The following is a 72,089-nucleotide window of genomic DNA, read 5'->3' on the forward strand; positions in this document are numbered from 1 at the left end:
TTAAAATTAATTTTTTAAAATATTTTTTAAATATCGTAACATTAATATTTAATAAATTAAATTAAAAAAATTTAGTAAATACAAATAACAATAATTATGTTTGATAAATAATTTTTAAAAAATAAAAAAAGTTATAATAAACATAAATATAAGAACTATTTCGCTATAGAATTAATTACTTTTACGAGATTGTAAGGGCATAAAAATGGAAATCTCCAAATCACTTATACGGTTGCCTTCGAGTTAAATAATAGGGTTGTACCTATAAAGAATTTCGGTGATCAAATTAGCAGAGGGTCCATAAAAAATAAAGATTAAGCTTGGAGAAGATATCTAGTAGGAACTTTGTCACCGATATCTTTAGTGTTTCTTTAATTGTTTCAGTGGGATATAATTTTGATAATGGCCTATGATCTTCACTAGATCATGGCAAAACCCTGGCCCAATCCTATTTTAAAATTGTTGCAATTTTTTTTAACAAAAATTAATTATTGTTATAAAATAATGATCGCTTCTAACGACAAGATAATTTGTTATTTTTTTGTAACAACATAATTTTCTGTTATAAATTATTTTAGTTTTTGTAACAAAATATTATTTTGTTTGAATAGTTTATAATATTTTAAAATATAATTTTATTTTGTTACAAAAATTAAAAATATTTTGTAATAAAAAATCTTTCTATTTCAAAAGCTTAACCTATTTTATATAACAAAAGTTATTTTGTTTTAAAAGTTCAAAATGTACTGTAACATTAAAAAATTTGTCACAAAATTCATCCTTTGTTTTTAATAAAGTATTTATTTGTCATAAAATTCAAAGATTTTTTGTAATTAACAAAAAAAATTGTTTCAAAATGTTAAAACCTTTTTGTGTTGAACAGGCAAAATTTGTTCATAAAAATTTTATTTTCCTAAAATATTGTTAGTTTTAGTTAATAAGTATTTGAAAAATTAATAAAGATTAGATTGTCAATTTTGTGAAAGTTTGGAAATTAATTTTTTAAATTTTTACAAAATTAATATATCTAATCTTTATTAAGAATCAGTTTTTAAATTCTTATTAGAAATTAATTACTGAAATACAAAAATAGTTAAATGATTAAATAATAAATAAAAAGTTTTAAAAATAAAGTGGACATTATTTTGAAGAGGCAATATAAGATTATAAAGAACTATAAAGGAAATAGATGTGCTTAAAGACAACAAACACACCAAAAGAAAGAGTTATCTCAAATGAAAATGCTCAGAAAATTTATGTCCTCAGTCTCTATCCATATATAAAATAATCGATTATTACTATGAGGTATTTTACCTTTCTAACTATTTTCCTAAATTTATGATTTTGCTTCCCTTTTTATGACCCCGTATCCTTTTTTTATAATTTTTTTATTGATTTTATGGTTTTAAAATTAGCAAGTCGGTACCTTCACTTTTAGGATTGTTTTTTGTGTATCATCATTGGCTATTGTGGTGGTTCAAATCCCCACAGAATAGTCAACTCTTTATTAATTAGAAATTCATTTGGGGATGTTTAAACCATCACAAAATAGAAAAATGCAACACAAAAAAATCATTTCTAAACCCGTACAGATTGACCAAGCTGAATGACTGAAATAAAAATTTAGAGGGCCAATAATATTAATTGATAATTAATTTAAAAATTAGTCAATAATTAAAAGAAAATGAACATAAAAAATATTCAATAATTAAAAAATTAAAATAAAGTAAAAAGAACATTTAAATTGAAACAAAATAAAAACTAATTTAAGATATAAAATTTATAATTTATAGATTAAAATTTAGATTTAGAATTTATGATTTAGACTTTAGAATTTAGAAAATTCGACACAGTAAGAGGGTGATTGACGGGCTGGCAGTTAACTATGGTATTGGGTGACGACTGATGGTGGTTAGGACTGGTAATAGGTAGGGTAAGATAGGATTTAGATTTTACTCTAATCCTATTTGTGGGTTAAAAATTTTATTAAAATTTTATCCTACTTTATTTGTGGGTTGAGAATCTTTCAACCTTAACCCTACCCAAACTTTAAAGTTCCAAACCCTATTCTATCCGTAAAAATATCAAATTTTTTCAAAGTAAATATAAAATTCAATCATTCCGAATTTCATATATATTAATAAAATTAAAAAAAAAAACTAATGCTCTAAATTATTAAATTAATGATTGCTCACTTATTGTAAGTCATTATATGAGAGAGATTGTAGGTTTAACTCTCACCTCCTTCATTATATACCTATTTTTATAAAATATGTATTATATATAAGGTGCACCCGAACCGATCTCTACCCTACCCGCAGCGGGTCGGATAGCTTATCTTATCCAAACGTGTTGGGTACCCGCGAATAGAATATGAATTGCCAGTCTTAATGGTGGTGAATGAAATTATTGTGTTGAGAGAAAAAAAATTAAAGAAGGTAAAAAAAAAAGTTCAAAAACATTATAAATATGCGAATTTTTGTTTAATTGTTGATTGAAATTTGTTGAATGTGTTGTGGGTTCTCTAACATAATTGGAAAAAATAAGATTTTGAGAATTTGTAGTGATCTCCGATTCAATAACTACTTAATTAATTGGAAAGGAGTTACATGTCCATGGTCCCCAAAAAAAAAAAAAGAAAAAAAAAAAGATGTTATATGTCTATTTGCAGTCCTATTTGTTCTATTCGATACTTAATTTGCATCAGTGTTACTTCCTTTTCATGTTCGCTCATTGTACTTTCAATATAAATTGATTTAGGTGAGGAATTGAATAAATAGAATCATATCTTTTTAAATTTAAGGTGAACTTTTTCTTTAATTTTCTTCTTATGCAAATAATAATGATTCAACGATATATAAAAATATCTATATAAATTAAAAATAAAATTGATAAGGGGATCAGAATTAATTTTAATTAGTAACAAATGGATTTTTTTAATTTATTTCTATAACATATATACTTTAATTACAATGTTGTACCATCGCAAGATGACTATAAAGTATGTAAACGAGTTATAACTCAAATTAAATGACATAATCTTTCCATTCTCACTTAAAAATTTTAGATTTGAATTTCACTCCTAATTTAAAAAAAAAAACATCATATTGCTCAACTATTATAATTCTTAAAAGTTATCCATCTAGTTATTGGGAAGAACTGTTTTTTTTTTTCAAAAACTTAAATAATTAGTCAATAAATATATATATATATATATATATATATATATATATATATATATATAAAAGCTTTTTTGATATAGATAACAATAGAAGCTTTTATTACTTAGAATAAAAATTGTCAATAATAATAGAATGATAATAATTTAAAATAATTTTATTTAATTTATAATTACACACTTATTATATTTAATATCACTCAATAATTATTATTGTGTTAACTATAGAATACAAAATATGATAATATTCCGGTATGAAAATAGACTCCGTTGAGGGTGATTATGAGGAGAGATTTGGAGAGAGTTCATGGTTCAATTCCGAATTTGTACCCTAACGGATCAGATAATATTTTAAATATTTTTTTATGTCTTAATAACATCTCTCTACCCTTCCTTCTTTCTCCAGAGTTCGGGGAGGAATCAAATGAGAGAACATAAGATGAGAAGACACCACATCCAACTCAAAACCTTAAGGTGTCAAGTTAATGGGTCTCTCATCTTATAAACTTCTCACTCTTCCTTACTTTCTTTGATTTGGGACTAACTTCGACACTCCTCACACTTGCAACACTAACACAAACTGCACCGAGAGACAACCTAGCAACGGTATTTTTCTTCTTCTGCATGCATATATATATATGACCCACATACAGTTTCCTCAAGTTCTGCACCTATCCAATAACCATATATAGTACAGAACAATAAAATTAAACTGAACTGTAGCAATTAAAACTATTAGCCATGCATTCAGTTCATCAAGTCTCTAGCACCATTGCTTTCAAATCCGTAAACACAATTATTTATGACAAAGAGAAGCAAAAGCTGAAACTGATGACGATCCATTCCGTGTCAAATAGATGTTACTCCGATCCGCACTCAATTTAGCAAAATTAAGGTCTTATACTCTCTCTCTCTAATAATATGATTATGCATACAGTAACTTTATACAAATGTTATTACAAAATAACAAATATATATATATATATATATAACGCTCACATCCTTTATCTTTTTTTATTTTGTATTTTTGTTTTACTTAAATCCTTAGATATTTAAAGTAGATCAGTATTATGTCGACAATAAAAAATGTTTGTTATTAATACACAAAATTTAAATATTAAATTAATTATTATATATTTGTATATATAAAAATATTTTATGTATATTAAAAATTAATAATAAATTAACCACGGTATTTTTATATTTTTGTCATTAATATAAAATATTTTATCAATATTTTAAAAAAATGAAAAACGGTTTTAGTTTATCTTTCTTTTTCATTTTAATCCAAATTTGATTAGCTACATAAAGACCCATGCCCCAAACTCTGCGTTGCGTAGTAATTACCCCCAAACTTGAGTGCTCTGTTACCATCATATCATCATGATCATGATCATGATAATGATGATCATCATCCTGAATTTTGAATTTACCAAGAAAAATGAGAAAAAACCTCATGAAAAAATTAATTTGGTACATATGATATTTAATTTTAAAAACTAAAATAAATTATTTAGTGTAAAATGAGGGACTAATTTAATATATATACAATAATAATATAATGAATAACTCGTGGTCGAATAATATTATAATATATATGTGACATATAACTAAATAGATTTCTAATATGTGATATAACTTTCCATGTTAACATATTAGTATTACTGAGTGACTTATTATCATACCATTATAGGTAATCAAATCATAATGTTTCACATATTATTAAAAGTTTACATCATCAAATTATATCAACACGTCATTAATAAAAAATGAATCTAACATAAAGTATTTTTACCAAATTTAAAAACGTAATTAATACAATTAAAATTAAAAAAAAATTATAATATACAACATCAATTTGAAAAACCACTTTAAAAATTTATTCATATTAACTTGGTTATGTAACTGTACTAAAAATTATAAATTCAATTTACTTGCAGTATTTTCATAAGTTTAATGCTTCGTAATATCAAAAAATTATAATGCCGATTCTAAATTCTAACCGCTCATAAACTTCACATTGAAAAAAAAAAAAAACTTACACTACACAAAAAAAAAATCAATTTAGCCACTTATTAATTTAAGTATGTTTAACAATAATCCTCATCTTTCTTAAAGTCGACCGTTGCATGTGATCCATTCATTCTATTACTCTTGTATTGAGACTTATAAACACCTGCTATCCAATACATTTTGAGCGATGTGAAATTTCAAAGCGCAAAGAAGTATGAAATAGTTCCAAAATACTAAAGCAAGCCTTGAACCCGAATTCTCAAGATAGACAACCCATCCTCTACTGCTGGCAGTCTTATGATATAATACGTTAATTAAAATATATATTATATAATATTAAATTAAATTATTTTATATTTTTAATTTTATTTTAATTCTATATTCACTTTTTTCAAATTAATCATATTTTTTAATGATACACATATTTTAAAATAAATATCAAAACTTTTTAAAATAAAAAAATATTTATTCATTAATAAATACTTAAAATATGTAATAAATATAAATTAATTAATAATTTATTAAAATTTTAAAATAATAATTAATTTAATAAAAAATAAAACTAAAAAAACACTCCTCATAAAATAAAATTTTATTTAATTATTTAAGGGAAAGTATGAGGAGCCAATGGAATATTTGTACAATATGTACAATGGAGGTTTAGGGAGTATTAGAGATATAATTATTAGTGCTATTTTTTTCTATCAGCTGAAGTTTTTGGAATGAGTGGTATCATGACATGGTATTAGAGTTCTAGATCCGAAAGGTCAAGAGTTCGATTATTGGTGAACTAAAAAATTAGTTTAAGCTTCTGAGAAGATGTTTATTATTCTTATTAGTTATTAATCAAGTCAACTAATTTAATTAATAAATCTAACGGGTCAAACCGGGGAGAGGGAGCCATAAATGAAGAGAGGGGAGTGGGGGAGGGGGAAAGAGACAAAACACAAATTAAAGGTTGGAAGATGTATGGAGAAATGAATGAAAGAAAGGGAAGTGGGTACCTACATGTTCCATCTTTGAGAAGATATCCGTATATTATATTGATTATTGATCTCTCTAATACATGCAGTCATCAGCATCATCAATTCTTTCTCTTCTTCTCGGTTTGAATTGTGCTGGAAATATAAGGAGCATGTACTGGTACTACTGTTTCATTCAAGATTTTAGGTGGAGCCTTAAGATTCAATTTTAATGCCATGGAATCTCTGATCCATGCGGCTAATAAGGGAGTATTTATTCTTTGTCTTTTAGTTTAGTGCTTTTAAGCTTTCAAGCACACATGCATGTATCATTTGCTTGTTCGTGCAATACATGTGGACCATATTTTGGGCTAACCTAACTGCTTTCTTGGAAAGGTTTAATCTCCACGCCATCAGAACGATATTTAGTTATTTACAGTTATATATATGTAGGTTTTTTTTTTTTTTCTCCGTAGAAAGTAATAGGTAGGTATCTTAAGAAATTTATCATGAAATTATAAGTTATTAATAAAAAAAAGAAGTAAGTTTTAAGCTTAAAAATTTTTCGAATTAGAGTTATAGATCTACAAAAAGAAAAAAAAAATATTAAATACATTTTTAAAAAGTTTCAGCATGGCTTAGACTTAGTCTGGTCAATTTTTTTAACAATCTTCCTACGTTACTAACAGCATTTCTGACAATTTTTACCGACTCTTGTTTATAACTATATTTAATGGAAGTATCTTTATAGATGTATCTAATAAAAATATTTTTTTATGGCTGTGTTTAATAAAAGTGTCTTTATAGATATATTTTTTGGATGTGTCTCTTTATATATGTGTTTAAAATATAATAATTAATTATTATTGACAATAAATTGATAGATAATATGTTGATACCCTATATTTTTCCTTCTTAAACTTCGTTAGGTAATCAACATCTAACCAGCCAACTTGTCATTAATTAGTAATCCTGATTTTTTAAATTGTCTTTAATTAATAATTATTTAAATTTTATTTTAAAAAAAATATAAAATTAGTAAGTATTAATTGTAGTCGTTTGAAGTTGGTTAGTTAAGAGTTGTTCTATACTTTTTCTAAATTAAAAATATTTATGTGCTTGTGCTTGCTATTGGTATTTTTAAAAGTACTTAAAGAGGGATTTTTTAAAATTAAAAAGTCTAATATAACTTCGTATATTAATTAATATTTAAATTTAATTTTTACATTAATGTTTATTATACTAATTTTAAATTTTAAAATTATTTATTGTTGTTTATGTTTATTAAAAATGATTTTTAATTTAATTTATCAAATACAGACGTTACAACTTTTAAAAAGTTAATTTTTAAAAATTAAATTTTATAAATTATTTTTAAAAAACAAAAACTTTACCAAACTAAACTTTAGTGACTTACATGATTTTTTTTATGGGATAGTGACTTACATGATGAAAGACTAATAACAAAATATTTACCCTGTATCACAATTTTAATTATAAATTAATACCATTCAAAATTATTTAAGAATCATTCATTATCGAATTTTATTTTGAAAAAATCACTATTTCTGACCACAAAAAATTTTAGGCACCGAAATATTGATAAAAAAAATTAAATAGACAATAATATTATACACTTACTTGCTATATAAAAAAAAAAGAGAATTTATTTTATTTAATATTTATTAATTATATTTATTAATTATTATTATAATTAATAAATATTAAATAAAATAAACTTTAACTTTTTTTATTTATTCTTTTTTACCAAATATTTTAAATAAAAATAGTAGTTAATGGTAAGAACTTAAAATTTACGATTAGTTAAAAGTGCAATAGGGAATAAAATTTTAGTAAAAATCTATTTAAATATTTTTGTGATTAGTATTGTCAACAATAAAATCTTTTTGGTAAATAAGGATAATTTTTCTAAGCATTTTTTACGAACATAATTTTATATCAACACTCATTTGATATCTAAATGTGACATCAAGCAATGCAAAATTGTAATAATTTGGTTTTCGAGAATCAGAAGATAAAACAAAAGAAAAATGGTAGGATTATCCAACACTTTATTAATATTGTTTATACTCTGATAAAAAAATATTAGGTCAGGCCTAAAAAAAATATGTTCAAAAGGATGATTTTTTTTTATCCAATTTTGTAGAGATTGGGTTCGATGACAGCAATTAAAATCTTATTTATCTGAGTCAAATAACTATCTCTTAAGATATCTTATTCTTTTTATAAAAAAGATATCAATAATTTTTTGAAAAAAGAAAATAATTATCCATCATTAAAGACGAAACTACTATTTTAAAAAAATGGTTATCAATTCTACTATAAAGATACTGACATTCTCATGTATATTTAAGACCTAATTTGCTAAAAATCTGTTTAGAATTTTTGTTAACTTAAGCATTAAAATCCCTTGCAAATATCACCCTCATCTCCTCACAAAAAATTTAGACAGTGACACCTCAACAACAAAGAAGTCGAACGCTACTTCTAAAAAATTAACTTCACTTTTAGATAAAAAAAACAATCTAGTTTCAAGTGACCTTCGAAATATATATATATATATATATATATATATATATATATATATATATATATATATATTAGAAAACACTTGTTCAAAACTTTATTTTTGATACCATTAGAATTTTAGGTTTAAATGTTAAAATTTAAAATTTAATAATTAAGATTTAAAATATTAACTAAATATTAATAAAAAATAATAAATTTTATTAGTCTGTAATAATATTATTCCAATCAAAATGAAAATATATACAAAAGTAGGTGTTTGGTATCTCTGAGTTTGTAAATGAAAGTTTTCTTTTAATAATTAGTTGCTAGATAATTAATTATGAGAATTTGTTAACTGATCTTCTATATTTTTTTTTGTTTTTCAGTTATTAATTAATTTAGTGTTTTGCATTGCAAGGATAAATACTGTCACGAGTCCGCACTGGAAACGCTATGGTTTAGGGTTTAGGGGCGAGATTGCTGGGATATTATTGTCCGAATTATATTGGTATGATTATTGTTCCTATTTATATTATAGGTGGTGTAGTAACTTAAGTTCATATCATACTCTATTACTCTCCCTTTCATTCCTATGGGGAACAAAAAAATAGTGCACTTACTATATATATACAATATATGAAGAAGAGTGTTGGAAAGGGTAAAAGAGAATAATAAAAAAAGATTTGTATGTCTATTTAAATTGTATAAAATGATATAATAGAATAAATTATCATTTGTATTCATGAAAGATATAAATGCTGATAAATGTATCTATATAAAAATAAAACGATAATTGTATCTACGGAAGATAGTTTCTATGTGCCAAGAATACCCTAACGTACCAATTGTGTAACCAACGTCCGGATACTCTTGGCACACGGAAGCTATCTTCTGTGGTTATAATTGTCGTTTTATTCTTATATGGGTACATTTGTCAGTATCTGTATCTTTTATTGGTACAAATAGTAATTTATTCTAATATAATATAAATATGTATGTATAAGTGTTAAAGAGAATTGAAATAATGAAGACGTAATGTTTTATAATAAATATTTAAATATATTAAATAATTTTAATGAATGCTAATTAATTTTAATATATTTTAACAACAAAAATTGATAACCGTTTTTTTTTTCTTTTTCATCTCTAGAAACTCGTCACTCTTTTTAAGAGATTGCATGATTTTTCTTATATTGAGAAAAATTTTTGTTTGTTTGAGTGTTTATATTAGGAATCCACGAAACCCTATTTTTTATCTTTAAAACTTATGTTATTAAATTATTGATTATATATTTAATGCATTTTCTCATTTGGAATCCACTAGCTATTATAGTAGATATTCTGAAGTTTCCATGACCATAGATATGTCATTGTCTTCTGCCCCTGCTCTCAAGTTACATTATTAAAGGTTACCTGCCTTATTTATTATCAACCTTCAGATAATACTACTAGCTAGGGAGAGAATTAAACATATAAGAAAGTAACACTTTCTTCTCGAATCAAACATTAAATTACTAAAATAGTGTTATAATATTAAAAAATTTACATTATTAACAAAAATAATTTTAAAATATATAAATAAAAATAAATTCTAAACTCTAATAAAGAGATTAAATGATATTATAAATATGTATATTTTATTTTTCTTTTTATTATAAGTTATTTTAACTTTTTTTTTCATTTTGTTTTGTTGTGTAATATTGTTCACTTTCATTCTTTCTTGCTAATATGTGTGATTTTGTTTTTGTTTTTGTTTTTGGATAATTATTTTGAAAATAAGAAAATAAAATTATGAGAAAAACCCAAATCAGTCCCTGACAATTACCTCGAAAGACAACGAGGCCCCTGACAAAAAAAAAAACTCCAATCCGGCCCCTGACAAAAAAAATAAACCCAACCCGGCCCCTAACAATTACTTCGAAAGGACAACGAGATCCCTGTGCCAAAAAAAATAAATGTTATTTTTTTTTTGCACAGGGGCTAATCTGTCCCAAAAAAAATTTATCAGGGGCCGGATTGGGTGTTTTTTTTTCTTAGGGGCCTCGTTGTCCTTTCGAGATAATTGTCAGGGGCCGGATGGGGTATTCACTCTAAAATTATAGTATATATTTGTAATGTATACTTGAATTGTTCCTTTTAAGTAGTAGTCACTTAATCACTTTAGTTTTATTATTTCCCTTTTTACTTTATGGTATCTTCCACTCTTATTTTTATGCACTATTTCTATTTTGTACTACTTTTTTCTACACTCAAATTTGTTGTTTTTATTTATTAATTTTACTCCCTTTTTTTACATATAATATATCTCACTCTCATTCTTCTATGCACTATTTATCATTGAAGTATCAATTATATTCTTAACAATCAATAAATCTTTTTAGAAGTACACAACTATTCTTTTTCTGTTGATTCTTAATCAAAATTTATTTGGTAATCCTTTTAAATTACTATTCCAAGATTCATATGATAACTATGGATTTAGCTAGTGACTGATAAAAAGGAATGCGTTGAGTAAATATTTAAAAAAAAATTGACAAAAGATTTTTTTTTTTTATGTTTTTAACTATAAGGGCATTTAATTCATGTTATTTAAACTATCATAAAATTATTCATTCCAAAAATTTAAACTGATAAGAGAAAATAATATAATGGTTATATCTCTAATATTCTTTCTCAAATAAGAGACTTTTGAGTTTTGCATAGATTTTTTTTATTTGTTTTATGATTTTTTTATTTTTGGGATTTATTAAAAATTGAACTCTTGACGTTTTCGACACAGAATTCTAATATCATATCGTAAAATCTTTTATCCCAAAACTTAGAGTTAAAAAAAAAAATTAATAATTATATTTCTAATATAAACTATTTTTTAAAATTAAAATAACCAGCTATAAATTGCTAGCATTTCTCATTTATTATTACAATATTATAATTAGGGGTAGGCTAATTTCACTCCACATATGCAGAAAGTAAGATCTCATCACTGTTCACAAACAACTTTACTAACTTCTTTTGCCACCAACAAGGCTTTAGGCTTTTGTGTGGTGCCACCTGCGTTCGTCCTGATTCTAATGATCCCTAGATAATATTTGGATACTAATTTCTTTTTCACGTTCTAAATTTAACATTCAGATTAATAAGTGAATAATCATAATAATAAAGTAATGAAAAAGGTATGGTTAAGCAGAAAATGTTTTTCATTATCTCTGAAGAATTCGGTCATTGTATTATTAGGTACAGATAATTTTATATTTAAACAAGTAGCTCTATTAAGGTGCCAACATACATATATAGCGATAAATAATTAATAATCATTATGTACTATAATAGAAACTCTAGTTGTAGAAGAAAAAATAAAGCAACTTATATACACATAAAATTTATATTCCCACCCAACCATTTACAATAATAAGCTGAAATTATGTTTTAATTTTCTCTTTTGTTCCTAGCTAGTTGTTTACGTTATTAAAATTCTTCACTAAAAGCTTTCGTATATTGGAATATTAGATACGTTAGATATATAATTTAAACCAATTTAGATTAGTCGAATGGTCACTCACTCGTCTGTTTAAATAAGTATTGGAAGCTTAAATTTTGCTTTGTGCATGTAATAATTTATTGGCCAGCGACAAATCGCTAAATAGAACTTAGATTCCCAATAAATTAGTTCTTGACCTGTCGTACTAGAGAATTTAAATCTTTAAATAAAACTCCAATTCGTAACGACAATTCGTAACAAATTAGTCCTTAGTTTATCGGATTGAAATATTAAATACAAAAAAATATATAATTTAGATTAAAAAAATGGTTTCATGATAAGATATAATTTTGTTATTATTGTAATTGTTTAATACTTGAATCCTTGGTAATAGAGTCAAACAAGCACAATAATATATTACGGTGGTTCATTTGAGATAACCCTCTCAAACTTTCACAAATAGTTAAAATAAGCGTCATATTTAGTCCCCCTATATATAAGTTGGTCCATATATAGACCACAGGTATAGTAGTAGTGGTGAGTGGGGAGCGGTGACATGAACATTCACCATGCACATAAATTAATTTAATTAACTGACGTAGTATTTGCCTAATTTTTCTTACTTTCCCCAAAGTGGGATGTGTACATATATCCATATGTAATAATATTTAAAAAATAGTTCTAACAGTTCAATATTATCTTATTTAATATTTATTAATTATTATTAAAATAATTATATAATTTTAAATTTTATAAATATATAAATAAAAATGTTATATATATAAAATTATAAATATTATATTATATAAAATAACTTTAAAAGTTATCTCCCTAACTTTATTATTGATATGTATGTGACATTCTAGAATAATCTAACGGAATTGTTTCTTTGGTTTGCGTTAATGCAAACTCTAACTGTCTTAGAAAAGACATTTTTATGATGCCTATAAATTTTGACATTTTGATGGCGTCTATAAATTTTTTATCTAATTTATTTAAATATAAATATTAAAAGACGTATTTATTATAGAATCTATTTTTTAATAAAATTGAAACATATATAATTTATAGACACCATAAAAATATTCATTATTCTATCTAATATTAACATAGCATATTAATTCTATAATAGATTCTTTTAACTTTAAAATTGTATTGCCAATGAGTAATAGTTCAAATGACATAGTCTCCCCATACTCAATTAAGACGTTGCGGATTCGAGTCTCCTATCTTAAAAAAAAAACTTTAAAATTGCATTGTCTAATATTATTATGTGTAGTATTATAAATCTAGAATACTAATACATATAAGAAATTTAGGAAAAGTCTAGAAGCCATCAACTTTGTTAAATTCTGACGAGCATATAACCAGCAAAAAAAAGTGAGCTATTGGATAAAATCTCAAACCAATCTCACACCATTAAAATCATCGTTAACGTGGAAATCACAAAAGTTGCTGCGATAGCATTTCTCATATTAGATATTCAACTTGCGAGTCTCATTCAGGTGCCTTCCAAATTTATAGCAGGAGAGGTAGGAGAGTACACATTAAAGTGAGTTCCGAAACTTAGCTAGCTACGAACAAAACAAAAATAAAAAACCCTAAATAGAGATTAGATCTATCAGCTTTCTGAATTCTGAACAACAACGATACATTATAATATATAGCTACCTTAACATAAGGTAAATCGAAGCAGAAGCAGCAGACACCACTAGTTAAACTTGTTAAACTTCCAGCGACCTAATATACTAAAATAAAAAAAAGAAAAAGAAGAGAAAAACACAGAGAGTGCATATTATAAAGTACGTGACCTAATCTAATTAAGAAAGTCCGGGTACTGATGAAAAATGTCTTCCATGTTAGGCCACTCTTCAAGATGATGATGATGATGATTATTATTGTTGTTGTTAACGTTGTTGTTCTCCTGAGTAAAAGGCATGCTAGAGGGAACCGCCGTATCCTGGTCTTTCTTCATGGTGTCGCCTGTGGAAACAGGGGAAAGAGGAGGAAATGAGTCAGCCTTAAGGTGGGAAGAACGTACTTGGGATGGAGAAGTAGGTGTAGGAGCACCTAATAACAACAAACACTCACTTTTAGTGGGCTTTGGACTTTTCAAGAAACCTCTAACTATCTCTTCCAACAACCCCGATGATGAGTCTGAGTGATGAAAGAACTCTTGCGAGTATTCACTGCCATCAGCTTTATAATTATTATCACTGCCACAACCGAGACTGTTTGTGTTCGTCAGGCAAGAGGAAGAAAAGGCTGCGCTGTAGTTAGGAGCATTGCTACCATTTGATGAGTTGACTAAACTGCCCTTGGGGTAGGATAAATGGTGGCTAATGGAAGATGAGTTGACTAAACTGCCCTTGGGGTACGATAAGGAAGATGAAAGAGAAGGGTTATTAGCATTGCCAGCATGTGATGAGTTGACTAAACTGCCCTTGGGTTTGGTGTAAGGGGCTATGAAGTCACGGGGGAGGACCATGTTTGTGGAGTTAAGCTGCTGGTTTCGCTGTTGCTGGAAGGTAGAAAATGAAGAAGGGACGGAGTAGGAGGAGAAGGGGTCAGGCCAAGAACCACCCAAGTGGCAGTTACGGCTGTTGAAGAAGAGATGGCTACTGCGGTTAAGGATGTCTTTATGATTGTTTTTGTTGGTGAGGAAGATGGAAGAAGGTTGAGGAGGGGAAGTAGTGTACAAAAAGTTAGTTCTCGCCTTGGGGCCACGCAAGACTCTGGCAGCGGAGTCGTAGGCGCAAGCGGCTTCCTCCGCCGTGTCATATGTCCCCAGCCAACGCCGCTCCTTAGATTGAGGGTCCCTTATCTCAGCGGCATAACGTCCCCATGGCCTCCGCCTCACACCCCGGTACCTCATGGTTCCGGCGGGGGAGGAGTATTTGTCGCTGCGGTGGAGGCGCATGATTATTGCAGAAGTTGTGAGAGGAAGGTGGAAAAAGAGGGAATCTTATTGGTGGAGATGTTTGTTTATGCTTCCTCGGGCTTGGCGTCCCCCTTATATAATGTGAGAAGGCATGCACGATGCACCTTCAAGACTTCAACTATGGGTGCCAAAACGGACACTTCGTCCCGCCCCGTCAAGCTCCGTCTAAAAACGGATTTAAAGTGCTAGTCAGTTTACACTCTTTTAAAAAAATAATAATTAAAAAATTAAAAACTAATTAAATTATCATATAATTTTACATATTTTTTATTTTTATTTTAATAAAATTATTTTTATTAAAGTACATAAGGCAGAGAAAATCGAGATTTTACGTGAAATCGAAAAAATAAATAAAAAACGCAAAATAATCTTCACAAGATTTAAATCGTAAAATCGTCTGATTTAGTACAAATTTCGTAAATCGATAAACTCATTTAAAATCGTAATATTAGAAAATTTTAAGAATTAAATCAAGTTTCTAGCTACTATAGAAGTGCATATGTGAAAGTATAAAATAAAATAAATAAAATAAATAAAAAATAACAGTTAAATAATTATATTTAAAAATTATATAATTATGAATTTTGGGCAATATAATTTTGACGAATTTTAAATTCTAACCTAGTCATTTCTTTTGGTAAGTTTGGCAAATTGATTTGATGAATTGATAAATTCAGCACATTTTATCACTCCTACTTATTTATAATGTATGATTAATGTATATAGAATATATAGATACATAAAGTCATAAATATAAAATGTTTGTATATATATATATATATATATATATATTATAACTATTTTTATCTATTAATATTTATAACACTAACAAAATTACTTATAAAAATTAATATTATATCCATAAACAATAAATTTTGTATGATAAAAATATCAAAATTTTAATTTTTTTTATTTTAAACAAAATTATTTACAATAACGTTCTTATGAATTTAGTATTTTTGTCATATAACTTATTTTTTATGAATATAATATTAATTTTATTCTTTTATAGATAATTTTATGTTTCGTGATTAGAAATAGTTATTTTTGTTCAAAACAGAGAAAAAGCTTTCATGATTTCTATGTTCAAGCTTGGTTTAGGAAAAAACTAAAGCTCAAATTAAAATATCACTTTAATAATTAATATTTTCTTCTCACCTTCCTCTTCATCTTCATATAATTTTTTTAAAATTAAATTAAAAATTAATTTCTCTTTTCCTTTATTTAAGGTTTGGCCTTATGTTTTTACGGAAGATGATTCATTTTTTTTATTTTCTTGTTTAGGAATTAAGAATTTTAAGGAATAAAAAAAATCATTTTTAAGTTCAAAAGATGAGAAAAAAGTTTTTTTCTCCTCTCTCTGAATTCGGCCATATATGCATCATAAAAAAGAATCTTATTTGATTTCATCCTATTCATAAATCATATTCTAAGTGTTTCAAATAATCTATAGCTACAAGTTTTAAATTTCAAAGGCAAAAAAGTCTCCCTTTTTCTCCATTAAAATTCAGCCAAAAAGGATTCTTTGTCTTAATTTTTTTTTTTTTGTAATATAGGAAAAAGTAGTGTTAGAGAATTTTCAAGAGGTGTCTAAAAAAATTGGAATTAAAATAAAAGTTAGATTAGCATAATTGGCCTTTTATATGTCAAAAAACCTAAATGATACTTTTGATTGAAACTTAATGAAATTGAATGTTTGAATGTATATATTTAATCTTGTTTGATTGCTTAAAATAAATGTAAATAATTGGAATGTATATGGCTAAAAGTAAATAAAGGTTCCGGAAAATATTATGTCTATGCTTATACTATTAAGGATTAGGCTATAAATATGAAAAGAATGATGCGAGAGAGATAAATATTTATGTATTAGTAAGTTTAGAGGTAATTATTAATTATTCATATATTAAAAAAATACTATTTATCTCTTAAAAATCAGTCTTTAATTTGGTCAATCTTTTTATGGATTTATTATTATTTAATTAATCTGAATACTATTTAATTAATTTGAATGTCCACTTTTATGTACTAATTTTTTTAAAAATCAGAAAAATTATTTGTATTTTATTTTTTCTTTCTTTAAAAGTTAAATAAAAGATAATATTTAAGTGATACTTAGTTGCACTAATATTAAAATTAAGAAGAGTATATTTAGATATAATTTTTCAAAAGATATCTTTAGGTAGAAAACCTCAAAAAGTATCTTTATCTTTATTTTAAATTAATGACCATGTTGTGTTTTTTTTTTATAAATGTTTATTATAATAATAAAGACACATTTTATCAAGTATCATCTTCGCATAAAATACATACATGTAAACACAATACTGAATTTTTGTTTTATTTTTATTCTTGTTAAATATCTTGTAATTGTAGTGAATAGTTGTTTGAGCATGATTCATTAGATGAGTAGTTATATTGATTCATCATAACTATGTGCACTCCTCTAGCTAGATAGTTACATGAGTGATGATTCACTTTGTTAGAAACAAGAGATTGAGAGAATAATATGAAAAGTGTATTATTAAGTGTGATTAAAGGTAGAATATAAGAGTATTTATAGGTATTAGATGAATCAAAGTAATAAAGGCATAGAATCTTATAATTAATATACAGATATACTATATAAATATAGATGATACTAATTGATCTAAATTGATTCTAATGATTCTCTAACATCTCCCCTCAAACTCAAGTGGGAGCTCAAGATACCAACTTGAATTTGGATAACAAAGTTCGGAAACGAGTCGGGTGATGAGTTTTCGTGAAGATATCAGCAATCTGATCTAGTGTACCAACAGCAATGAGACGAACAACATCAATAATGTATTTGGTGCATTCATGAAATACATCATTATGGGCAATCTGAATAGCACTGCGGTTATCACAAAAAATATCAGTAGGGGACAACTGATGAGTACCCAGATCTTCGAGAAGCCAACGAACCGATATAACCTCAACAGTGGTGTTAGTGAAGGCACGGTACTCAGCTTCTGTGTTTGAGCGAGCAGTGAACGTTTGCTTCTTAGCACGCCAAGAAATGATAGCGTCGCCAAGGAACAAAAAGTAACCAGTAGTAGAACGACAATCAGTGGGATCACCGGCCCAATCAGTATCGGAGTATGCCTGAAGGGTCAAAGAGGAATGGGCAAAAAAATAAAGGCCATGAAATAGAGTGCCTTTGGCGTAGCGAAGAATGCGAAGAACTGCCGAATAGTGAGTAGTACGAGGAGCTGACAAGAACTGGCTGAGGACATGAACTGGATAGGCAATGTCTGGTCGGGTGACAGCCAAGTAGACGAGACCTCCAATTAACTGTCGATAGAGAGTCGAATTATCCAAAACAGTGCCATCCATAGGGATAAATCGAACATTAGGCTCAATAGGAGTAGACTCAGTGCGACTATCTGTAATCCCAGCGCGAGCAAGAAGATCTGAAGCATACTTAGCTTGAGAGAGATAGATGCCATCATCTGTGGAGATGATCTCGAGACCAAGAAAATAGCTGAGAGAACCAAGATCTTTCATCTCAAAGGTACGGTGAAGTGAGGCCTTGAGATTAGAGATACCATCAACATCATCTCCAGTAATGATCATGTCATCAACATACAAAAGTAGAAGAACAACTCCACGTTCGCTTTTACGAATGAAAAGGGCATTCTCATGAGGACTAGAAGTAAAACCAAGACTGCATATGGTAGTGCTGAACTTGTCAAACCATTCACGAGGAGCTTGCTTAAGTCCATAAAGTGCCTTGCGAAGGAAACAAACCTTACTAGAAGGACAAGGATATCCCGGAGGTGGTTTCATATAGACTTTCTTTTTCAAATCCCCATTAAGAAATGTATTCTTCACATCCATCTAACTGAGAGACCATTTTTTAACCGTGGCAATGGCAAGGAGAGCTCTAACAGACGTAAGGCGAGTGACAGGAGCAAAAGTCTCTTCATAATCAATACCATACTCTTGCGTTACAACCTTGAGCAACCAAGCGTGCCTTATAACGGTCAATAGAGCCATCAGAGCGAGTCTTGATCTTGTATACCCATCTACTGCCCACAACTTCCTGATCAGAAGGAGAATCAACCAAATTCCAAGTGTGTGCTTTTTCAAGTGGCTGTATTTCTTCCTACATTGCTTGTTGCCAATTTGGATTTGTGGAGGCTTCTCTAAATGACTTAGGTTCATGTTGATGACGAATAGTAGAAAAGCAATGATAATCAAGAAGATGAGGAGGTGAATTCCTTACCCTAGAAGAACGAGTAGGAGGAGGAGGCATGACGGTAGGAGCGGGATCGCCTTTCGGACTGGAATCATCAGGAGATGGAGAATGCGGAGGGGCAGGATCCTCGAGGGATAGACTTAGGGTAGACCCTGTAGTATCATCACTAGGAAAGAGATCAACATTTAGGTTAGTAAAAAATGGTGACAGAGTAGAAGGAATAAACTCAAAAGAGGAAAAACTAGAGAACATGTGATGCTCCCAAAAGATAACATGACGAGATATATGAATACGGAGAGAGATAGGATCCCAACAATGATAACCCTTATGTTCAGAAGCATAACCAAGAAAACAACACATGCGAGCCCGAGGTTCAAGCTTATTGTGTTCATGAGGCTGAAGAAGGACAAAACAGACACAACCAAAAACACGGAGAGAATTGTAATCGGGAGAAGTACGATAAAGACGCTCAAAGGGAGTAGTGTTACCAAGAACAGAAGAAGGAAGTATATTGATAACATGAACATCAGTGAGAACAGCTTCACCCCAAGCACGTTCAGGACAGGAAGAGGAAATAAGCATCGCACGGACAGAGTCAAGAATATGACGGTGTTTACGCTCAGTTCTGCCATTTTGTTGAGAGGTACCAGGACAAGAAAACTCGGACAAAGTATCCTGTTCAGTAAGAAAATTTAAAAGTTTGGAGTCACGATATTCCATAGCATTATCACGTCTGAAAATTTTAATGACCTTTGAAAACTGAGTTCGAACCATAGTGGCAAAGTTAATATAAATCTGAGGCAACTCATAACAATTAGTCATCAAATAAACCCAAGTAAAACGTGAATAATTATCAATAACGACAACAAAATATCGAGCCCCTCCCATAGAAGTGGTGGGAGCGGGCCCCAAACATCATAATGGATAAGATCAAAAGGAGAGCATGCAATAGAGGAATTATTATTAAAGGATAAGGCAAGTTGTTTTGCAGTACGACAAGAAGTAAAGACTCATTTTGAACTTGACCTAAAACACCCGTAGATATAAGAGGACACAATTTTTCTAAGGAGCTATGGGCAAGACGACGGTGCCACAAGTGAAGTGTAGATGGAGAGGAAGCAGCACAGAGATTTGTAGAGGGAACATGAAGGTTCTCGAGCTCAAATAAGCGTCCGACCTTACAGTCAGTCCCGATGATCTTTCCCGTCCGACGATCCTACACACGACAACCAAAAATAGAAAAAATGACATCAAAACCGAGTTCAACAAGCTGACCGACAGAGATAAGATTAAAATTCAATTTTGGAATAAAATAAGCATCAGAAAGATGAATATTGGACTGTGAAATAATCCCGTGATGTGTTGCATGCAAGAGGGAACCATTAGCAGTGTTGACAGAAGGTGTATTTGTAGTGGGAGACAACGACGAAAAAAGATGACGCAAAGGAGACATATGATTGAAACAACCAGAATCAAAATACCATTTAGAATTACCTGGAGAGGTGGAAAGAGTAGCAGGGGTATTACCAGAAAAAGAGAGAAGTTGCTTAAGAAGGGATTCAATATCTGATGGAGAGACAGAAGGTGTGTTGAGAGATGTGGAAGAGGTGGACTCAGTAGCAGCAGCAGCAGTAGAGGCAGGCACATGCGGAGAGTTGTTGGGACGAGATTGATACTTGTTCTGATCTGAACGTGGTGGTCGAGTAGGACAGGTAGCAATCAAGTGACCCGAGAGCTTACAATAATGGCAGAACAGTTTCGGGCAGTTGGAGCCAATGTGGCCTTTTTGTTTGCACTTATGACATTCAATAGAAGGACAGTCGGAGAAGGAATGCCCAGGCCGGTTACAGTTTCGACAGATTTTGTCCTTTCTGTCGGTGGCAGCAAAGACAGTTTCACTTTTAGAACAAAGCAATCCCAAGTGCGTTTCTTCATACTTAAGACAAGGAAGAGCATCTTCAAGACTAGGCAAGGGATTCTGATGAAGAAGAGAAGCCCTGACCGGCTCATAGTCATCAGTAAGTGCCATCAGAAATTGGATGAGACGTGTTCGGTTCCGATAATCCTCATATGCCTTAGTATCAGTGGGATCTTTAAGAACAGGCTCACAAGAGGTCAACTGATCCCAAATAATCTCCATCTGAGCAAGAAAATCAAAAACTGCTTGGCCACGTTCTTGCTTAAGGCTATGAAGTTCCTTAAGCAGTTGGTACTGATGAGCGAGATCAGAAATAGTGTAACGTTTTGCCAAATGATCCCATACCTCTTTAGCAGTTTCAAAATGCCCAAACTGTAAATGAATACCAGGAGTAGAAGTGTTGCGGAACCAAGTGATAATCTGATGATTTTTACTATCCCAATCTTCCAATTTCTCTGCATAGTCCTTCTCAGCATCCTCCTTGGATTTGGAGGCACCATCTTTGGATTTGTCGGTCACAGTTGGCTTAACAGGCAATATCACCAGTCACATATCGCCATAATTTTCGCCCTTTAAGAAATTCTCGCATAGCTTCAACCCAATGTGCATAGTTGGAGCCATTAAGGATAACAGGAATAGGCTGAAAGACATCCAATTTTTCCATAGTAATAGAAAGAATAGCAAAAGGGAGAAGAAACTGCAAATTCGGGGCAGAAAACGAGAAAACGAGGCACAAAATCAGAAAGAATGAGCTCACAAAAAAACCTTAGGGAGGGTCCCGCTTGTCTGCCACGTCAGCGCCACGTCAGCAGTTACGTCAGCACCACGTCAGTGAGACAATGACACGTGGCGGCACCTGAGAGGAGCGAGAAAGACACACTGGCGGTGAGGTAGATCGCGGGTCAACCGCTGATCGGGTCGGGCCGTGCGCGGGTCGGTGGATACCAAGGAGGCCTTCATTGCGACACGTGGCAGCACCAGGAGCGTGCGATTGGCACCAAGATCAACGGCTGCTGAAGCTTCTGGAATGAAACAATGGAGGTGGGCAGCAAAGTTCCGACGGCACGTGAGGGCGCGTCCGGGGGCTTCTGGCGGCGTTAGAAAGCTGACAAAACGAAGAACACGATGATGTCGGAGGTGACGAACCAAAACGTCGAAAATAGATCGAAAAATGAGAGCGAAGAGGCACTGTCGGAAGAGAAAAATAAGGAGGCTATGAACAAAATTTTGTTGAAAAAAAAAAAACTTTAGCCTCTTGATACCATGTTAGAAACAAGAGATTGAGAGAGTAATATAAAAAGTGTATTATTGAGTGTGATCAAAGGTACAATATACAAGGGATATTTATAGGTGCTAGATGAATTAAAGTAAAAAAGGCATAGAATCCTACAATTAATATATAGATATACTATATAAATATAGACGATACTAATTGATCTAAATTGATTCTAATGATTCTCTAACACACTTATTGATTCAAATTAAAGATAGATGGATGATATTACAAAATTATTTTTCTAAATGGTTAGTTGTCTTTTTTTATTTAAACATCAATTATTTTTTTGAATAAATGGTTGCTACAACAATTTTTTTGCGTGTTTTTATGATTTGCTATCAACTAAAAAAATAAATATCTTAATATATACTGGCACATATAATTATATTAAATAATGTTACCAAATTTTTTCACACTAGTCATAAATAAAAAAATAACATAGCAAAATGGAAAGAGGTAAGCACAAGTGGCGCCACACCACACACAAGCATATATAGCACCTAAGAAAAGAAAAAAAAAGGAGAAATATTATTTATATTTTTAATGTTGAAGTTAGTTTTAATTTTACACTTAAATTTTATAATTATGTTATATATATATATATAATAAATTAAATAATACATGTATTTAAATACATAAATAATTAATTTATCAACTAATTTTTTATATGCATATAATATTTTTGTAAAATCTTATTTTATTTCAGTTTTATTTTAAACGTTTTATATAATTTTATATTTTACCTTTTCTTTTATTTTTTTTTCTAATGGTAAAGATTAGTAATTTTTTTTCCGATGCATTTTTATCCTTCCATAATTTGATGCATAGACCCTCTTTATTATCCATCGAGATTTCTATATTTAGTTATTTACAATGCAATGCTGGTGGCATCATGTTAGTGTTGCAAATGTGAAAAGTATTGAAGTTAGTCCCACATCAAAGAAAGCAAGGAAGAGTGAGGAGTTTATAAAATAAGAGACCCATTAACTTGACACTTTAAGGTTTTGAGTTGGATGTGGTGTCTTCTCATCTTATGTTCTCTCACTTGATTCCTCCCCGAAATCTCCCCAGTTGTCGAGAGCTCTCCACGTTTGGCCTAACAAGTGGTATCAGAGTCGATGGTGGAAGAGTGAGGAGTTTATAAGATGAGAGACTTATTAACTTGACACCTTAAGGTTTTGAGTCCTCCCCGAAGTCTCCCCCGTGGTTGAAAGCTCCCCACGGTTGGCCCAACAAGTGGTATCAGAGCCGTCGATCTGGTTTTAAGGGGTATTCAAGGTGAAGCATCGAAAGTCTTCCCAGCAAAGGTGGTCCGGGCGACGTGTCCCCTGGTGTTTTGCGGCGGTGTGATGGACGAATACTCATATGTGGTGGAGGAGTTAGAGGGGAGTTGATACTTAATGTGGAGGCTCGATGGTTTAATCGATCTGGTTTTAAGGGGTATTTAAGGTGAAGCATCGAAAGTCTTCCCAGCAAAGGTGGTCCGGGCGACGTGTCCCCCGGTGTTTTGCGGCGGTGTGATGGACGAATACTCATATGTGGTGGAGGAGTTAGAGGGGAGTTGATGCTTAATGTGGAGGCTCACACTTAAGGGGGAAATTGTTAGTGTTGCAAGTGTGAGGAGTGTTGAAGTTAGTCCCACATCAAAAAAAGCAAGGAAAAGTGAGGAGTTTATAAGATGAGAGTCCCATTAACTTACTACCTTAAGGTTTTGAGTTGGATATGGTGTCATCTCATCTAATGTTCTCTCGCTTGATTCCTCCCCGAAGTCTTCCCGGTGGTTGAGAACTCCCCACGGTTGGCCCAACAAAGAGGTATTAGAGCCGATGGTTTAATTGGTCTGGTTTAAGGAGTATTCAAAGTAAAGCATCGAAAGTCTTCTCGGTAAAGGTGGTCCGGGCGGCGTGTCCCGCGGTGTTTTGCGGCGGTGTGATGGACGAATACTCGTATGTGGTGGAGGAGCTAGAGGGGAGTGTCATCTCATCTTATGTTCTCTCGCTTGATTCCTCTCCGAAGTCTCCCCGATGGTTGAAAGCTCCCCACAGTTAGTCCAACAAGTGGTATCAGAGCCAATGGTTTAATCGGTCTGGTTTTAAGGGGTATTCAAGGTGAAGCATCGAAAGTCTTCTCGCCAAAGGTGGTTCGGGCGGCGTGTTCCGCGGTGTTTTGCGGCGGTGTGATAGACGAATACTCATATGTGATGGAGGAGCTAGAGGGGAGTTGATGCTTGATGTGAGGGCTCACACTTGAGGGGGACATTGTTAGTGTTGCAAGTGTGAGGAGTGTTGAAGTTAGTCCCACATCAAAGAAAGTAAGAAAAAGTAAGGAGTTTATAAGATGAGAGTCTCATTAACTTACTACCTTAAGGTTTTGAGTTAGATATGGTGTTATCTCATCTTATGTTCTCTCGCTTGATTTCTCCCCGAAGTTTCCCCAACCGATGGTTGAGAGCTCCCCACAGTTGGCCATAATGATGGCGGTAGTTGGTAGTGAAAAAACAAAAAGAAATAAAATAACGAAAGTTTTTAACGGTGATGATACATGATAGTGGAGAGATGACGGTGTAGAGGTAAAAATAAATAAATAAAATTTTATATTTATTATTTTACATCAAAATACAAATATTTATTAATTTACATAGTATCATACAATTTTATAATTAATGTTTGCAAAATAGAAAAAAAAGTTATTTTATACAATTTTACAGATAATATCACTAAAATTATAACAGCAGAAAATACATCATTTTATTGAATTTTAAAATATAAATATCAATAAAAAATTTTAATTTAAATTCTAAAAAATATGTATTTTTATAAATTTAAAAATAAATAATAAATTATTTTTTAAAATTTATTAAAATCATTATTTTACTTATTAGCATTTAAATAATTATTATTATCAAAATTTTTAATATTAAAAAATTAGTATAAAGTATAATCTTTTAAAATGATGGCATAAGAAATCAAACTTAAATTTTTTTAGATAATAGATAATGTCATCAAAATATTTGTTTTATATTTAGTTTTAAAAATCAAATCATAATTAAATTGATATAATATTTTAATTATTTTTAAATTACATTTTGTTTAGATATAGTTGGTTTTTTATATATATTTCTGATTTTGAAAAAAATCTAAATCATTTTTAAACATTTAGATATAAAATATAATTAAATAATTAAAATAAAAAATAATAGAACAAGAAGCCCCACATCCTACGCTACAATGCATGGTGGTTAATTACTTTAATTAGCTGGTCCTTAAAGTTAATTATTTTTTTACCTTTTTTTTTTGAATATTTGTTTTACTTATTGATACATTGATAGAGATCTTCATACGGTACAGACAAGACAATCACAATTAAGTGAATTAACAAAGAATCAGAAAATCAAAACCCAAATCCTATATTGTAACTAGGTTAACTAGTCTCACTTATAAAATTAAAAATAAAAGATCACACTTTATTCTCTCAAATGTTAAAAAAATTGGAGAGGTTCTAATTCGGTCTTTTTCTAATGTTCTGGGTCGGATTGCTTGTGAGAGGTGGAAAACAGTACCTATGGCTAATGTTCCAAAAGGATTTAATAAGGTCTCTAATCTATATTGAATATGAATACTGATGAGGTGGTACAATTAGTTAAGGGTAGTGGGCCTTTGCCTATTGTCTATTGCATTACTGGTCCTAAAAGTTAGCCCATTAGTGTAACCCATCTAACCTACCTTAAGCAGTTAGAGAAGTTCATGTTAAACAAACACAAAGCCATGTCCCCTGACCAAAAATAAAACGAAACCATTCTCCAAAAGAAAAACACCTAAAGCAAGAAAAGAGGGAAAAGGAAATAAACGAGACAAATCACGGAAATGGATCCTCACCATTTTTTTTGTCACGGAAAAGAATAAAGTGTAATTTTCCATCTTTAATTCTACAAATGAGATCAAAAATAAATGTAAGAGAGAATACAATAAAGAGTGAGATCTTTTACTGGATACCATCCAGTTTTTTTTTTCACCGGAGAGGATCCACTCCCGACAAATCACAATGATAATCCTAAATCCTTATAATACCGAAAAACAAAAGACAATGATATTTTGGCTATGAGGCATGGGGAGTTCCTCATTTGCCGTAACTGCCTATAAGACATATTTTAGATATGACATTTATCAATATTCGTCCGACACGTGTGTTTTATGTGTTTAATTATGTCTTAATAAAAAATAAAAAATTCTTTTTCAAACACGTTTCAACACACCTAAATACTATCATGTATTAACATGTCTATCTTTATTCTTAACAAATATTCTTTTTTTTTACCTGAAATAAGAATTCTTGAAATGAATTTAGAAATAATTTATATTATTAATTATTAAAATAAAAAAATATTTTAAATATTTTATATAATTAAAAAAATGTAGTATGCAAGGGTGGCATGCTGTCAAAATGATTACTTAATGTGAAGCAATGCTTGATGAAGCAAGTGATTAAGATATGGAAAGATGTTGTGGGGATGATGTAATTGGTGAATCATGATAACAAGAATAAGTGAAGGAATTAGGTTAACAACCATGTATCCTTATTTGGTCGCAGCAGTTTGCTTATTTGAAGCTTTGAATATTGCATGTCTACATTTTTATGCAGAGTAAGGAACACAATTTTCATAAAATGCAACATTTCGTGAGTTAAAAATTCTTCTAGATTTCAAGTCAACCAAAACAAAACCTTTTGTCCCTTTCTTATGACTTAAGTAAGTACATTTTTCAGCTCTTAGGTCATGTTTAGTTTTATCTGCTTTCAAAGTCTTTGCATATGCAAGGCAGCCAAACACTTTCAATGCTACTAAATTAGGTAACTTTTGATATAGAACTTGATAAGGATTGAGATTCTGTAGAAGTGTGCCAAGAGTTCTATTGATCAAGTTAACAACCTCTACAACAATTCCTATTTTATTTCCTATCTCCTTTGTTGATTCCACATTAATGAACTCTTGGGAATGTTCATGTATCTGGACTCAGATTTTCAAAAAATAATGTCTAATCTCAAATATGGAATCTCCTTGCATCCACATTTGCAAGTTTAGTATATGGCCTCTTACATTCCAAGGCGCTCCTTTTATAATATTTGTAACCGTTTTATTTTGTTCTTAAATATGACTAGAATTTTATTTTTGTCTACTTCAGAAATTGACACACCTTCAAGATATTTTCAGATTCTAATCAAAATGTTCTTGATGGTTTTGAAGGCAAGCAAGCTCCTTGTTTGTGATTACTTTTTCAATTAGATTCAAGCAGTTTATCGTGAACTTTTGTTGTGTCTTCTTCTGCAAAGAGACTGTTTCTCCTTCTATGGATTCTAACTCAAGATAAGATGGACCAATAACAATTAAAAGCCCAAATGCCAAATCTCAACTTTATTGATAATCTCAAGTTCAAAAACCCAGTGTTGTTTGAAATAATACAGTCTATAGGAACCCAATTCGAACCAAAAAACAAAATGCCGAGTCTTGTAAATCAATTATCCAATATTATTGCACTTCTACATGAAAAGGTTAATTCAAGAATAGAACATTTCAATTTGCTATGAAAATAATTTATACCAATATACAACAAGGATTGTCTTTTATAATTGTCAATTTTTTTCTTAATTATTTATTATTCTTCATATTTTCATTTATATATCTATACATTTATACATTTATTAATTATTATCATATTAATAAAAACTGCCCCAATAGGCCAAAATCTTACAATAATAATATTGTAAGAAAAAAACAACACATATAATATTATTCACTAATAAAATCAAACTATTTAGATTAACATTTTATGAAAATAAAATTTAAAAACATTTGATTTTTTTATTGAAAAATGTTTGATTCTCATTCAAATAATCATGATAAGATAAGATCCAAAAAAAAAAAAAAAAAAAAACAGAAAAAAGGATAAGAACATAAGAATTAAATTATGATTATTATTATTATTATAATATTGCTCTGAAGCTGGCGTAGACGGGGGTAGCTCCAGAAGGGAGTGAGAAAATAGCACGGAGCTTGTTCAGCTGCATCATCAGCACCCTACGCTCGATTAGGGTTTCTCTTCCAAAATTCATTCTCCAAATTAGGGTTTCCTCGTTCCCATTTTCTTTCTCAATCCCTCGCCATGACCGACGGCTTCTGGAACCGCCAGCAGCAGGCCATGCTCCCTCACGCCGGCATGCTCAAGCGACCTCGTTCCGACTACGGTAAATTCCCTCTTCAATCCATTCATTTCTCCTCTCAAATTTTAAATATTTCTTTCGTTTTATGTTTTACCAATTTGGATTGGACCTTATCATGCGATTTTGCTTGTTTCTGGCTTCTCTGGGATCTGTTTCGAGTAATTTTATTAGGTTTTTCTTTCTTTTGGGGGCGGCTTCTTAGATGTGTGGTGTGATGCTAACTAAGTTAGTGTGAGAAGGTGATCGCTTTCTGTTCTTTGGAAATTTTGTTAATTTAGAGGTAAGCATGGCGTTTCGTGTTTTATGCTTCGTATAGGGTTTGTACCCTATAGAGTGCAACCTTGTGGATAATGTAGTTGATAATACTTAGTTCCTCACCATAGCTTACATGCACTGTCAGATTAGTCTTCGGAGATCATTGTAATTGTATTAGTCCCTTGGATTCGAAAATAGTTAGACAATTGGAGTGGCATTTCGAGGCCTAATGGGGTGACTCATGTATCTTTTAGGGATTCAAATAGGATTTCACACCCCATTTATTTATTTATTTTTGTTTGTACATATTATGATGATAGGTAGGTCTAATATGCTAATAACTAGATGCTCAGATTGATGTTTGAAATATACCCGTAGCATTGATTTGGTTTTTCAGAGATATTTTACATTAAATTGGCCCTTCATGTTATAATATAAATTGAATGTTAAGTACAAAATCGATGTCTAAAATATACATTGAAGGACTAACTTATCAAAGGAAATATTGAGAGGAATAACCTTAAGACGCATGTTAATCATGATTATGCAATTATTTGAATGACTACGTTTTATTTCCATCTTCCTTCTTCCATCAATCTGACCTTCCTATAAGTGTTATTTGCTGTATTTTCATATAGAAAAAATTTGTACCATGTGGCATTACTCTGTTTTTTATTCCTACCGACCTTTTCCCATTTCTCTGTTTTGACTTTAGTGGATGTTTCACTTGAAGGGAAACAGAGGGGGATAGGTAATATTTATTTGGAAGTTAAAATGTCTACAAGGGGTTTATTGGAAGCAGATGCATTATATGGACCTGGTGGAATAGAGATTGTTCCACTAAATGTTGTTTTCACCTTATATGTGAAGTTTGTGTTTGTAATTTAACATGGGCAGAGTTATAAGCTAAACTAGTTTTTACTGTGTTTGTCTTTTGTACCCCTTATTAGGTTTTCACTTTTATTTTCAACCTTGCAGATATACCAACTTCTGGTCTGACATCAGGTAATGAGTTGCATAATTATATTGCTCGTGACAATGACCGAACTGGTCATGGAATGATAAAGGACACAAAAACAATTGGGTCTGCATATGACCGCTACCTTCAGAGTGGGGTAATATTTTATCAAGTTTTTTTGTAGTATATTTTTCTTTTTGAGTTCTCTAGTTGCCTCTTGCTTTTTGTAGTAACATTTTATATGGTTTTGAAGCAACTTTCTTCATTCACTTCCGGCGAAGCTAGTACAATTGGTGGTCTCGGATTGTCAAGGGGAGTTGGTGGATTGCCAGGTCAGTCATTAAGTGATCCTTCTATAATTGGGCGTCATGGAGTTGGCGGTCCTGATCTTGCTCCAAATGGGCGGGGGGTTGGTTATGGTGGTCAGCTACCAGGAGATGCAGTTTCTAGGCCAGGGCCAGAAACGGTTCCCCTACCTCCGGATGCTTCAAGTACTTTATATGTTGAAGGTCTCCCTTCTGATAGCAAAAGAAGGGAAGTGGCTCGTATCCTTTTTCTGCAAATGCACTGCTTTAGAATTCAATTCTTTTATTTACTTTTGTTTTACGAGCCTTTCTTTAGTTTTAATTCAGTTTTTCACATTCCTTGATGTTATCTTAGACATTTTTCGTCCTTTTGTTGGATATAGAGAAGTGAGGCTTGTGAGCAAAGAATCCAAACATGTAAGTGTACTGTTGGTAACATTATTAGCTTCTCCAATTTTGAGTGTGTGGATGATCAGTTGAAATTCACTGCGACTTCTTTTACTTGAAATGCATGATCATTGCAGCGTGGTGGAGATCCTCTTATTCTTTGTTTTGTGGATTTTGCAAATCCAGCTTTTGCAGCAACTGCAATGAGTGCCTTGCAAGGTAGCATTTACTGTTTATCAATGAATAATTATACAAAAGAAAGTTCTGTATTTGTTCATGTAAATCATCTAACTGAATCATAACTTAGATGAAGCTCATCAAATTAGAGGATACATTAACCTGTTTGGTAGATACTCTAAATTTGACTATTTCGTTATCATTATGAATTAAGTAAAAGACAAAAAGCCTTGAAGTACTTAATTTGGATATTTCTGAACTTCTGCTCTCTTCCATTTTAGGATTGTGTTTTCCTCATCCAGTAATATATGACTAAATTTTGGTTATATAATATATATACATTGATCCCCTGAAATAAAGTAGTGAAAGGAATTTGTTTTATTCTCCTCCTTGCCCTCTTCGGTTATCTTAATTTTATAATGTATAACAACCGGTTGGTATTCTAATTTTGTTATGAACAAATCATTGAGCGGTGAAGTTAGTGATAATCGATGTTGAATGATTCTCTAAACTGTGCATAAGTAGTTATTTTTGGCATTTACTAACCGTTTGGTTCTATGATGCAGGGTACAAAGTAGATGAACTCAATCCCGAGTCTAGTCACCTTCGGCTTCAGTTCTCTCGATTTCCTGGTCCTAGAAGTGGAGCTGGACCTCGTGGCGGTGGCGGTGGCAAGAGGTGAGTTGATTCCCATAGGCCAAGATGAAGCACAATTTTCTTTAAACAAATCTAACAAATGTGGATATTTTGGGTTACATATTACTGTGGTGTATCATTATTGCTAACTTTGTTATGGATATTTTGTCTGATTTATAGTAGATTTTATTGTGTTGTCCAAAATAATTTGTGGTATTCAATTTTTTTTCCCTTTCTATAGTTACCGTTATCCTGGTTTGGTGGTATGCATATGCACTTTGGTTAGAGCTGTCAAAATGAGTTACGACTCGCCAGTAGGCTTAGTTTGCTACTACAAACGGGCGTGTTACAAATGACTCATAACTGCCTAGTTAAGCGGATTCGGGTCCAACGACATGAGTTAGTTTAGTATGAATAAACCTATGATAAAATTTCTTAACTTGCATGGACTGAAACCCACTCTTCTTAAGATGTCCAAATATGGTCTTTGGCAACATTTTCGTCCAATCATATTACTTGCGTGATCTTAGCCATCTTAAATGTCTTTCATTCAGGTAAAGATGCTTTGATGTATAAAGCATGAGTTATGAGTTATTTTTAGGTCAAAGGAAGCATGAATTATTAGATCAAAGAAGGCATGAGTTAAGGGGATAGAAGCAAATGTTATTTATATATTGATATTATGTTAGGGCAAATATTAACGTGCTCCTGAAAAAAGTAATAAAAAAGTAAAGAGTGCAGTGTTCCTTAAAAAGTGTTCCTTAAAAAGTAACTTGTTATTAAAGATAAAAAAACTAAAACTAAAAAAAAATCTTATTTAAATGTAATAAGTTAAGAGTTAAGATTTGTTCAATTAACAAAGATTATAATATTTCTTAATAAAAAGCTTTAAAGATGAGCATTGTGTTAGACTAGACATACATGGTATGTATTAATGAAAATTTTCACTTAGAACTTATTATTTTATTTTTTTTTTTTGAGTAAAGTATCGTTTTTGTCCCCAACGTTTGGGGTAATTTCTATTTGCGTTTCTAACGTTTAAATTGTTCTATTTGTATCTCTAACGTTTATAAAAGTGATTCAATGTTATCCTACTATCAGTTATACTAATAAATCAGATTATATTTTTCAATAATTTTTACTTGGATGTATTCATTCTCAATTAGGTCTTACTTAGATGTATTCGATTTTAATATTATACCCACTATTTGTGTTTAGATTCAATTTTGTCCCTAGAAAAGTGAATTATGGAAATGATATAGGAATTAGTTTCAACTTTTTATGAGTTATTTTCCGGAGTGGATCATCGATTCTATCTTACACATTTGTATTCTAACTTCAAGAAAAGATTTTTAAAACTCAAACTAAAGCGTTCATGATGTGTAATTGACGGTAGGATAACATTGAATCACTTTTACAAACGTTAGGGATACAAATAGGACGATTTAAACGTTAGAGACACAAATAAGATTTACCCCAAACATTGAGGACAAAAACGATATTTTACTTTTTTTTTTTTCAACAAAATGTCACTACTTCTCAACCTGCCTAAGAAGTTGTGTTCAAATACTCAATAAAATTTGAGTAAATATGAGAGTAGTTGAAGTATTTACATGACCTTTCAATTATATTATTTCAACAAGTTTAAAAGTACATTTGATTTCGCTTATACATCTTGTAGACAAACAATAACAATAAAACCTGCCAATGAGTCATATCCCATACGGCATTCCGTCTCCTCTCCATCTCAAAGGTCTCGGGTTTGAGTCCTACCAGCGGCAGCCGAGAAAGAAAAAATTGAGGAATGTGTGGCCGTGTAGGTGTGTATTATGTACCTAGGATTGGGGTTGTCCAATCCACCAACCAAAAAAAAAAATACAATAAAGCCTTATTCCACATAAATGAACTAAAATGGTATACTATAATCAATTGAATCTTATATTTTTTATTGGGTACATAAATGAAAACAATTGGAACAAAACTTTTCTTCAATGGATGTTATCTCAATTTACTGTAAATTATATGATTGAAACATATCAAGTACACCATTTGAGTTCATTGAATTTCAATTAATTTGTGTTTCATTATTAGAGATAAATTTTAACCCAATGCTATGTTTTCACAACATAAAAACTACATTAAAATTTAAAATAGGGATACTTATTCTTGTTTCAACTTACTATTTATTATTTAAAAGTAATAAGCTTAGATCCTTACCAGAAAAACGAAGCCAAAATATTTAAAACGTCTTTAAATAAAGACGGTTAGTTTCATCCATTGAAAAAATTGTCATATATTAAATTTTTGATACATGAGTATAGATTAAAAGGATTGTCATTATTAAAAAGTGTAGCTATATTCTTGAAATGGTTATTTTAGGTTTGATATCAATTTTTTAATTTGTTTAAAATTTAAATTTTTAACAAAAATTTTATTAGAGAACTGTTTTATCTTTTTATTATTTTTTATAAATGTTATAATATTATTTTTCTGTTTTCATTTCATTCATATTTGAATTTTTTTTTTATTTTGCAAATTTAATCATCTTTACAGGTTGAATTTTTATTTATAATTTTATAATTCTTTTAACAAATTTTTTTATTTTTTAAGATCTATATTTTAATCTTCCAATTCTTATTGCTACTTATTCCATTTTTAGTATAGCAATTCTTATTTTATTTTTGAATTTTTTAAATAAAACTTATTGTAAAATTGAAATTTAAAAAAAAAATTATTTTATATTGATTTAAGAAATTAAGTGTTATTCACATTAATATTAGTTAAAATCATTAATTTTTTGTCCATTAGTTTGGCTATTTTAATTATTTTTTTCTTAGATCTTTTGATTTACTTATTGATTTAATTTTATTCATAGTTTACGTTTTTATTATTAACCCATAATTTTTAGAGAATATTTTTTAACTGTAGCCAAGATAAACAACTTTAGAAAAAATTATAAATGCCTTGTTTATATCCGTGGTGGCCAAATAAAAAATGTTACGTCTTGCATTACACAGAGGCAGGGTTGAAATTCTTGTGAAAGCTACATGATACCGTATAATTGGGAGTAGTACCAAAATAATTATTTTAAAAAATAATATAAATCTTACCAAAAAAAATAATAAAATAAATTAATGGATGGATTGATTTCAACTCCTAGTGATTGAAATTCTATTAGTGCTGGCCAATCTCTAATGCATTTGAGATATGGGAAATAGTTCCTCTATCTACTGCACCCGAGATCCGCACGTGTGTGCCTATATATGGTGGCTGAGATGTCTCTATCATTTTGAAGGTTTGGAGATTTTTTTTTGCACATTTTTAAACTTCTCTCAAATTTTGGAAGTATATGACAGGCCAACAATACATGCATTATGTAAACATCAACTTTTTAAATGCGATGTGGCACATAATTAGGGTATTGAGTTTTAAAATTGGTTTCTCTCTTTTTTTTTTATTATGTAGAGATTATTAAATTGTTTAGCTAGATTTAGTTATATTTTATGTAGTATAATATTAAATAAATTTGTTTAAAAGATATTTTAGAATATTTTATTAGAATATTTTGATTTAATTAATTAAAAGACATATTAGAATATTTTTAAAATATTGTTTACAAGATGGTTAAATTAAATTTTTTCATAGACTGATAAATTTATCCAATTATATTTTATTTTATATTAAATAAAATCTGTTAATAAATTTATTTATGAGACTATTAGATTAAATTATGTAGAAGATAATATTAGAATATAATTAATTATTTATTACAATAGCATTAAATTAATTTTTTGTCAAAGAACAATGACGGCTAAATTAATTATTTTATCTGATTATTTTTATAAATGATATGGAGTGCATTTTTTTTTAATTTAATAATTTTGAGTAATGTAATACGTATTAAAAAAAACTAATCAAATGTCTTTTTACAAACACTTCGGATGCTCTTGTCATGTCGTGTGAGCTTGTCGATTTTATTGTCTGACATTCTACTACTTTATATTAGGAAGATTGGGTTCAACCACACAATTAAGTTAAGAAATTTCATATTAGATAATTCTTTATTCTCTATTTTTGTTAAACAGCGGAGGTTCAAAACTCATAATTTTTACCTTCTATGAGGTAAGTACATATTACACTCCAGAATATGGCGTACCATCTTGGTTTGCGAATAGATGGTAAGCTGATTGAGAGGTACATTAGAGATTTTCTACAATTTCATAGCCATCCCACATGACAGTGGGTTGAGACCCTGTTCGATGATAGGCGTCAACCTCACTATAGCTAAAGGCGGAGGAAGAAGTAATCGAGCATCCCCACCAACTTGAGTTTCCGGCATATACTCATCAAAGAAATCACTCTCGTTAGATGACTTGATTTCAGCAATGTAAGCTGAATGAGACTCACTCTCCTCTTTTTCCACGTGATCACTCAGTTTAACACGGTAAATAAATGTTGCTACTACCAAGATTGCCTGTGGGATCGAAGAGAAATGCCCACCACTACCTACATCATGAACTACAGCATACCATTCCATCACATGTTGGGCATTTATATTAACTTCACATGCACCTCGAACATTACCCTCACATGGTCATCAACTTCGACCTAAAATATCTTGTTTTGAAACCCTCCGTTCGACAACGTTATAAGAATTTATAACCACTCTTCTAACTTCCTTGGAACCTATTATCCCTATATTGATCAAAATGACATTCTTCAGCGTATATAGAGAATAAAGTCGACAAATGTGTATAATATCACAAGAGAATTACACTAAAATATCACTCTTTCTTCACAATTTCTTATGACCCCATTTGAGTAAATAATCACAAATAAAAACTCATTAATAGTCATATCTGTGAATTAAAAAAAAAAGAGAATGTAGTGTGTTGGATGAATTATAATGAGTCTTGAGGTTCAAACTTTTTATATGGGTGGTTTTTTTAACATAACTATTTAAAATGCAAAATATCTAATTTACTTTTACACAGATCTCAGATGTATTGAGTTTAAAAAATTTATTGCCTTATCTTAAATGCACAGTGTTCTAAATATGTACAACTTACATAAATATAATTGATCTAAGGTGCATCCAAGATATCTTTTAAAAAATATGACACATTTCGAGTGTAAAATACTTGAAATTTGAGTATAATTTTTTTTAATTTTTATATCCAAAATATAAAATAATTATTTAAAATGGAAAATATTTCACAAATTATGCATATTAATAAATATAATATTATTTAATTTAAATTAAAAAATCTCTCTTTTTTACAGGTGGTAATTTTTCCTAGCAAGCGGATATCCACATAAATTTATCCGTCGAAAAACGAATTTGGGGGTAATTTTTTTTTGCAGAGACCAAAGATGGGACCTATATAATAAACAGGACGGAGACAGGGGATAGAGATTCCCGCCCCGTGGAGACCCGTATAATACCGTGTAAAAGAAATGATCAAACTGCCCTTAATACATATAAGTTTCACAATTCACAAAATTCTAACAACTACATTCTCCCTCTTTTCAGCAGCCCACCACAAACCCTATCAGAGGAGATTCACTCCCCCTCTTCTCTCACCGCCGTCCGCCACCCTCTTCCCCCTTCACCGCCGCGCTCTCCTTTCACATTGCTTCTTCCTCTTACTCTCAAAGCCACCGGCACCATAGCAGTCATTGCGTCGCGCGCCTGAGGAGAAGAGAACCATCACCGCTTCGTCGCCATCCAGAGGAAAGGAGAGCCGTCTTCATGCTACGCGCCCGAGGAGAAGAAAACCGTCGCCATCCAAAGGACAGGAGAGCCATCCTCACGCCACGTGCCTGAAGAGAACCATTGCAGTTTTCGTCGCCGTCCAGAGGAGAGTTGTTTTCATCATCACCGTTCATAGGAGAGCTGCCTTCGCCGCCGTCCAAAGAAGAGCCATCATTCATCGTCATCAGAGGAGAGCCACTGCCGTTCACCTTCTTCCTCTCACTGTGTCACTCACTGCTTCCTGCTCAAAGATTCATCGTCCCTGTCTCTAGTCCGCCTCGTCCCTGTTGGCGCTCACTGATTTTAATATATGTTTTGATTTTTAATTGATGAAATTGCTATGGTTTGAATTCTATTAATGTGAAATTGGATTTAGGTTTAGGATTTGAATTTTGTTAATTGATAAATTTAGATTTAGAGATAAATTTTGTTGTTATGAAATTGAATTTAGGGTTTAGAGTTTGAATTTTTTCTGGAAAATTGGGACATTTTAGAATTTGAAATATGCTAAATGTTAATTATCTTTTAGTTTTTTATTTTTCTATTTTTTTAATATTTTGATTTTTTTAATTCATAAATATTCGTAGAGACCCCAATTCTCGACAGATACGGGGTCGTTGTCATCTGTCATGGGGACGAGATAGAAACAGATTATAAGAGCAACTCCAATGGCTAAATTTTGGAAGCCCTATTACTATATGTGTCAAAAAAAAAAGAAGGGAACCATGCATTGAAGTGGGAGTGGATCCTCTCCAATAAAAAAAATTGGATGGTGTCAATTGTGATTTCTTACCTTTCATTATTCTCTCTCTCATATTTATTTCTAATCCCACTTATAAAATTAATGGTGAGAGATCATAAAAATACTAGAGATGATCCATTTCCCATTAAAGTGAAATGAGAAGTGAGGTCTTTCCCTTCTATCGAGAAAGTGAAGCCATCTGAAGAGAGACTTTGCCCTTTCAATAATTTTTTGATACAGTGGCTAATAAAAAGAATAAAAATAATTATTTAAATAATTAAATCATATTTAAGTTAGTTGATAATTATAATTAATTATATTAAATAATTATTTTTTTATTTAATTAATAATTTATATTAATAATATATATTAATTATTTAAATCATAATAATATAAATAATTATATTAAATTAATATAAAATATTATTTATGCTATTATATTAAATTATAATTAATTAATTTTTTATATAAAATAATAAATTTAATTTTTATATTTTACAAAATAATTTTTAATATTAATATTTTTTAACAGTAAATTATTTTGAATTTATACATTTAAAAAATATTATTATAAAAAATAGTAATTATATTTACCCAAATCAGTCCCAAGGATTTTAAAATCGGACATTTTAGTCCCCAAGAAAAATTAATACACAGATCAATCCTTAAGGTTTTACTCCGGCAGACAAATCAGTCCCCAGTTCATTTTCCGACAGAGTAATTACCCAGATTAGTCCCAAAGATTTTAAAAACGGACATTTTAGTCCCCAAGAAAAACTAATGTACAAATCAATCCCCAACGTTTCTTTTTGTTAGACATAATAGTCCTCCGTCCAAAAATAAAATAAAATAAAATAATTATTATTAATTACACAATAATATTGTACTATATTTTTTGTATTTTTTGGACAAAAATAATGATAAATTTATTCATTAAATTCTTATATATATAGTCACTCAATAATAATAATAATAATAATAATTAGAGATTATTTTACAAAAAATTCAAGGTTAAAACCATTTGATATTTTTGTATTTAATATAATCAAAAGATGTTCAAGGTTAATATATATACATATATATATATATATATATATATATATATATATATATATATATGTTTATATTAAAAAATATGTATTAAAAAAATATTTTAATTTGAATTTATATTAAATATATATTTTTTAATACAAAAATATTTTTTAAAATAGTACATCTTTTGATTATATTAAATACAAAAATATCAAATAGTTTTAACCTTGAATTTCTTATAAAATAATCTCTAATAATTTTATTGATTATTATTATTATTATTATTATTATTATTATTATTATTATTATTATTATTATTATTATTGAGTGACAATATATATATAAAAGAATCTAATAAATAAATTTATCATTATTTTTATCTAAAAAATACAAAAAATCATGGTATAATATTATTATGTAATTAATAATAATAATAATAATAATAATCAATAAAATTATTAGAGATTATTTTACAAGAAATTCAAGGTTAAAACTATTTGATATTTTTGTATTTAATATAATCAAAAGATGTACTATTTTAAAAAATATGTTTGTATTAAAAAAAATATGTACTTTATATAAATTCAAATTAAAATATTTTCTTTTAATACATATTTTTTAATATAAATATATATATTATTTTTTTACATAGGACATCTTTTGATTATATTAAATAAAAAAATATCAAATGATTTTAACTTTGAATTTCTTGTAAAATAATTTCTAATAATTTTATTATTATTATTATTATTATTATTATTATTATTATTATTATTATTGAGTGACTATATATATATAAGAATTTAATGAATAAATTTATTATTATTTTTGTCCAAAAAATACAAAAAATATAGTACATTATTATTGTGCAATTAATAATAATAATTATTTTATTTTATTTTATTTTATATTTGAATGAAGGACTATTATGTCTAACAGAGAAAAATGTTGGGGATTGATTTGTACATTAGTTTTTCTTGGGAACTAAAATGTCCATTTTAAAAATCTTTGGGGACTGATTTGTCTGTCGGAGTAAAATTTTGGGGATTGATCTGTGTATTAATTTTTTTTAGGGACTAAAATGTCCAATTCTAAAATTTTTGGAGACTGATTTGGATAATTACTCTAATTTTAATTATTTTAATTAATTAATTAAATAGAATTACAATAGAGACTAAAATTAGTTTTTTTTAATAAAAAAAAAGATGTTTTAAATTTTTATTTATTATTTATGATGCAAAAATTAATGTTAAATTATTTTTTGATGACAAGTAGATTATAAATAAAGATTGGGATAAATTTTCTACTGAAAATGATCTAAACGGCGGGAGACGGGGGCATGTCTTCGACCCTGGGATCCATTGCCATATCTAAGTGGCCTTTTTCATAGTATAAAAAACGAATGCGGGTTGCTGGACATTATTATTAAATATGCTCGAAGATAAAAAAAAAAATTCCTCTAATCCAAATGAGCACCTTAGTTTCATTTTTTTATGTATGAAAAAAATATTGATATTACACAATGAAATGAATATTTGTACTGTATTTACACTGTTATAATGTTAGTATAAATTACAAGTTGCGTTTTACGCTTTTATTTTTTCTCTTTTTTTTGTGTTTTTGAACAACATAAAACATAGGTTGCGTTTTATTTAAAAAAAAAAATTGAAATAAAACTCACAAAAACGCAAGTTACATTTTACATTTTGCTATTTTTTAATAATAATCAAAACGCAGGTTATGTTCTAGTAATAATAATAACAATAATAACAGAAGTGCTAATACTAATAATCTACTAATAATATAATAATATTGATAGTACTATTATTCCTAATATTAACTAACAGTTACAATAATATAACTAAAGCGGTGAATAATCATAATAATAATAAATATATAGTTCCGGATAATAATAATAATAATAATAATAATAATAATAATAATAATAATAATAATAATAATAATAATAATAGTAACTACAATTAATATATAATAATAATAAAATTTAATTATTTTATTAGTTCTTATAATTTTATTAAATTTTTAATTAAGTTTTTATATATTTTTTAATTAGGTCTTTATACTACTTTTAATTTTGTAATTACGTTATTTTTATATTAAAAATATTAAAATTAACATAATATTTTTACTAAAATACATACGATCAAAAATTTAATTAAATTTTAATTATAAATACTTTCAATTTACAAAGAAATATTCAATTAACTCTAATATTTTTTACACTAGAAAAGACTTAATTATAAAATTAAAGCAATTTTGGGATCTAATTGAAAAAAAAAAGTATAAAAACTTAATTAAAAATTTGGTAAAACTATTGAGACCAACAGAATAATTAAATTTAATAATAATAATAATAATAATAATAATAATAATAATAATAATAATAATAATAATAATAATAATAATAATAACTACTTGTTGTAGTGCTAATAACAATAATAATAGTAGTAATATAATAATATTAATAATACTAGTATGGCTTAGCCAACTCTTTGTAGGAAATTTTTTTCTTTTTTTCTTATGTTAAAACGCAACTTGCGTTTTGCTTTTTTATTTTTATTTTTTTTTTGTTTCTAATAAAACGCAAATTACCTTTTGTACTACTATAAATTTGCAGGTCCATAATTTTACATAACACACCATAATATAATATATGTGCATAACACTATTTTTTCTTCCATTTTTAAATTATTTTCTGGCAAAATTAGCACAGGCAAGTGGAGAAACCAAATTTCCGTAGCATATTCCCCATCCTCACATTCCTAACAAGTACAAAAGAAAAACCCATTACACCAAAAAAAAGGAAAGAAAACAAGTGGGACCCAATATACACTTGGTCAACCACTCAATTGGCACCAACAACCAATCACATGAAGCCACGTAACACCTAATTAACATGTTTAAGCGGCGACCCGAGTGCTCTTCCACATATTTAATTGAAATCGGAATCCCTCTTTTCCTTTCCTCTATTTTTCTGTGAAAACAACGCCTTTTTTCCCCAATTCCCTTCCCCCGCAACCTTCCCAGGTAAGAAAACCAACTCAAATTTCTTATATCCGTTTCCAAAGTTTCGATTTTTTGTCTTCCTTTTGCTTTCAAACCATCATCTTTTAAGTCACCAAAAAAAAAAAAACCATCATCTTTTATTATTTTTCAAATCCCGTCTTGTAGGTTAGCTTGTAGCGTTTAATTAATTAATTAATTAATTCTTTAGTTCTGTTTGTTCTGGTGGGTTGGTTTGTTTGATGATGCTTTTGTTTATCTTTATATGAAGATGATGAATTGATGTTTGTAGCTTGTGAATTATGTGCTTTTGTCCTTTGGGGTTTTGACCCTAGTTTTGGGTTTTTTGGGACTTTTGGATCCGTGATTTGGTGTTTTGGGAATTTTGTCATGAGTTAGATCTTGATGTCCATTGAAGTATAGATTGTCGTTTTATCATATCTTTGATACCGATGTTCAATGCCGGATTACTTTCTTGGACTAGGAAGCATCCATGTTTGATAATTTTTTAATTATTCACCCTTTTTAGTAGTTGTTGGTATTTTTTTGTCTAAAATGATTCTATTTATTTAAGATTGGTGGTTGAGATCTGTTACGGATCCGGCCCACGGATCCTATACCCGGAACGGTCCCGAATCCGGTACCCGGAACGGTCCCGAATCCGGTACCCGGAACGGTCCCGAATCCGGTTTCCTAGGTCTGACCCGTTTCGCCCTTCTAGAAGGTTCGGAACCGGCCCACTAGAACTCCTAACCGACTTTCGAATTCAAACGTCTCCCTTATCTTAGTAAAATAAGATAAGATAAGATAATTCAAACGTCTCCTTTATCTTAGCCAAATAAGATAAGATAAGATATTCACCATCACCTATAAATAGAGGACCCAAGTCCCTCTAGGTATTCATTCATTCCTCATACCTTATACCTCTCAGATCCATTCTGACTTGAGCGTGTCTTTGCAGGTACCTCCCCCATTGCTCCAGTTAAGAGATTCGGCATCTGCCTCAATAGTTTTGATTTTTGCAATGTTATGAAAATTGGTGCGAACCGTGGGGACAAGAATTGCGGTTTGGTTAAAAATTATAATTGCCAAATTTAAAAACTGTTTTTGAAATGTTGAACCAATTGAAAATCGGTCAGTCAAACCGAATGGCAATACGACAGTTTTCACCTTTTGAATGAAAACGACGCCGTTTCACTGTTAAAAAGAAAAAAAAAAAAAAGAAGGAAGGAGAAACGGGAACCCACTAACTCTAGTCTCCACTCTTAGCAGCATCTCCTTCCTCTCGAGCTACTCAGTCCTCATCACACCCTCAGAATCGCATCATTTGCTCCGTCCAGCCACTAACTTCCATAGTTCCATCCAGGTGGACTGGATGGAACCTGGATGGAACTATGGAGGTTAGTGGCCGGACGGAACAAGTGATGCCAATTCTGAGGGAGCTCGAGAAGGAGATGCTGCTGAAAGTGGAGATTAGGGTTAGTAGGTTCCCGTTTCTCCTTCCTTTTTTCTTTTTAATAGTGAAACGAAATCGTTTTCATTCAAAAGGGTGAAAATCTGTCGTATTGCCATTCGGTTTGACCGATCAGTTTTTAATCGGTTCAACAGTTCAAAAACAGTTTTTAAATTTGGTGGTTATAATTTTTAACCAAACCGCAATTTTTGTCCTCACGGTTCGCACCAATTTTCATAACCTTGCAAAAATAAAAACTAATCTATAAAATATAAATTTTAAAATTAAGATATCGAGAGAGGTACTAGTGACGAGAGAAAGCACATAGGAAGTGATAAGACTTGGTGAGTAGAGAGCACAAGTGCACAACAATGGCAGAGAGGAGAACAGATCGGCGATGAGGCCTCGCTGACATTACTTAGCTACGGAGACTTCAGGACAAAGAAACGGGGGTCGTTCTCGTCTATCAACGGATAAGTGAATAGAGATTGGACTGTAGTCCATACTTATCAAAACCGAACCAAATTGATCACTAATTCAACCGATAAATTATTTTCACTCAATTAATTCGGTCATAAACTCATACTTAAATAAAATTATAAAAAAAATTAAAAATAAAATTTTTGGGACTAATCATTTTTTGTATTTTTTATGACTATTTGACTAGTACCAACACTAAATTATCTTTAACAAATAATTTATGTATGCAAATTATAGAAAAATGTGGGTGCAAACTATATTAATTACTCTGATAAATATAGGTATTAACTATATACTTTTTGTATGCAAAATTTCTGTAAATATGAATAAATATTATTAATAAATACTGACAAAAAAAATATTTACAAGTTATAGTGACGGACTAAAAAAATTTTAAAAGTGGAGGCAAAAATATATATACTAAAATAAATTTTGTTAAACATTATTAATTATATAAAAATATAAAAATTAAAAAGAATTTACTTTCATTCTTAAAATACTACTATTCATTATATATAATTTATAAAAAAATAATTTTTTATTTCTAAAACTTGAACTTAAAACATTTCAATTAAATTATAGATAATTTGTTATTCTAACTAATTTTTTTTATTTAATAATAAAAGACTAAATCAATTAGCATATTAGTGTCTAAGGATACACTAGTATTTATAATTTGAAATTAGAATTATATATAAATTCTAAAAAAATTAAATCTGCATACGAAAAGAATGTTTATATAAAATAATAGAAATTTAATTTATAATTTTTTTTAATAATTAAATTTGTTATATATTTTTAATTTAATTTTGATATAATGTTAGATGAAAAATTTTATGCATCTGTGTAATTATGTATTGTAATTAAAATATTTTTTACTACTATTTTTAAAAATAAAAATCTATTTTAAATTATTAAATTAATCAATTTATTTTAAAATTTTATATGCAACATAGAAACATATAATAGAACAAAAGTTTAAACAAAAAACAAATAATAAATATGAATAAATTGAGAATAAAACAAAATATATAAAGTCATGAAGAGAATAAAACATTAGATTAATACCTAAATTATCACTACTAGAAAATTAGTTATTACAGACGGATATTTTCGACGGATTTTATCCTACGAAAATACAAACGAAATTTTTGAGGAATTTTTTGTCGAAAAACAAAAAGAATAAATTAATATAAATTACAGACGAAAAAATCCATCAATAATTTTGTCGAAAAAATTAATTTTTTTCGTGGAAAATAGTTCCAGACAAAAAATTCAACCGTAATTAAATAGACAAAAACACAAGTACACAACGTTTTATTAAATTATTACTGATGAAAAATTTGTCTGTAATTTTAAATTTTCGGTATAAAAATATTAAAATAAGGGTTGTGACCAAAAAACCCCGTGTTTCAATCACGATACTTCTACAAATCTCCACGCTCATCCCTTCCAAATCCTCCATCAGCGGCGCATCTCAGCTTTGGTTCAGTCGCACCGAAGCTCCGACACACCCCTTCCAATGGATCTTCTCCGTCACGCTCTCTTCCGTTCCTCCTCCTCCTCCGCCGCCGCCTCTGCTGCCATTGTTCGATCGTTCCTCTGAGTTTTCGTCTTCTTCCGCCGCTGCCGCCACCGCTTGCGTCGCATGATCTCTCTCCATCATCCCTTGCTTTGCACAAGCCCCCTCCTTGCTGTTGCTTAGGGTTCAATTTTTCTGTGTGAATTTTAGGTTTATCAATTTTTCCTCGCAGTTTCTATCTTCTTGTTGTTGTTGATGCTGATTGAGCTTCTTGTTCCTGTTGCAGTTTCTATCACATGCTGGTATCTCGAAACAGATGGTAATTTTGCCTTTTCCATTCTCTTTCTTCTGTTTAAATTTTTCTAATTTCTAGCTTAGGGATTCGATCACCTGTTCTGAGCTTGTTCCACGATTCTACTCTATTTGTGATTTTTTTTTTGTGTAGATAAATGCATTGCTTTCAATCATTCATCTTAGTATTTTTCATTCTTATACAATGTGCGAAATACTTGGATTTCAATTTTATATATATAGCTTGAAGAGGCTTTCTGAAACTTTTTCAGTTTCACCATTGTAACGCTGGTTTAATCTATTTCCTCTCATATTGTATGCATGTCTGTTTATTCTGTTTGGTTAATTGTTTTTGGAACCCTAGAATTGCACATTCTTAATTAATCAGTGTTCTAGCAATACAGTGAAATTCGTTGAACTCTTATAGATATAGAATGGAATTGAACTTCTAGATTATAGCTTCTCTTAATCACTTATTGCAGCAGATAGATTTATCTATGCAGAAATTGTAGTATTAGGATTATTTATTGCAGTATTATTCTCTCTTATGTGATTTGGAAGTTGTAGAAGTAGTTAGGTGATATGTTAAGATAGAATGTTGAAAGGTTCCTTTTTTTTTTCTCCTTCTGTTTTATGACCTTTTTAGCTTAAATATTAATGGAAAATAAAATTTTGTCTATGACCTACTTGGCTGAGGAGTGAGGAGCAGATACTCCGGGATGATATCAAGTTTGGTGGAAAAGCCCAAACAGCTTTTCATGAAAGATATCAGGTTAGTGCATTGAATGATTCTATGGATTTGTCAAATAGGAATTGGTTACTGACCTGGTTATTTTGGTGGCAGGATGCTGCTCTAGTATAATGTCACTGCCACGTTAAGGTTGGTTTCAAATTAATAAGGAACATGATTTATTTGCTTTTTTCTTTTCGAAGGTTTTTTTGTTTTTGGTATATATACTGCAAATGAATTTGATTTTCACTTTTTTCAGTCTGTTTGGTTTATGCTTTTATTTTCCGTTTGGTATAAGAGGTATGCATTTCATGCAAAGATTGCAAATGCCGATTAGTTTTGTTGGCTTATATGATTTGGCAGGTCTCAGGACAAACCTCTGGCTGCAATGCAATTTTTGTATTGACCAGAGCTTGCTTCTCTTGCCATAAGTGCGATGCAGTTACTAGCTCTGGTATATCTTATTTGTTACTAAATCGGATTTCTCTATTGACTTTAGGTTGACAAGCTTGGAAGGGAATCCCTTATTAACTGTGCCAAGACCAGCATGTCGTCAAAGTTGATATATGGTGACAGTGACTTCTTTGCCAACTTGGTATGTTTGAAGTTTAGTTCTCGAAAAGGTTAAATTTTGGGGATATGGACTGCGCAATTGCAAAAAGGAGTTTCAGTTCTCATCATGTGGGCTTATGGTTCTGGTGGTTTTGGTTATTTACACAGGTTGTAGAGGTAGTGCAAGTTGTAAAGATGACCAATGCTAGGGGGGAAGTTAAATACCCAATCAAGGTTGGTTTTTCGAATTCCTTTTCATCTTATTGTTTATATGGCTTGCTCCTAGGTGAAACTAAAACACTCTATTTTCAGCATGTGTTGAGAATCTGTGATGTGTACTTCAATTAGTTAAATCTTGCCTTACGTGCTTTAATTATCACGGTCATTCTCTGGATTTTATCCTCTGTCCTTTTTTTTTTGGTTCACCATTATTATAGGGAATCAATATATTGAAGGCTCATGGAAAAGGTGCTAGAGACAGCTTTCTGATGAATGGTTATGCTCTAAATACTGGCCGTGCAGCTCAAGGAATGCCTCTTAGGGTTGCCCCTGCAAAAATTGCCTGTCTTGATTTTAATCTTTAGAAGACTAAAATGCAATTGGGTGTTCAAGTATTAGTTACTGATCCCAGAGAGCTTGAGAAAATTCGTCAAAGGTAATATTAGTACAATTTATGCTTAAATCTTCTGTCAGTGACATATGATCATGCCTTCCATATTCTATAAAAGATTCCTGCCAGACTCCCTTTCATATTTCAGCGGGGATATTTATTTTGTTGTTAAAAATTAAATAGTGTTATATAGCAACACCGTGGCTGTTCACCATATATTGCTAAGTGTTAAATTTTAAAATGATCTTAAGAATTGGCCAGGGGTTTCCCGTTGTGTACACTGAAATTTTCCCTTTATAGATTTTTCCCTTTGATTATTGTTATGGTTAATAATTCTATAATTTTGCAATTTCTTAAAATAGTAAATAACTGTGTAATGCCAATGTCTTTTATTGTGGAAATTTGCTTGTGCTTTTTCTAAAACAATATTCTTACCACCTCAAAATAAAATAATATCCAAGTTTCACTCCATGGCTTGGCAATTGGTCATTTTATTTCGTATTGCAGAGAGGCTGATATGACTAAGGAACGCATTGAAAAACTATTGAAAGCTGGAGCCAATGTTGTTCTGACTACTAAAGGAATTGATGACATGGCACTCAAGGTATATTAGTTTCTTTTTTTCTTTGAAATTCTTAATAGTTTTTACTTTCTGCAAGAGACATTAGTTGTAATTATTTCATTTAGGCATGTGAAGAAAATAACTAATTTTTTTTATTATGCTTTACATGTTGATAAGGAAAAGAATGCCTATGTAGGATTAATATAGCTTAATTACCACCACATCTAGGATTCTTCCTTTTTAGGCATCACACCAAAGAACTTATGTTTTTATCATATATTTGCATTGAGTGACTAAATTTGATATTTTGAATAATATTTTTTACAATGTTGGGTGCAGGCAAATCAATGCGTCTGTTGCTAGGAGGAACTTGGGGGTGCATGTCTTATTTGAATAATATTTTCTTCTACTTCAATTCTTACTGTTTTCTTTTTTATTTATTTAATTGATTCATTTATGTTGTTTTCTCTTCAGACACTGCATTTTCATGTTCATATAATTGTTGTGAATTGAAGCCTCTTCTCTTCCTCAACTCAATGACAGTTCTTGATTGCTTAATTGATCAAAGACTTGTATAAAGTATCCAGTCACTGAATTGAATCTGAATCACTTGCTTTTAGACTTGTTCTGGTTTATTGCATTGTGTGCATTACATGTTCCAAATCTGCAATTGCTATTTGGCAGCGTCCATGATCTTTAAAAAGAACTAACCCTGAGAAATCTATGGAAGAGTTCCGAGCAGCTAGTCAAAAACTTGGTGATGGCGTGGGTGTAAAGTCTTTAATGCAAAGCACGGGACTTGGAATGATTGCTGACCAGGTAGTTTCTGCTTTTAATTATGAGTGTTTCTTAATCTAGTGTTAAGTTCTAAGCATTTTTAGGGGCTAATAGTTTCTTCTATTTATGTCCATATAGAACAATTCAATGTATCAAATCTCCAAAGTCAATGACTCATTTATAATTGAATTTGGTATAATAAAGCTGATTCACTTCTTCTAACATTATATGATGTCTTAATTTTTTGATAATTTTTTACCTTTCCTCTGGCTAATGCTTATCTTGTTTCTCTATTGAAAATTAAGTATAAAATGCATGGCTGAGTCATTCTGTGTACTTAGCCAATAAATAAACTGTTATCATTCTGTGTTGTGTTGTGTATTAATACCACTGCAAATAAATGAGTAATGCATCTTTTGTTCTGCAGCATTAAAACAAAGAAGATAGCTTTAATTATTAGTGGAATAAATGTTGCTTCTTTTTCTCAACTAATAAGTACCTATGCTGCAGCACCAAACACTACAGCTCTATGATCGTTTAAGCTTAACTGTTTCTCAATTATTTATGTACTAATTGCAATCTTTCTATTTGGTTTTACTATCCTTTTTACGCAACTCAGGCATCATGTCTTCCACATTTGGATATAAATAGAGTCCTCACTGCCCTCCCTAGTTCATTTCCACATCATTTCATTTATTCTTACTTATGTTTATTATTATTAGAATCGAGTTTGCTATATAAATCCTATACATTGAAACTATAAAAACCAGTTTTGTTTGAACTTTCATCCAACACACTCAGGAAGGAGTTGGAGCTCTTTGGACTGGGATTGGCCCCAATATAGCAAGAAATGCTATCATCAATGCTGCTGAACTAGCCAGCTATGATCATGTGAAACAGGTAATATTAAAGATTCTATGCACTTGCATTTCGGAGTAACTTTATATGCTTCCTCTATATTTTCTATTGACTAATTACTTTATTCATTCTTATTTTATTGTCACTATTTCAGTTTTTGTTCTACATATATATACTTTTTCCTCTCTTTTTTTTGCAGTTGGCAGTTGGTATGCTAATTCGTTAACCGATGCTTCTATTTCAAGTTTGATATATGAAATACATTTATGCATTGGTGTAAAGGTTTAGGAAGCTCACTTTGATTGCTGCATTTTATATTACAGATTAACAATCAGCACAATGTTGATGAGGTAGCACAAACTTTCATCTAAGGCATGGAAACATTTTCTCTTTTTATAATATGTTTATCTCCTGCAAATGGATTATGATTTTTAATTGAAAATTGTTTGGCTTACGCAGTTGTTTATATTTGTTTTTCTATGCTTTATGCAGTGGTTATCACTCCTCCACTCCTCCAAAAATTATTGTGGCATGCAGAAAAAATCCAGAGGTCTTAGCAGAACAAGCCACCAGGAGAAAGAGAAAACATTAATGGATCTTAGAAGAATTGAACAACTTTAACTCGGTTTGACCCTAATTTTAGACTATGGATCTTAGAAGAATTGAACAACTTTAACTCGGTTTGGCCCTAATTTTAGACTAGGTTTATGTTTATATTTAGGCAATTCTGTTAGTGGTTAGCTACAAGAGCAGATTGTTTTATACACCTTTAGTGTATGTCACAGTATAGATTTTAAAGGTTTTCTTTTTTTCAATGGTATTTGTTTTGAATTATAGTTGATGTATCAATACACTTTGTTGATGTATGGTTGTTACTTATTGTTTTAGTTGATGTATCAATATACTTTGTGTTTTGAATTATATTGACTTGCTTGTTTATAGTACTTTTCTTTTAGTTTGATAATAGATGAATTTGTTTATTATTTGAAATAATATAAATATTCAAATGCAAATTAGATAAAAATTTATATTAAATTTATATTTATTTTGTATGAAAATAAGTTTATTTTGCAATGGAAAAATCTAAAAAAATTCTATTTTACTTTAGTGACGGATTTACAGATGGATTTTCTGTCTGTATTCAGAGTGTTCAGAGTGTGAGATGATTTTCCAAGGTTCAAATTATAGACGAAAAATTTGTCGAAAAATCTGTCTGTAATTACCGACGAAAAATCCGTCGGAAAGTTCGACGTCCCAGGGAAATGGATGGAGAATTTACAGAGGAAAAATTCGTCGGTAAATAATTTTCGACGAGGCTTTTACAGAGGGACAAAATCCGTCGGTTGTTTCGTCGGTAACCAAAAATCCGTCTGTAATAAAGACTAAATATGTCTGTAAATTTGTTTGTATTAATCCATTTTCTCGTTGTGGGACAGATTTTACCTATGTATAATGTTAACTCGACATGTGTTAAAGAACTATTGAAAGGGACAAAACGCCTCCTCTCATTCTCTTTTTTTTCCTCTCCTCCTCTTCACGAACCAGAACACCACCAGGCCAACTCTCTTCTCCTGTTTTTGGTCACCATCATAGCCAACATCCACCACCATTCTCTGTTCTCGCTGCACCACCCCACTGCCACATCCACAACCATTCTCTGTTCTTGCTGCACCACCTTACTGCTTCTTCTTCTTCTTAAATACTTGAATTTGGTTCGGAATATGGTCTTATTAGTTGCCTTTTTCTGAATTTTAATGATTAAGTTTGGATATTTACTTAAAGTATCAATTTACTTAAAATTCTTATAGATCCTCATAGTAATACTCTTTGACTATTCAAATTTGATATCAGTTTTATTCTTGCATAATGTTCTAAGTTCAATCCAGTTGTATGTGTGTTGTGATAGTGTTGATGTTATTAGTGGACTGTTGTAGAGTAGTAGTTGCAGAAACTGCATAAATGTTTCGAGATTTTGTGGTTGCTTGTTGTTGGAAAAATTGAGGTTTAGACAAAAATCTGTCTAACAGCGGAAGTACTAAAAATAATTTTTTCGCAACCTGTGTGGTTAAATAGGCAATAACAAAGATATTCTAAGCAGCAAATATAATGGCAGAAATCAAATAATCAAACACCAAAATTTTTATTGTGGGAAAACTCCCAAAAGAGGGACAAAAAACTCACGGACCTAGTCCAGTAAAATCTTCCACTATCAAAATAATAGATACACAATCCGTCTTCCTAGTAGCACTAGAGCATCTCAACAATAAACAAAATACATCATCAAAACTGATAGAATCCACTTTTTTTATTCTTAATGTGGATTTTGCCACTTTTTTTTTCTTTTTATTCTTTTGGCTTGTGGGTCCCACTTGAGTGGGAGACCCACCAACAAATCTTCCCCACATCGACTCAAGTGAGAATAGGCTAGTCCACCAAGCCCGTCTGCTTTTTTGCAATAATCAAACTTCACTGCAGGTAAACTCTTAGTCATCACATCTGAACCATTATCATCAGTATGGATCTTCTCAAGTGCATATGACTTCATCTCAAGCGCTTGATGTATCCAATGATACCTCACCTCTATGTGTTTCGATCTAAAATGAAACGTCGGATTCTTGTTGATATGGATAACATTTTGACTGTCACAAAATAACACAAACTTCTCTTGATGCTTAACTCTTGTAAAAATTTCTTCATGCACAAGAGTTTCTTAGAAGCTTCAACAACAACAATGTATTCTTCCTTCGTAGTAGAAAAAGCAACACATTTCTAAAGTCGAGATTGTCACGACACAGCTCCCCTTGCAAAAGTCATCATATAACCAGAAGTAGACTTTCTTGAATTAAGATCTCCAGTCATATCCGCATCCGTGTAACCATCCAACACAGGTTGGCTACTCCCAAAGTATAAACAAACTCTGGAAGTACCATTATGGTATCTAAAAATCCATTTCGTTGCTTGCTAGTGTTCCTTTCCAGGTTTAAAGAAAAACTGACTAACAACTCCAACGACATGAGCAATATCCAGCCTGGTGCAAACCAAAGCATACATCAAACTGCCAACTGTAGATGCATATGTAATCTTCTTCATTTCTTCTTTCTCTTTCTCACTTGTAGGACATTGCCGCGAACTCAGCTTGAAATGACTAGCAAGTGAAGTACTAACATGTTTGGAATTACTCATGCTAAACCTCTCTAAAACCTTCTTAATATACTTATGTTGCGACAACTACAGTTTTCCATTCTTCCTGTCACGAGTGTAAGACCCAGTTAATTAGCGGCTAATTAACCCATAAATGAGAATTTATTCTAGAAAGCCAAAAATGTTATTTTTATGGCTAAATGTGATAGAGGAGATTGAGACGAGAATTTCGGTACCAATTTTATAGAAATCGGACCAAGATTGGACCAAACGGGCCAAACCGGTCCAACCGGACCCAAAGTGGGCCCTTGGCCCAACTAACCTAAACCAAAACCCTAGTTTTCAGCACTCTCTCTCCTCACAACACACTAAACACGCTGAAAATGGAGGCTATGGAGGGAAGAACTCTCTCTCAAGTTCTTTCTCTCACTTGATCTTCAAACCACCATAACTTTTGATCTAGAGCTCCGATTGCCGCTCCGTTTGTGACCACGCGTTCACCGCGGAGAGCTCTACAAAACCCATACAATTAATCTTGAGGTAAGCCACGTTTTACTGTTCGAAATTCCAGCCCTTGATTTCGAGTTTCATGAGCAAAAATGTTGAGATTTTGGGTTCTTTGATGTTATAGGACCCAACTCTCTTGAAGGAGAAGGTTAATCTTGTCTCCTTGGACCTTGGGTGTGGTAAGATTCTCAATCCTAGTGTAATTTGTTGTTCTATGAGGTTTGGGTATTGAGATGTTGTGTATGGATATGATGATTGTGGCTTAGGTTGTGTATATGTGAATATTGGAGCTTGATTGGTGATTTTGGAAAGCTTGGAAGGGGGTTTTGTGTGATAAAATCTGTTCTTGGAGGTGTTGAGACCTTGAGAGCTTAAGGAGAAGTGGTTTGGAAGTGCTCCGGTTAAGCGTGGGAAATCGGCTAAGGTATGGTTTCGGTTTCCCGTATCTAATATGTAATGTGGTAGGAAATACTTAGGCTAGAGGCCCTAAGATAGACATTGAATTGTTGGTGTTGTTGAATAGTTGAGATATATGATGTGTTCATATATGTGATTATGAATATTAATGCCTTGATTGTGTGATGTATGAGAAATGCATGTTGTGATATATGCTTGATGGGTGATTGAGGTTGAATTGATGGGTGGTACCATGTTGATGGTGAGTATGATGTTGATCATGTATAATGATGGTTGATTTGGAAATTAATATTATTGGAAATTGGGATGAGAAGGATGTATGACATGAGATTGTGTTTGTCCTTTAGCCATTGATTAAGAAGTGTTAAAATGGTTGGAGGTAGTTTTGGAAATTTTGGTAAAATGTCAATGTGTGAGTTGAGGATGGCTTGTTGTTGATTTTGGTACATTCGAATGATTTCAAAGAGAAGGGTTGAAATTGGCATGTTTTGATTGATTTTGAAAAGAGTTGAAAGTGGCTTGTTTTGAAAATGGCACTTTGTGGTTTTGAATGAAAACATGGTTTTTGGGCATACTTTGACGGGACATAACTTGGACTACGGATCTCTGATTTGTGCCAAATCTGTTTAGAAATGAAATTGAATCCGGGATGTCCATGCCGTTTGAAGAACGGGTGAAAAATGATTTAAAATGAGAGAGTTATGACCGTCGGAAGATTGGGGGTTGAATCTGTGAATTCTGCAGTTTTTAACTTAGAAAATTTTTAGCAGAATGACCCCCCGCGCGTAGGCGCACTTGGCGCGTAAGCGCCGTTCTTCCAGGAAGCGCCATCCACGCGTGCGCGTGATGTGCGCGGGCGCGCCGAATGTGCTGCACCCAATGCCCAGCCATTTTCCTGAGAGTTGTGCCAAAGTTGTGCCAGTTTTGTGCCTGGGGCGCAAGAGTACCCACGCGTATGCGTGGCTGACGCGTGCGCGTCGTTTGGCTAATTTTCAATCCACGCATTCGCGCGTATGATGCTTGCGCATCGATGAGTTTTAAGGCCATCCACGCGTGCGCGTGGAGTGCGCGTACGCGTGGACCTGTTTTCATCCCAAAGTTGATTTTTGAGTTTTAAAAGCCAAATTTCATACTTCTAAGCCTCCGATCTCACCACGTATGTCTTAAATCATGATGATATGACTAGCATGAGAAAAAGGGCTAGTGAATGTGGTAACTTGCGAGTGAAGCAAGGGGAAAAATGAATGATCATTGAGGATCAAAGATGATTATGTGAGATGCGGAGGATGGCGGTGGAAGTGCTTGTTGTGCCATGGGCCGAAGGGCCGTAATTGTTAATGAATTGGCTGGTTATGGATTTAACCGTGAGCCGGATGGCTAGATTATTGCCGTGTTACGGCGGAGCCATGTTTATGGCCAAGTATAAATGCATATATGCTGTTGATTGAATTGTGTATGTTTGCACTTCCACCATTGGAGATGAGGGTTTCCCTGGGTAGTAGCAATGGCTAGCCACCATGTGCTCCAGGTTGATACTCGAAGCTCTGTTAACCCAATGTCGTAAGTGTGGCCGGACACTGTGAAAGGCCCGGATGAGCTCGCCCTCATAAATATTCACCAGTGATGGTGATGGATAAATATTCACCAGTGAGGGTGATGGATATGGATCATGATTATGATCAAGTTTATGATGAGTATAACTCGAGTTGGGGATGCGCGACAGAGGGTCAGTCCAATGGTTAGCTACCAGGACTTGTCGGGTTGGCTCTATAACCGACAGATGATATCATCAGCCACTAGGGACAGGCATGCATCATAAGCATACTACATGACTTGTTTGAGATTGCCTATTTGACTGCATATTACTTGCTATTTGTCTAAATGTCTTAATTGTTCTTATTTGTAAATCTCTTGTCTGATATAACTGTGTTTGCTATATTATACTCCTGCTGGTGGCTGGGAGGTCTGAAGGAATTGGAAAGGGAAGTATTAGTTAGACTGAAGAATCTTTAGTCAGTTGCCACTTACGGTTTAGCTTGTTTATAAGCTTTGATATTATCTGGAGGAAGTTCTAGGATTGCCTTCGGATTTCCTCTATTATTATGTATTATACATGTGGAAGTTGTTACCGTACTGGGGACCTCTGGTTCTCACCCATGCGGATTTTGTGGTTTTCAGATGCAGGACGCGAGGCTTCTCGTTGAGGCATGCTGGAGACTTCTGGATTAGCGAAGATCCTTTGTTCTTGGGACTCTGTTTGGTTTATATATCTTGTTTAGATACTTTTATCTCCATTAAATAATACAAACTGTGATGACTCCTTCTAGAGGGGATTTTGGAGAATAGGTTGTATGTATTTGTGTCCCTTTGGGTTTCCTTTGGGGTTTCCTTATTTTATTATATGTATATATTATTATGCTCAGACCGGTTATCTTCGCAGCCGGATTTTGAGTCTTGATATTCCCGTTTTTGACACTCCTTATATATATGATCTTGCGTTAGCTTATCCTTTGCTCGTTACGTTATCGATCGGAGTGTTGCGCGTTCGAGTTACGGTTTTTGTTTACCCCTTTTTCTACAAAGGCTCCTAGCTATAATCAATTATTCATACTACTATACGTACTAAATTTTTGTTTTAGAGGTCGTAATACCTTGCCATCTCTGAATTATGACTTAAGCATAAGACTCTGTATGGTAGGGTGTTACATTATGGTATCAGAGCAGTTCGTTCCTGTAGAGCCTGAGGAATGGACTGACTATGCTTCTGTGCATTCTCTGTATGTGTGTTATGTGCTGTTAGTATATCTACTTGATATAGTTGGCATAAACGTTCATGAGCATGCATTTGGGACTTTGAAGCACTAAACTTCCGATATTGAGACTGATCAACTTAATATCGATTGTTTGGTGTGTATAGGAACCAGATGGCGTCTCATGTACGCGGTAGAGGCCGTGGGAGAGGTCGTACTAATGCTCGTGCGCCGGAGACTAATCCTAATGACCCGGTGAACTTTATGACTGCGTTGGAGAACATGGCTGCTGCTATGCAAGCCAATGCTGAGGCTCTTGGTCAACAGATGAACAGCCATGGTAATGACGGAGGTGGAGTTCAGGGTCCGATGACACTGGCGAACTTTTTGAAGGTTAATCCACCGAAGTTCAAGGGAACTACTAGCCTGACTGAAGTCGATACGTGGTTTCAAGCTATGGAACAAGCACTGCAAGCGCAGGTGGTACCTGAAGGGCAGCGTGTAGAGTTCGCTACCTATTTGCTCACTGGTGAAGCGTCGCATTGGTGGCAGGGTATCCGACGCCTTCTGCAGCAGGGTGATGATTATATCACCTAGGATGTCTTCCAAGAGGAGTTCTATAAGAAGTACTTTCCGACTTCTGCTAGGACGGCCAAGGAGCTTGAATTGTTGCAGCTGAAGCAGGGTGCTATGTCCGTATCCGAGTATACTGACAAGTTTGAGGAGCTGTTCAGATTCTCTCGTATGTGTCAAGGGACTCCGGTGGAATATGAGGAATGGAAGTGTGTTAAGTACGAAGGAGGACTCCGGAGCGATATTTTCAGTTCAGTGGGACCAATGGAGATTAGGACTTTCTCCGAGTTGGTGAACAAGCGTAGGGTTGCTGAAGAGTGTGTGAAGAGGGCAACCGCTGAGAAAGGAAGTCACAAAGGATCATTTTCACAGAACCGAGGGAAGAGCTTTGCACCTAGAGGTCCACCCTTCAAGAGGGAGGTTCTTTTAGGAGGCCCAACAGCAACTACTCCCAAGGGAAAAGGTTTGGGAAGCAGCCTCAGAATGATCAAGCTTGTACTAGGTGTGGGAGTCACCATCCGGGAGTACCATGCAAGGCCGGATGGGGTTTGTGCTACAATTTTGGAAAGGCGGGGCATAAAGCCGCAAGTTGTCCAGAGAAGCAAAAACAAGGTGCTGGGAAAGCACAACAGACTGGTCGGGTGTTCACCACCTCAGCTGTGGGTGCAGAAGGATCCGAGACACTCGTTCGAGATAACTGTGAAATGGCTGGTCAAACTTTAAATGCTTTATTTGATTCGGGAGCATTGCATTCATTCATTGCATTCGAGAAAGCCCATGAGTTAAGATTGAAGATCGTAACCTTAGGTTATGACCTAAAAGTGTATAATGCTACCCATGAAGCCATGGTAACTAGGCTAGGATGCCCGAAAGTTTCGTTCAGGTTCAAGCAGCGTGATTTTGTCCATAATTTAATCTGCTTACCGATGATCGGTCTTGATCTTATCTTGGGATTGGACTGGTTATCTGAGAACCATGTCCTGCTTGATTGTTCTACAAAGTCGGTGTACTTTATGCCGGAGGATACAGAAGGGCCGGTTGTGGTGAATAATTATTACTTGAATTCGATGATGGTGAACTGTTCTGGAATCGAATGTCAGGGTATCCTGTTGTTAACCGCGGGTGTTTCGGGTGATGATCAAAGGTTGGATCAGATTCCGGTAGTGTGTGAGTTTCCAGAAGTGTTTCCCGATGATATTGAGGAATTTCCACCTAACCGAGAGGTCGAGTTTGCTATTGAGTTGGTGCCTGGGGCGGGACCAATCTCAAGTGCTCCTTATAGAATGTCACCATTAGAGATGGCCGAGCTAAAGTCTCAGTTAGAGGAATTGTTGGATAAGAACTTTATTCGACCAAGTGTTTCCCCGTGGGGTGCTCCAGTGTTACTGGTAAAGAAGAAAGATGGAAGTATGCGACTCTGTGTGGATTACAAGTAGCTGAACAAGGTCACCATAAAGAATAAATACCCATTGCCGAGAATTGATGATCTCATGGACCAGTTACAAGGAGCTGGGGTTTTTTCTAAGATCGATTTGCGATCCGGTTATCACCAAATAAGGGTGAGGGGTGAGGATATCCCTAAGACCGCTTTCAGGACTCGTTATGGTCATTACGAGTATACTATGATGTCTTTTGGGTTGACGAATGCTCCTGCAGTGTTTATGGATTACATGAATAGAGTATTCCGTCCGTTTCTGGATAAATTCGTTGTTGTCTTCATTGACGACATACTGATTTACTCCAAGACTGAAGAAGAGCATGCGGAACACTTGCGGACCGTGTTGCAGATTTTAAAGGAGAAGAAACTCTATGCGAAACTGTCTAAGTGTGAGTTTTGGAAGAGTGAGGTAAAGTTTTTGGGTCACGTGGTGAGTAAGCAGGGAATAGCCGTAGATCCAACTAAGGTGGAAGCTGTGATGGATTGGAGGAAACCAACCACAGTAACTGAGATAAGGAGTTTTCTGGGTTTAGCTGGCTATTACCGAAGGTTCATCAAAGGCTTTTCGCAATTAGCCTTGCCATTGACAAAGTTAACCCGCAAAGACACTCCGTTTGTTTGGACTCCTGAGTGCGAGGAGAGCTTTCAGGTTTTGAAGAAAAAGTTGACCACTGCACCTGTGTTAGTGTTACCTGAGCCGAACGAACCTTTTGAGGTGTACTGTGATGCCTCACTAAAGGGTCTAGGATGCGTGCTGATGCAGCATCATAATGTGGTGGCGTATGTCTCACGACAGTTAAGACCTCATGAAGTTAGTTACCCTACGCACGATTTGGAACTCGCTGTGGTTGTGTTTGCCTTGAAGGTGTGGAGGCATTATCTCTATGGGGTTAAGTTCCAAGTCTTCTCTGATCACAAGAGCTTGAAATATCTCTTTGATCAGAAAGAGCTTAATATGAGGCAAAGGAGGTGGATGGAATTATTGAAAGACTACGACTTTGAGTTGAATTACCATCCGGGAAAGGCAAATGTAGTGGCGGATGCGTTAAGTCGGAAGTCGTTATATGCGTCTTGGATGATGCTTCAAGAGGAGAAGTTGCTCAAGGGATTCGAGAGTCTAAAAATTGGTGCTCGAGAAGTATCTGGAACCTTGTGTTTGAGCCGATTAGAAATCTCAAGTGACTTTAAGTCCGAACTCCTAAAGGCTCATGAAAATGATGAAGCGTTATGGAAGGTGTTACCGGCTATCGAGCAAGGAAAACAGTGGAGAGTGTCGGAAGAAAAAGATGGGTTATGGAGATTCAAGGGTAGGATCATTGTGCTGGATGTTGGTACTTTGAGGCAAGATATCTTAAAGGAGGCACACAAAAGCGGATTCTCCATTCACCCGGGAAGTACTAAGATGTACCATGATTTAAAGGCGATGTTTTGGTGGCCGGGTATGAAGAATGATGTGGCGGAATATGTTTCAAAGTGCTTAACTTGAACATCAAAGACCTTCCGGGATGTTGCAACCTTTAGAGATTCCGCAATGGAAGTGGGAAAGTATTGCAATGGACTTTGTGTCGGGATTGCCAAGGACTAGGACTGGTTTTGATGCTATCTGGGTGATTGTGGACCGACTGACAAAGTCAGCTCACTTTTTGCCCATTCGGATGACTTACACCCTTGAGGAGCTAGCTCGGTTATACATAAAGGAGATTATGAGACCACATGGTGTACCTGCTACTATAATCTCTGATAGAGATCCTCGTTTCACTTCGAGGTTCTGGGGTGCATTTCAGAAAGCTTTTGGAACCCGATTAAGCTTGAGTACAACTTACCATCCTCAAACAGATGGTCAATCTGAGAGGACGATCCAAACACTAGAGGATATGTTGAGAGCTTGTGTTTTGGATCAACCGGCAAGTTGGGATTGGTATATGCCGTTAGTGGAGTTTGCATACAATAATAGTTACCATATGAGCATCGGAATGGCTCCGTATGAGGCATTGTATGGGAGGAAATGTCAATCTCCGCTATGTTGATATGAAACTGGAGAGAAAGGCTTGTTGGGGCCGGAAATGATAGCTGAGACTACTGAACAAGTTAAGAAAATCCGAGATAGGATGCTTACGGCGCAGAGTCGCCAAAAGAGTTACGCCGATCAGAGGCGGAAGCCCTTGGAATTTGAGGAAGGAGATCATGTTTTCCTTAAGGTTACTCCGACCACAGGAATAGGTAGAGCGATTAAAGCAAAGATGTTGAATCCTCGATACATTGGTCCATTTCAGATCCTGGAGAGGATTGGGCCGGTGGCGTATCGGGTGGCTCTACCACCTCATCTTTCGAACCTGCACGATGTGTTTCACGTGTCGCAGCTTCGGAAGTACACCCCTGATGCTAGCCATGTGTTAGAACCCGAATCGGTTCAGTTAAAGGAAGATTTGACGCTTCCAGTGGCTCCAGTCAGAATTGATGATACTAGTATCAAACGACTGCGTGGAAAAGAGGTTTCATTAGTCAAAGTGGCTTGGAGTCGAGGCGGTGTTGAGGAACACACTTGGGAACTTGAGTCGGAGATGCGAATGGATTATCCGCACTTATTCTCAGGTAATTGCATTTGAATTTTGTGGGCAAAATTCCCAATTAGGTAGGTAGAATGTAAGACCCAGTTAATTAGCGACTAATTAACCCATAAATGAGAATTTATTCTAGAAAGCCAAAAATGTTATTTTTATGGCTAAATGTGATAGAGGAGATTGAGACGAGAATTTCGGTACCAATTTTATAGAAATCGGACCAAGATTGGACCAAACGGGCCAAACCGGTCCAACCGGACCCAAAGTGGGCCCTTGGCCCAACTAACCTAAACCAAAACCCTAGTTTTCAGCACTCTCTCTCCTCACAACACACTAAACACGCTGAAAATGGAGGCTATGGAGGGAAGAACTCTCTCTCAAGTTCTTTCTCTCACTTGATCTTCAAACCACTATAACTTTTGATCTAGAGCTCCGATTGCCGCTCCGTTTGTGGCCACGCGTTCACCGCGGAGAGCTCTACAAAACCCATACAATTAATCTTGAGGTAAGCCACGTTTTACTGTTCGAAATTCCAGCCCTTGATTTCGAGTTTCATGAGCAAAAATGTTGAGATTTTGGGTTCTTTGATGTTATAGGACCCAACTCTCTTGAAGGAGAAGGTTAATCTTGTCTCCTTGGACCTTGGGTATGGTAAGATTCTCAACCCTAGTGTAATTTGTTGTTCTATGAGGTTTGGGTATTGAGATGTTGTGTATGGATATGATGATTGTGGCTTAGGTTGTGTATATGTGAATATTGGAGCTTGATTGGTGATTTTGGAAAGCTTGGAAGGGGGTTTTGTGTGATAAAATCTGTTCTTGGAGGTGTTGAGACCTTGAGAGCTTAAGGAGAAGTGGTTTGGAAGTGCTCCGGTTAAGCGTGGGAAATCGGCTAAGGTATGGTTTCGGTTTCCCGTATCTAATATGTAATGTGGTAGGAAATACTTAGGCTAGAGGCCCTAAGATAGACATTGAATTGTTGGTGTTGTTGAATAGTTGAGATATATGATGTGTTCATATATGTGATTATGAATATTAATGCCTTGATTGTGTGATGTATGAGAAATGCATGTTGTGATATATGCTTGATGGGTGATTGAGGTTGAATTGATGGGTGGTACCATGTTGATGGTGAGTATGATGTTGATCATGTATAATGATGGTTGATTTGGAAATTAATATTATTGGAAATTGGGATGAGAAGGATGTATGACATGAGATTGTGTTTGTCCTTTAGCCATTGATTAAGAAGTGTTAAAATGGTTGGAGGTAGTTTTGGAAATTTTGGTAAAATGTCAATGTGTGAGTTGAGGATGGCTTGTTGTTGATTTTGGTACATTCGAATGATTTCAAAGAGAAGGGTTGAAATTGGCATGTTTTGATTGATTTTGAAAAGAGTTGAAAGTGGCTTGTTTTGAAAATGGCACTTTGTGGTTTTGAATGAAAACATGGTTTTTGGGCATACTTTGACGGGACATAACTTGGACTACGGATCTCTGATTTGTGCCAAATCTGTTTAGAAATGAAATTGAATCCGGGATGTCCATGCCGTTTGAAGAACGGGTGAAAAATGATTTAAAATGAGAGAGTTATGACCGTCGGAAGATTGGGGGTTGAATCTGTGAATTCTGCAGTTTTTAACTTAGAAAATTTTTAGCAGAATGACCCCCCGCGCGTAGGCGCACTTGGCGCGTAAGCACCGTTCTTCCAGGAAGCGCCATCCACGCGTGCGCGTGATGTGCGCAGGCGCGCCGAATGTGCTGCACCCAATGCCCAGCCATTTTCCCGAGAGTTGTGCCAAAGTTGTGCCAGTTTTGTGCCTGGAGCGCAAGAGTACCCACGCGTATGCGTGGCTGACGCGTGCGCGTCGTTTGGCTAATTTTCAATCCACGCGTTCGCGCGTATAACGCTTGCGCATCGATGAGTTTTAAGGCCATCCACGCGTGCGCGTGGAGTGCGCGTACGCGTGGACCTGTTTTCATCCCAAAGTTGATTTTTGAGTTTTAAAAGCCAAATTTCATACTTCTAAGCCTCCGATCTCACCACGTATGTCTTAAATCATTATTATATGCCTAGCATGAGAAAAAGGGCTAGTGAATGTGGTAACTTGCGAGTGAAGCAAGGGGAAAAATGAATGATCATTGAGGATCAAAGATGATTATGTGAGATGCGGAGGATGGCGGTGGAAGTGCTTGTTGTGCCATGGGCCGAAGGGCCGTAATTGTTAATGAATTGGCTGGTTATGGATTTAACCGTGAGCCGGATGGCTAGATTATTGTCGTGTTACGGCGGAGCCATGTTTATGGCCAAGTATAAATGCATATATGCTGTTGATTGAATTGTGTATGTTTGCACTTCCACCATTGGAGATGAGGGTTTCCCTGGGTAGTAGCAATGGCTAGCCACCATGTGCTCCAGGTTGATACTCGAAGCTCTGTTAACCCAATGTCGTAAGTGTGGCCGGGCACTGTGAAAGGCCCGGATGAGCTCGCCCCCATAAATATTCACCAGTGATGGTGATGGATAAATATTCACCAGTGAGGGTGATGGATATGGATCATGATTATGATCAAGTTTATGATGAGTATAACTCGAGTTGGGGATGCGCGACAGAGGGTCAGTCCAATGGTTAGCTACCAGGACTTGTCGGGTTGGCTCTATAACCGACAGATGATATCATCAGCCACTAGGGACAGGCATGCATCATAAGCATACTACATGACTTGTTTGAGATTGCCTATTTGACTGCATATTACTTGCTATTTGTCTAAATGTCTTAATTGTTCTTATTTGTAAATCTCTTGTCTGATATAACTGTGTTTGCTATATTATACTCCTGCTGGTGGCTGGGAGGTCTGAAGGAATTGGAAAGGGAAGTATTAGTTAGACTGAAGAATCTTTAGTCAGTTGCCACTTACGGTTTAGCTTGTTTATAAGCTTTGATATTATCTGGAGGAAGTTCTAGGATTGCCTTCGGATTTCCTCTATTATTATGTATTATACATGTGGAAGTTGTTACCGTACTGGGGACCTCTGGTTCTCACCCATGCGGATTTTGTGGTTTTCAGATGCAGGACGCGAGGCTTCTCGTTGAGGCATGCTGGAGACTTCTGGATTAGCGAAGATCCTTTGTTCTTGGGACTCTGTTTGGTTTATATATCTTGTTTAGATACTTTTATCTCCATTAAATAATACAAACTGTGATGACTCCTTCTAGAGGGGATTTTGGAGAATAGGTTGTATGTATTTGTGTCCCTTTGGGTTTCCTTTGGGGTTTCCTTATTTTATTATATGTATATATTATTATGCTCAGACCGGTTATCTTCGCAGCCGGATTTTGAGTCTTGATATTCCCGTTTTTGACACTCCTTATATATATGATCTTGCGTTAGCTTATCCTTTGTTCGTTACGTTATCGATCGGAGTGTTGCGCGTTCGAGTTACGGTTTTTGTTTACCCCTTTTTCTACAAAGGCTCCTAGCTATAATCAATTATTCATACTACTATACGTACTAAATTTTTGTTTTAGAGGTCATAATACCTTGCCATCTCTGAATTATGACTTAAGCATAAGACTCTGTATGGTAGGGTGTTACAACGAGTGATACTCATGCCAAGGATTTTCTTTGCAGGACCCAAATCCTTCATAGCAAAGAATTTATTCAAATCTTTCTTAAGACTTTCAATCTTCTTAGTGTCATGACCAACAATAAACATGCCATCAACATAAAGCAAGAGAATTATGAAATCACTATCAAAAAATTTCTTGACATATTCACAATGATCAAAAGAAATCTTACTATACCCATGACCTTCCATGAAGGAATCAAACTTCGTGTACCACTGCCTTGGTGCTTGCTTCAGCCCATATAAGCTCTTCTTCAACTTGCATACAAGGTACTCCTTTTCTTTAATCTCAAAACTCTCTGGTTGCTCCATTTAAATTTCTTTATCTTTGTCACCGTGAAAGAACGGAGTCTTCACATCAAGTTGCTCAACCTATAAATTCAAACTAGCCGCTAATCCAAGCACAACTCGAATAGAAAACATCTTCACAATTAGAGAGAAAATCTCTTCAAAATTAATACCTTTCTTCTACTGTGAGACATTTCACAACCAACCGAGCTTTGTACCTTGGCTGTGAGACATTTTTATCCACTTTCAATTTGAACACCCATTTATTCTTGAATGCTCTCTTATCACTCGGCAACTTCACAAATTCAAACATATGATTCTCATGCAAGGATTTTATTTCTTCTTACATGGCCTTCAACCAATCTTCTTTATGCTCATCAGACATAGCTTCCTGGTATCTCTCTAGTTTCCAAGTCTCAGTGTACATCACATACTCATGTAGAGAGCATTTCTGAAAAGGATGAGGTCTCTATTAGATCTTCTCAATTCAGGCTTAACTGGTAGTACAAGTGGAACTTCAACATCTGGTGGAACTTCTACATCTGGTACCTCAGGTTGAGGTGTAGGTTCATCATGCAAATCATCACCATCATTATCAGCTTGTGCATCTTTTCCATCAACAGGAGGTCTAGTAGAAGGACTAGGTTCAACATCAACAGAATGTCTAACAGTTATTGTTAGCTTATTTGTCTTCTCAAGATCTTCAATAGTTTGATCTTCCAAAAAAATCATATCTCTTATTTTATTGCTCACCGGATCCCATAATCTGTAACCAAAGTCTTCATGACCGTAACCCATGAAGATACACTGCTTTGACTTCCTATCAAGTTTGGACCTTTCATCTCTTAGAATGTGAACAAAATCCTTACAGCCGAACAATTGCAAGTGACTATAGGATATATTTTTTTCTCTCCAAACTTTCTCAAGAACATCACCATTTAGTGGAACTGAAGGAGAAAGGTTGATCAAATCTACTACAGTCCTCATCGCTTCACCCCAAAAGAATTTAGGCAACTTTACATGAGAGATCATACAGCTGATTCTATCATTAATAGTGCGATTTATTCTCTTTGCAACTCCTTTATATTGAGGAGTCTTAGGAACCATCTTATCAAACTCTATCCCATGTCCTTTATAATACTCTTCAAATGGACTCCTATAGCTCGAACACATTTCAATTTCCTTCCTGTTTCTCTTTCAACACTTGTATGGAAGTGTTTGAAGATACCGAGCACCTGGTCTTTAGATTTCAAAATAAAAGCCCATACTTTTCGAGAATAATCATCAATAAAATTTACAAAGTATGATGCACCGCCTAGTGTCTTAGCATTCATAGAGCAAATATCAGTGTGAACTAAATCTAGAACATGTGATCTCCTATGAGGCCCAGAACTATGAAATGATACTCTAGCATGCTTTCTACAAAACAATTGGTACAAGTATTTAAAGTTGTACCTTTCACTGGAAGTGAGTGCTTCTTGGCTAAGACGCTTAGTTCTTTCTCGGTCAAGTGACCAAGACATATATGCCACAAATCAGAAGAGAAATCATCAGTTATATTTACCTCTTCTTTGCACAACTTTGCTTGTAACCGGTAGAGAGTAGTAAGACTATTGTCTTCTTTAGCAACAATGAGAGCCCCTTTAGTAATCTTGCATTTTCGACTACCAAAAGAAGTGCAATAACCCTCTTGATCCGATGCCTTTACTAAAATCAGATTGAACTGCATATCTGGCGCATGCCTAACATTCTTCAACTACAACTTGCATTCCATGTTGGTTTCAAGCCACACATCACCCATACCAATGATATCACACACCTCTTTATCTCCCAATTTGATCTTGTCAAAATTTTCAACAGTATAAAAAGTAAAAAATTTGTGCCTCAGAGTGATATGACATGAGGCACCAGAATCCATAAATCCAAGTGGAATCATCACAGATAAGATTAACATAGTTTTCATCATATGTGATCATAATATCTTCATAAACAATAACAGCAGTTTCTTTATCATTATCTTTACCTTTGTCTTTGTTTCTTTCCCTTGATTGTTTTCTTTTCAAGAACCTATAATACCTCTTGATATGCCCCGACTTGCCACCATGGTGACAAATGAACTTCTTTATTGGCTTGTACTTTCCTCTTGACTTGCTTTGACTGTTTGACCTGTCAGAACTGTCTAAGGTTTTCTACTTTGCCTTCTCTCCCGTGACTCTGAGACAAGTACTTTTGACTGGGAGGAGACATTAATCAAACTTCGCTCTCTTCTTCTGACTTCTTCATTCAACATGCTCTCTTTAACCATTGCTAACGTTAACTTTCCTTTTAGAGCTGAATTAGTTAATCTCACAACCAAAACTTTCTCACTATTAGGCAAAGAACTCAACAACAACAAGAACAAGGCTTTCAACTCATGATTTGAAGTGATTTCATTATTTTTCAATTGGTTCACCGTCTCCTGAAAAATACTCGAGTGCTTCGACATTGATTTACCTTCAATATACTTCATATTAACAAGCTTCCTAATCAAGAATGCTTTATTTTGCACATTTTTCTCTCGTGTTTAGTACCTATGGATTTATGCCCCCTCCGTAGGACCATACAAGTCCTTGTTATACAACATATCTTCCATGAGGGTCTTCCAAATCGAGTAATTTTTGGAATTCAATTTGACCGTATTTGGTCCATGAGTATTTTTCTCCATTTAATTAGCATAGAAATAAACAACTAAAGCTCTGGATGCAACATTGTTGGAAAAATTAAGGTTCAAACTAGAACCTGTCTAACAGCGAAAGCACCAAAAATAATTTTTGCACAACTTGTGTGATTAAAGAAGCAACACCAAAGATACTCCAAGTAGCAAATATAATGGCAGAAATTAAATAATCAAACACCAGAATTTTTATCATGAAACCCCCTCCAAAAGCGGGACAAAAATCCACGGGACCTAGTCCAGTAAAATCTTCCACTATTAAAATAATGGGTACACAATCAGTATTTCTAGTAGCACTAGGGCATCTCAACAATCAACAAAATACATCATAAAACTGATGGAATCAACATAAATCCTCCACAAAATTGAGCATCTTTTCTTTATTTTCTTATTATTTTAGATATGAATGTATTGAGTTTTATTGAAATTTTAGTGTTTGAAGCCTATTTGGATGCTGAGTAGTTCTATTGTTTTGATTATTTCAGGTGAATTTTGGATCAGTTTGACAGAGTCTGTACATAAGAAAAGAAAAGAATTTTGATTCTGTTTAGCGCCCAATCGATTTGAAATGCGTGCAGTCATTCTGTCAAGCTAGCACTAAACGCAAACCTGGGCATTTAGCGCTAAGTGCCTCGTAACGTGTGCGAGCTCACTGCCTTGTAGGGCGCTAAACGCCGAGCCTGACATTTAGCGCCAGGAAGACAGTAACGATTGGAAAGCTTATTGCCTAAGGAATTAGCAGTTGATTAGGTTAGAGGAGACTAAATCTCTAAGGAATTAGAGTTTAGTCAATTACAGTTTGCCATGAATTGAATCTCGCATGATTAAAATAGTTGGTAAGAAATATTAATCCAGAAAATAAATATCTCTAAAACCTTAACTGTTCTCTCACATACTTCTCACACCAAGTTTACTGTTTGCTTTCTTAATTCGTGATTTACTATTTAATGAAATTTGAACTCCAAAATACTACTTTCTGCTTGTTTGACTAAGTGAATCACTCAACTATTGTTGTTTGGTCCATCAATTCTCATGGGATCGACCCTCACTCACCTGAGGTATTACTTGGTACGACCCAATGTACTTGCCGATTAGTTTGTGGATTGTAAATTCTGTACCAGATAAGGAGAAGAAAAGGAGAGAGAGGATAGTCATGGCGACGCTGGAGTTGCCAAGGGTGAACAGCGAATTAGGGGGAGAAATATGACTTCGTGGTTTTGGTTCGGTTAAAAGAAGAAGAAGAATGATGTCGGTAAGGTGGTGTAGCAAAAACAAAGAATGATGGTAGATGTTGGTGATGATGGTGGCCGAAAATGGAGAGGAGAAGGAGAGAATGCAGATGATGGTGGTGGATGTTAGTGATGATGGTGACTGAAAATGGCCTGGTGGTGTTCTGGTTTGTAAAGAGGAGGAGATGAAAAAAGAAAAGAAAGAGAAAAAGAGCATTTTGTCCTTTTCAATAGTTCATTTTCACATGTTGACTTAATATTACACGTAGGCAAAATCCGTTAACTCTAAAAGGAGATATTAATAGAGGGATAGAATGTCTGATGAAGTTATTGATTAGGGCCCACAATGTTATTTTTCAATCGAAGAGGGCAGAATGAGTTAGTGAAATGGTCAAAAAACGGGTTAAAGTTTTACTCATTTTTATTTATGGTTATTTTACAAATAAAATAAACTAAAATATTTAAATTCAATTAAAAAAACCTAAAAAGACCGCAGTCCATAACTTTCTATACAGCAATTACATTAAGTTTTCCTAACACGCATACTTTTATGGCTCAGTGACTCGTCCACGTGTTCTACCAAGTTACTCTTCTAAAAAGGACGACAAACCTACTAGGATTAATTTTTTTTATATTGGATAAGAATTGGTGTAATCCTTTAATATTGAAAGTTATGGTGTTTTACAAAATTTTGGGGTTATAAAATTCGTAGAGTGCGAATTGTCAAATCATTTTTTTTAATTTATAGAGACAATACATAGACTGCGTATTGTATTATTTTAATATTAAATTATAATACGCAGACTACGTATTGTATTATTTTAATATTAAATTACAATACACAGTCTGCATATTGTGCTTGCACAGAACAGCGCCTCCAGAACACTGTAAAACCCTATTTTTTGTAACATTAACGTAAAACTCTATTCACTCTTCCATATTAAAATAAAAAATCCACCAACTAGTCACAATAAAGATTAATTGATGAGAATATCTTTATATCTATATCAATTTACCTCTTTACTGGAGAACGCCCCAACTATGGCACTTTCTCAAATTGATCAGAACTTCAACTCAAAATAAAATCAAATTATCAATCTTTAGTAACCATGAATTTATAAATGAGATATGATTCTAAATAAGATGTTATTACATACAAAAATATTATTTATATATTAAAATTAATCACTGTGTATTTATATATAAATATATATATAACTTAATTTATTTTTAATGTGTATTCTATCATTTTAATAATTAATTTTAGTGTACACCTAACTTAATTGTATTATACATTATATTAGTAATAATAATTAATCAAACTCGATGCAAATTCATTATCTCCTCATTAGCTGTTATAATTGGTATCCAAATCTTTAAGAAAAATACAACTTAAATCCATTAATATTAATAGGGGTAAGAAGATTATAAAAGATTATAGAAACTATATTAAATTTGACAAATCAAAATTAGTTAAATTGCAAAAATTAATATTCAAAATTTACGACTAAAATTTATCATAATTATATAAGCATGCTTATCAAGTAGTCAAATAAATTGGCATGTTAATCAAATAGTAAAATAAGTTACACTTTTACATGTTTCTTTACTTTCATTAAAAATTGTTATTAGTTGTTAAGAATCTATATTTTATTAAAAAATTTTGCCTATATAAAGGCAAATATATGTACCATTGTTATTTGTTTTATAAAGTAAAAAAAATAAATTAATTTCTGATTTTTTAATCTGTAAATATTTAAATCCATGAGGATTTGAAAATATATTTAAGTCTCTTGTCTCTTTAAAATTTGGACACATCGATCTTGTATCTAACTTGTTCCATTTTAGAAACTCTCCCACGTAGGCATCCGTATCGGCCAATTCAATATAATGGGAGTCATATTTAATTTTTGCGTTGGGTCTGATAAAATTAAATGAACAATAAAAATCAATGTATCCAAATTTTAAAAAAATAAAAAATTTAAATATAATTTTAAATTTTCAAAAATTTAAATATTCGCGAGCTAAAAAGTCAATCATCTATTTATTCTTTCCTAGTCAAAAGATGTTTTGAAGGGGTGTTAGAAATATTCTTCTATTATATGAGTGCTATTGATGAGTCCCAGACAAAAAAAAAAAAAAAACATATGATAGTACAATATATTTGAATAAGTAATATCAAAATTTCACCAAAAATGTCAATAAGCTCAAAACACAAAATGCTAATTCTCTTTGCCCCTTTCTTGGCGACAATACAAGCTATGAGCTATTTTCTTTCTTAAAATCTGAAAGTACACCACAGATTGCAATGCAAACAAAAATAAACCATAACGAGCTATTATGATTATGATTTTTGGTGTGTGTTAGTATCAGTTTGTGAACAAGCCGAACCGGGACTCTGCGCTTCACACTTTCAGATTCGCACTCAAACGACGTCGTTTCCTCATTCTTACTCTTCTCCTACGCAAGGAAAAACTCACCATTCCCGACATTCGTCAATCGCCAGTTTCTTCTCATCAATTCGTTCATAGAAGAAAATGAAAACTAAAGCAAAAGGTAATTCCTAAACATTCCTAAAATTGAAAGTAGAATAAAATAAAATAGCGATTTACCTCTGATTGAGATTGAGATTGCGACGATGGAGCAGCTTCATTAACGATCTTTCCATGTTCCTTCTCTCCCAATGTTCTCATCGGAGAAACTCTCTGTTCCGATCAAAATCCAAAACAGAAAAAAAAAAAAGAAGAAAAAAACGATTTCAGAATTGAATCGAATCGAAGAAATTCTGAGAGAAACTAATTTTTTATTTTTTATTTTTTATTTTTACCATGCATCGATATTTGAGCTCCTTCAAGCGGAACAAGCGATCAACCTCGATCTCGAACTTCTTCTGAAGCTCTCCTCTGTCTTCGAGCTCCTTCATCATGGCGTCGAGCTTCGCGTCCTTCTCCTTCAGCGCTGTCTTCGTCTTCTCCTTATCGATCCTCATCCTCTCCAGCTTCTTCTTGAT

At 32.7% G+C, this 72,089-nt stretch overlaps 4 protein-coding genes across 26 annotated transcripts in view; 2 read left to right on the forward strand and 2 right to left on the reverse strand.

The window, feature by feature from the left end:
- Window positions 1-17,804: 17,804 nt before the first annotated feature.
- Window positions 17,805-21,905, reverse strand: LOC140179458 (uncharacterized). The gene is made up of 6 exons (XM_072218359.1): window positions 21,785-21,905; window positions 20,690-21,741; window positions 20,318-20,539; window positions 19,861-19,998; window positions 18,173-18,227; window positions 17,805-18,094 (listed from the first exon to the last, which is right to left on the reverse strand). Exons 1-6 carry the CDS (start codon window positions 21,903-21,905, stop codon window positions 17,805-17,807), a joined length of 1,878 nt encoding a protein of 625 aa, XP_072074460.1.
- A 6,426-nt stretch (window positions 21,906-28,331) lies between these two features.
- On the forward strand, window positions 28,332-31,652 carry LOC112751899 (RNA-binding protein 2). Its single transcript, XM_025801204.3, has 6 exons — window positions 28,332-28,754; window positions 29,964-30,100; window positions 30,197-30,488; window positions 30,604-30,665; window positions 30,773-30,854; window positions 31,379-31,652. The coding sequence occupies exons 1-6, from the start codon at window positions 28,673-28,675 to the stop codon at window positions 31,492-31,494; spliced, it is 771 nt and encodes a 256-aa protein (XP_025656989.1). The 5' UTR covers window positions 28,332-28,672; the 3' UTR covers window positions 31,495-31,652.
- Window positions 31,653-41,969: 10,317 nt separating this feature from the next.
- LOC112749444 (uncharacterized) lies at window positions 41,970-50,757 on the forward strand. 23 transcript variants are annotated; one of them, XM_072218182.1, is made up of 14 exons: window positions 45,332-45,640; window positions 45,743-45,775; window positions 46,457-46,519; window positions 46,592-46,627; window positions 46,977-47,072; window positions 47,198-47,263; window positions 47,467-47,684; window positions 48,147-48,243; window positions 48,541-48,577; window positions 48,676-48,780; window positions 48,886-49,020; window positions 49,780-49,878; window positions 50,160-50,186; window positions 50,329-50,757. In XM_072218182.1, exons 11-14 carry the CDS (start codon window positions 48,925-48,927, stop codon window positions 50,455-50,457), a joined length of 351 nt encoding a protein of 116 aa, XP_072074283.1. In that variant the 5' UTR covers window positions 45,332-45,640; window positions 45,743-45,775; window positions 46,457-46,519; window positions 46,592-46,627; window positions 46,977-47,072; window positions 47,198-47,263; window positions 47,467-47,684; window positions 48,147-48,243; window positions 48,541-48,577; window positions 48,676-48,780; window positions 48,886-48,924; the 3' UTR covers window positions 50,458-50,757. The 23 variants fall into 23 exon arrangements, with proteins under 23 accessions (XP_072074267.1, XP_072074273.1, XP_072074276.1 ...); XM_072218176.1 differs by having other exon boundaries at window positions 48,676-49,020; window positions 49,774-49,878; XM_072218179.1 differs by having other exon boundaries at window positions 45,344-45,666; window positions 46,394-46,519; window positions 48,676-49,020.
- A 20,685-nt stretch (window positions 50,758-71,442) lies between these two features.
- Window positions 71,443-72,089, reverse strand: part of LOC112751903 (uncharacterized) — a 2,022-nt gene continuing 1,375 nt past the window's right edge. The window contains exons 2-4 of the mRNA XM_025801227.3: window positions 71,907-72,089; window positions 71,692-71,784; window positions 71,443-71,588 (exon numbers count right to left, since the gene is read on the reverse strand). The exon at window positions 71,907-72,089 is cut by the window's right edge and continues 236 nt beyond it. Coding sequence (XP_025657012.2) covers window positions 71,556-71,588; window positions 71,692-71,784; window positions 71,907-72,089 — 309 coding nt within the window. The 3' untranslated portion in view covers window positions 71,443-71,555. The remainder of the gene's footprint in view (window positions 71,589-71,691; window positions 71,785-71,906) is intronic.

Source organism: Arachis hypogaea, chromosome 15 (assembly GCF_003086295.3).
Source record: "Arachis hypogaea cultivar Tifrunner chromosome 15, arahy.Tifrunner.gnm2.J5K5, whole genome shotgun sequence".
Taxonomy (NCBI): domain Eukaryota; kingdom Viridiplantae; phylum Streptophyta; class Magnoliopsida; order Fabales; family Fabaceae; genus Arachis; species Arachis hypogaea.

Excerpts from the sequence above, each read along its gene's own strand:
- LOC140179458 (XM_072218359.1), bottom strand. The coding sequence starts at position 21,905 with ATGGAAAAATTGGATGTCTTTCAGCCTATTCCTGTTATCCTTAATGGC. Across the intron at positions 21,742-21,784 it reads ATTATGGCGATATGTGACTG|ATGGTGCCTCCAAATCCAAG; the intron begins GTGATATTGCCT and ends ACAAATCCAAAG. Across the intron at positions 18,228-19,860 it reads AACGTGCTTGGGGTGAAGCT|GCATACTCCGATACTGATTG; the intron begins GTTCTCACTGAT and ends TTGACCCTTCAG.
- LOC112751899 (XM_025801204.3), top strand. The coding sequence starts at position 28,673 with ATGACCGACGGCTTCTGGAACCGCCAGCAGCAGGCCATGCTCCCTCAC. Across the intron at positions 30,101-30,196 it reads ACCGCTACCTTCAGAGTGGG|CAACTTTCTTCATTCACTTC; the intron begins GTAATATTTTAT and ends ATGGTTTTGAAG. Across the intron at positions 30,489-30,603 it reads CAAAAGAAGGGAAGTGGCTC|ACATTTTTCGTCCTTTTGTT; the intron begins GTATCCTTTTTC and ends ATGTTATCTTAG.
- LOC112749444 (XM_072218166.1), top strand. The coding sequence starts at position 48,925 with ATGGAAGAGTTCCGAGCAGCTAGTCAAAAACTTGGTGATGGCGTGGGT. Across the intron at positions 49,021-49,773 it reads TTGGAATGATTGCTGACCAG|ACTCAGGAAGGAGTTGGAGC; the intron begins GTAGTTTCTGCT and ends TTCATCCAACAC. Across the intron at positions 49,879-50,159 it reads GCTATGATCATGTGAAACAG|ATTAACAATCAGCACAATGT; the intron begins GTAATATTAAAG and ends TTTATATTACAG.